The 51,674-nt window shown below is 44.6% G+C and overlaps 4 protein-coding genes across 4 annotated transcripts; all 4 read right to left on the bottom strand.

Moving 5' to 3' along the window:
* Positions 1 to 23,565: 23,565 nt before the first annotated feature.
* On the bottom strand, positions 23,566 to 26,526 carry LOC110204117 (putative protein SPATA31F2P; the record flags this gene model as incomplete). The annotated part of the gene is given in 6 exon segments (XM_020980444.2): positions 23,566 to 23,852; positions 23,855 to 24,009; positions 24,012 to 24,344; positions 24,347 to 25,420; positions 25,423 to 25,557; positions 25,560 to 26,526. Coding segments are annotated over 6 exon segments (2,868 nt in total), but the record flags the coding sequence as incomplete, so codon positions are not given.
* A 1-nt stretch (position 26,527) lies between these two features.
* LOC110204116 (protein SPATA31F1-like) lies at positions 26,528 to 29,932 on the bottom strand (the record flags this gene model as incomplete). The annotated part of the gene is given in 3 exon segments (XM_020980443.2): positions 26,528 to 28,230; positions 28,233 to 29,617; positions 29,817 to 29,932. Coding segments are annotated over 3 exon segments (3,204 nt in total), but the record flags the coding sequence as incomplete, so codon positions are not given.
* A 38-nt stretch (positions 29,933 to 29,970) lies between these two features.
* Positions 29,971 to 40,491, bottom strand: LOC110204115 (uncharacterized). The gene is given in 15 exon segments (XM_020980442.2): positions 29,971 to 30,914; positions 30,917 to 31,039; positions 31,042 to 32,783; positions 32,785 to 33,847; positions 33,850 to 34,143; positions 34,146 to 34,652; positions 34,655 to 34,887; positions 34,890 to 35,591; positions 35,593 to 35,920; positions 35,923 to 36,528; positions 36,531 to 36,653; positions 36,656 to 37,387; positions 37,390 to 38,116; positions 39,787 to 39,980; positions 40,185 to 40,491. Coding segments are annotated over 15 exon segments (8,625 nt in total).
* On the bottom strand, positions 40,277 to 43,782 carry LOC110204118 (protein SPATA31F1-like). The gene is given in 3 exon segments (XM_078151855.1): positions 40,277 to 42,274; positions 42,277 to 42,748; positions 42,999 to 43,782. Coding segments are annotated over 3 exon segments (2,964 nt in total). The 5' UTR covers positions 43,713 to 43,782; the 3' UTR covers positions 40,277 to 40,496.
* Between the last annotated feature and the right edge of the window lie 7,892 nt (positions 43,783 to 51,674).

Genomic DNA, 51,674 nt, shown 5'->3' with positions numbered 1-51,674 from the left:
AATATTCATTCATTTAGTAATAAACCCATTACATGTTAACATAATTTTTTGGATGAAAAGTAACTGTATTTTCCAAAACAAATTTTTAAAAAATTAGTGAAGAGTATCATTGTTTTAAATGATTTTGAAAATCTTTTTGATAGCTGGCTTAATAGAAGACAGCTGTATTCTCTTATCTGCTTCTGCATTCAGTCTGTTGGAATATGTTGTTTTGGTTGAAGTATTATATGTAGAAAATCTGGCTTCACACAGATATGCAGTTGGGAAAGAGAAGAGTATTTTAATAGGCAAATAATGTCTTAGTTTATTATGTAAACAGGTTTGACCTCTTGGACTCCCTAAGAGGGTTTTGGGAGGCCCAGAGGTCCTCAGACCACACTTTGACAATAGACAGTTTAAGTTATAAGCAAATGGAACTACTCAGTCCTTACACCAAACAAACACTAACAAAAATGTATAGGATTTGAATGAAGTCTATATGCTTATGTAGTCTTTAAACTAAAGTGAGGGCAGCTAGGTGGTGTAGTTGGATAGAGCCTTAGCCCTGAACTCAGGAGGATCTGAAGTCAAATTGGGCTTGTCACTTACTAGCTGTGTGACCCTAGACAAGTCACTTAACTCTGTCTGCAAAATGAGCTGGAGAAGGAAATGGCGAAACCGCTCCAGGATCTTGTCAAGAAAACCCCAAATGGAGTCATGGAGAGTCAGACACAACTGAAACAAGTCAACTAGAGGAGACGAGGGGGAAAATGTACCCAAACTGTTGTGATTCATATGTTGTGTATCTGTAGCCATTGGGTATCGAAACTAGAGAAACCAAGAGTCTAAATTATCCTAGTGAGGGAGGAGGGGCAAAGATCATGATTTTTTTCATTTGGATAGGGAATTCTTGGATGAAGAAATTCTTTCTATTGAGGCAGGTCAGCACCTTCTCTGGGGCATTGAAAAGCTTAGTAATTTGCCCAAGGTCCCAGGGGAGGACTTGAACACAAGTCTTCCTGATTCAAAGGCCTGCTCTCTAGTCTCTGTTCATGTTGCCTCATAGCTAAAATAACCGTATGAAATATTATTTAAAGTATTTTTGTTTCCTGAATTAAAACTATATCATAATTTGTTCAGCCATTCCTCCATTGTTGGACACCCCCTTAGAGTCCAGTTCTGTGTCACTGCAAAAGGGCTGCTGTAAATATATTTATATCTCTATCTATCTATCTATCTATCTATCTATCTATCTATCTATCTATCTATCTTTTTACATATGGAGTGTTTTCTTCTTTTATTCTCCTTGGGGGTTAAGATATAATAGTAGTATTGCTAGGTCAAAGGGTATATACAGTTTAATTTAATTTTCAAAGCAGTTGGGGGATGGGTATGGTGAAACTATGCTGGGAGTGAAAAGTGGTTTGTTTGGTTTTTTTGGTCATATTTAAGGGTAACAGCTCAGGCTTTGAGTGTCACCTGGTGGCCACCTTAGATATTGCATTCTTGAATTATCCTCGACTGATTTTTTTAAAAAATGCGTTTCTATTGATGTATTTTTAAAACATCATCCAAGTTTATTTTACTGAATTTTAATCCATGTGACAACTGTCTCCCTGTATGTGTAGAGGAGGCAATCTTATTGAGCCAAAACAAATGCCACAGAGAAATGTCACAGCTTATTTAAAAGGAACTCAGATGAAAGGATCAGCTTTGGTCCTGGAGGACTGATGATGACAAATTGTCTTCCAAAGGAATAGAAAGATGACAGGTGCAGAATGTTGTGTGTAATGTCAGATGTAGCTACTGTGTTGATCAGTTTTGCCTAACCATTTATCTTTGTTGTAAGGGAGAGTTCTCCAGTGGTGACAAGTAAAAAAAACAAACAAACAAAAAACCCTTACTTTCTCTCTTTCCCACCTTCCCCCTCCCAGAAAAAAAAATAGAAAAAAAGACCTAATAACACATATGCATAATCAAGCAAAACAAATTCCCACATTGGCCACACTCAGAATTTTATGTTTCATTCTACATCTTGAGTCCATCATCTCTCTTATCAGGAGGTGGGTAGCATGTTTCATCATTGGTCCTCTATAACTTTAGTTTGTCATTGCAATGATCAGAATTCTCAAAGATGTTTTCCTTTAGAATGTTGTTCGGCTCTGTCCAACACTCCATGACCCCGTTGGGGTTTTCTTGGGAAAGATACTGGATTTTCCTTCTCCAACTTATTCTACAGAGAAGGAAACTGAAGCAAACAGAGTTAAGTGACTTGCTCAGAGTCCCATGACTAGAAAGTGAGGTCAGATTTGAACTCAAGAAGGTGAATCTTCCTGATTCTAGGCCTAGCCTTCTATCCACTGTGCCACCTAGCTACCCCTTCTAATGTTGTTGACATTATATAAATTGTTCTGATTCTGTTCACTTCACTCTGCATCCCATTCACATCTGTCTACCCAGGTTTCTCTGAAACTGCCACTTTTGTCATTTCTTATAGCATGATAATATTCCATTATATTTATTTACCATGATTTTTTAGCCATTCTCTAATTAGTGGGCACCTCTTTAGTTTCTAGTTCTTTGCCACCACAAAAAGAGCTGCTATAAATATTTTTTATACATATGGCTTCTTTTTGTCTTTATGTCTTTGAGATAGAGTCCTAGGGATCAAAGGGTATGCAGTTTAGTAATTTGGGGGGCATCATTCCAAATTGCTTTGCAGAATGGTTGGACCAAATCACAACTCTGCCAATAGCGTGTTACTGTGCCTGTTTTCCTGCAGCCCCTTCATTATTTGTTTTCTTTTTTTGTCAGCTTTGCCACTGTGATGGGTGTGAGGTGTAATCTTGGGTTGCTTTTATTTCTATTTCTTTAATCGTTAGTGATTTGGAGCATTTTAAAAAAATGACTACAGGTAGCTTGGATTTTGGCAGCTAGATGGCACAGTGGATAGAATGCTAGGCCTGGAGTCAGAAAGACTCATCCTTCTGATTTCAAACCTGGCTTCAGATACTTTCTGGCCAAGGGACCCTGGGCAAGTCACTTAACCCTGTTGGCCTCAGTTTCCTCATTTGTAAAATGAGCTGGAGAAGGAAATAGCAAACAACTCCAGTATCTTTGACAAGAAAACCCCAAATGAGGTCACAAGTAGTCAAATATAACTGAAACAACTGAACAACAAAAAGTTTGGATTTCTTCCTTAGAAACTGTCAGTTCATATCCTTTGACCATTCATCAATGAGGGAATGGCTCTTATTCTTACAATTTGAATCAATTCTTTATATGTACTGGAAATGAGAATCTTACCAGAGAAATGTGCTTCAAAGATTTTTTTTGTTTTGTTGTCAAAATTTTTTTAAACTGATATCTACTTCCTTTCTAAGAAAAAATTTTTTTTTCCAGTTATCAAGCATTTATTTTTTTACCTTTCATCTCTTTCCCCCATCCCTGCACTGGGGAAAAAATCCTTGTAATAAATATGAATAGTCAAGCAAAACAAATTCTCATATTGGCCATGTCCAAAAATATGTCTCATTCTGTACATTTAGTCCATCACCTGTCAGGAAGGCATGTAGCTTTCTTCATCATGAGTCTGATTGATCATTGTGTTGATCAGAGTTCTTAAGTCTACCAAAATTGGTTGTTATTTTTGTTGTTATTGTTTTTGTTTTTACAGTATGGATGTTGTAGTATGAGTTGTTTCCCGGTTTTGTTCATGTCACTTTCATCCATTTATATAAGTCTTCTCAGCATTCTCTGAAAAGCTCTTTCATCATTTCTTACAATACAGTAGTGTTCCATTACATTCATATAGCACAATTTGTTCATCCATTCCCCCATTGTTGGACACCCTCTTAGAGTTCAGTTTTTTGGCAGAACTGCTGTAAACATTTTTTTTAAAAAACATATGAGGTGTTTTCTTCTTTTATTCTCTTTAAGGGTTAAGACATAATAATGGTATTGCTGGATCAACAGGTATATACAGTTCAGCAACTTTTAGGACATAGTTCCAAATTGTTTTACAGAATGGCTATACCAATTCACAGCTACACCAATGAATTGTTCATCAATTATGCCTATTTTCCTGGAGTCCTTTCAACGTTAATAATTTTGCTTTTCCAAAAATCACCTTGCAACTTCTGCTTCCAGGAGCCAGATCAGAGTAAGAAGTAAGTCTCTCTCACCCTCCCTCATCCACCTCTGAAAACCCAGAAAATATCAACCCAGGAAAAACTCTGAGCCAGCAAAAAGGCAGGGCACAGAAGTCTTGTACCCCAGGAAGCTTGGGGGATTAACGCTAAAGGCCTTTCTTGCTCTGGGGGAAGGGCACAGTGCAGGATTGCAGGTGTCCCAGCAAGCCAGTGGCAAGCCCCACCTCAGCATCCCAGGGGGAGATTGTGAGACCCAGGTTGGTGGAACAGGCAAGTGCCAATTCCAGAACCCCTGAGAACCTCAATATAGGAATGGAAACTGGGAAAATGACCATGGGCAAAAACACAGGTGATCTCCAGCAATGAAATCACCCAGTGTCTCAACACAACTCTGTGAAGCACAACTCAAGGCAAACAGAAATCCACCAGCAACGAAATATCCCAGTACAAGGCTCAGGCGACCAGGAGCCAAACATTCAAGTGAAAGGCCCCGGTGAGCAGGAAAAGAAACTTGGGCAAGTGCCCCTTCTCTCCAGCAGGAGAACTTAAAAGGTTTTTTGTTTTTGTTTCTGTTTTTTAAAGTCAGAAAATAAGCAAACACCATGAACAAAAAGCAGAAACAAAAAATGACCATAGATTCCTATTTTGGGGAAAGGGAAGATCAAGGCACAAATTCACAAGAGGACAACATTGTTAGTATACCCACATACGAAACCTCAAAGGGGAATATGAACTGGTCTGAAGCCCAAAAAGCCTTCTTGGAAGAGCTCAAGAAGGATTTTAAAAGTCAAATAAGAGAAGCAGAAGAAAAATTGGGAAAAGAAATGAGAGATATGCAAGAGAGAGTCAATAGCTCAAAAAAGGAAGGACAAAAATTAACTGTAGAAAACACATCCCTAAAAAGTAGAACTGGCCAAATGGATAAGAAGGTACAAAAACTCACTGAAGAGAAGACTCCTTAAAAAGTAAAATGGGTCAAATGGAAAAGGAGGCACAAAATCTAATAGAAGAAAACAACTCCTTAAAAATTAGAATGGGGCAAGTGGAAGCTAATGACTCTATGAGAGAGCAAGAATCAGTCAAACAGAAACAAAAGAATGGAAAAAAACCCCAAGAAAACATAAAATACCTCATTGGTAAAACATCTGACCTGAAAACAGATCCAGGAAAGACAATTTAAAAATTATTGGTCTACCTGAAAACCATGATGAAAAAAGAGACTGGACAACATCCTTCAGGAAATCATCAAAGAAAACTGCCCTGAGGTCCTAGAATCAGAGGGTAAATTAGTGATTGAAAGAATCTACCAATTACTTCCTGAAAGAGATCCCAAATTGAAAACGCCAAGGAACATAGTAGCTAAATCCCAAAACTACCAGATTAAAGAGAAAATACTGTAAGCAGCCAGAAAGAAACAATTTAAATATCATGGAATGATAGTCAGGACTATGCAGGGCCCTGCAGCTTCTGCATTAAAAGATTGGAGGGCATGGAATACAAAATTCTGTAAGGCAAAAGAGCTTGGATTACAACCAAGATCAACTCCGCAGAGAAACTGAGCATAACCTTTCGGGGGGGGATGGACATTCAGTGAAATAGGGAATTTTCAAACCTTTCTGATGAAAAGACTAGAGGTCAACAGAAAATCTGACCTTCAAGTACAAGACTCAAGAGAAGCATAAAAAGGTAAATAGGAAAGAAAAAATACCCCCAACATACTATTAATGAGGGCAAACTGTTTACATTCCTACAAGGGAAGATGACACTTGTAACTCTTAAGAACTGTAATGTCATTATGACATTTAAAAGGGGGTATACTTAGACAGAGGGCATGGGTTTAAGTTGACTTTGATGTGATGGTAAAAATCTAATTAAGTGGTGAAAAGAGATTTGTACTGGGAGAAGAAAGGAAGAGGCAGACAAGGATAAATTACATTATATGAAAAGGCACAAAAAACCAAATACAGTAGAGGGAAAGAAGGAGGGAGATGAGCATTGTTTGAACCTTACTCTCATCAGATTCGGTTCAAAGAGAGAATAACATAATCAGTTAGGTATAGAAATCTAACATACTGTATTGGAAATAGAAAGGGAAAAGAAAAGAAAAGGGAGGGGGCTAATAGGAGGGAAGACTGAGGGAGGTGGTGGTCAAAAGCAGAACTCTACTGAGAAGGAAAAGGAAAAAGGAGAGAAAAAAATATAAATGAGGGGGAATAGATCGAGAGGAAGACATTGATAGTAATCATAACTCTGAATGTGAATGGAATGAACTCTCCCATAAAACAGAAATAGATAGCAGAGTGGATTAAGAACCATAAACCTACAATATGTTGTCTACAGGAAACACATTGATGCAGAGGGATACACTCAGAGCAAAGGTAAGAGGCTGGAGCAGAATATATTATGCTTCAGCTGAAGTGAAAAAAAAAAGCAGGGGTAGCAATTCTGATCTCAGACAAAGCAAAAGCAAAAATAGATCTAATTAAAAGAGATAAGGAAGGGAACTACATCCTGCTAAAAGGTACCATAGATAATGAAGTATTAAACATATATGCAGCAAGTGGTATAGCAGCCAGATTCTTAAAGGAGAAGTTAAGGGAGATACAGGAAGAAATAGACAGCAAAACTATATCAGTAGGGGACCTCAACCTCCCCCTCTCGGAACTAGATAAATCTAACCACAAAATAAACAAGAAAGAAGTTAAGGAGATCAATAAAATCTTAGAAAAGCTAAATATAGTTGAACTCTGGAGTAAACTGAATGGAGACAGAAAGGAATATACCTTTTTCTCAGCAGTACATAGCATCTACACAAAAATTGACCATGTACAATCCAATGCAGAAAGGCAGAAATATTAAATGCATCCTTTTCAGATCATGATGCAATAAAAATTAGATGTAATGAAGGACTATGGAAAGATAGATTAAAAATTAATTGGAAACTAAATAATCTAATCCTAAAGAATGAGTGGGTCAAACAACAAATCATAGAAACAATCAACAACTTCATCCAAGAGAATGACAATAATGAACATACCAAAACTTATGGGATGCAGCAAAAGTGGTCCTTAGGGGTTGTTTTATATCTCTAAATGCATATATGCATAAAATAGAGAAAGAAGAGATCAATGAATTGGGCATACAATTTTAAAAGCTAGAAAAAGAACAAATTTAAAATCCTCATTAAATACCAAATTAGAGATTCTGAAAACCAAAGGAAAGATTAATAAAATTGAAATTAAAAAACTGTTGAACTAGTAAATAAAAATAAGAGCTGTTTTATGAAAAAACAACAAAATAGATAAACTGTGGTTAATTTGATTTAAAAAAAAGAAAGAAGAAAACCAAATTGCCAGCATCAAAAATGAAAAGAGTGAATTCACTGACAATGAAGATGAAGTCAAAACAATAATTAGAAGGTATTTTGCTCAACTGTATGCCAATAAATTTGACAATCTTAACAAAATGGATGAATATCTACAAAAATATAAATTGCCCAGATTAATAGAAGAGGAAATAAAATACTTAAACAACCCCATTTCAGAAATAGAAATTGAACATGCCATCAATGAACTTCCTAAGAAAAAATCCCCAGAGCCAATGGATTTACAAATGAATTCTATCAAACATTTAAAGAACAACTAATTCTAATACTACATGAATTGTTTGGGAAAATAGGAGAAGAAGGAGTCCTACCAAATTCTTTTTATGATACAAATATGGTGCTGATACCTAAACCAGGAAGAGCCAAAACAGAGAAAGAAAATTATAGACCAATTTCCATAATGAATATAGATGCAAAAAATTTTAAATAAAATATTAGCAAAGAGATTACAACAACTTATCATGAGGATAATACACTATGACCAGGCAGGATTTATACCAGGAATGCAGGGCTGCTTCAATATTAGGAAAACTATCAGCATAGTTGACCATATCAACAACAAAACTAACAGAAATCATATGATTATCTCAAAATACACCACCTATTCCTATTAAAACACTAGAGAGCATAGGAATAAATGCAGTCATCCTTAAAATGATAGACAGCATTCATCAAAAACCATCAGTAAGCATTCTATGCAATGGGGATAAACTAGAAGCATTTCCAATAAGATCGGGGGTAAAACAAGGATGTCCATTATCACCATGGTTATTCAATATTGTGCTAGAAATGTTAGCTGTAGCAATTATAGAAGAAAAAGAAATTGAAGGAATTAGAATAGGCAAAGAAAAAACAAAGCTGTCACTCTTTGCAGATGATATGATGGTATATCTAGAGAATCCTAGAAAATCAAGTAAAAAATTACTTGAAATAATAAACAAATTTAGCAAAGTTGCAGGATATAAAATAAATCCACACAAATCATTGGCATTTCTATATACTACTAACAAAGCCAAGCAACAAGAGATAGGAAGGGAAATTCTATTTGAAATTACTGTAGGCACTATAAAATATTTGGGAGTCTACTTGCCAAAACAGAACCAGGAATTGTATGAACACAATTACAAAACACTCTTAACACAAATAAAGTCAGATCTAAATAATTGGAAAAATATCATTTGCTCATGGGTAGGCTGAGTTAATATGATAAAAATGACAATTCTACCTAAATTAATTTACTTAGTACCATACCAATGAAACGATCAAAAATTATTTTATAGAGCTAGAAAAATAATAGCAAAATTCATCTGGAAGAACAAAAAGTCCAGAATATCAAAGGAACTAATGAAAGGAAATGCAAGCGAAGGTGGCCTAGCAATTCCAGATCTTAAATTCTATTATAAAGCAGCAATCATTGGAACTACTTGGTACTAGCAAAGACATAGAGTGGTGGATCAGTGGAATAGGTTAGTTATGCAAGACACAACAGTCAATGACTATACCAATCTACTATTTGATAAATCCAAAGACTCTGGCTTCTGGGATAAGAAATCACTATTTAGCAAAAACTGCTGGGAAAACTAGAAAAATGTATGGCAGAAACTAGGCATAGACCAACATCTTACTACCTACACCAAGATAAAGTCAAAATGGATACATAATTTAGATACAAAGACTGATACTATAAGCAAACTGGGAGAGCAAGGAATAGTTTACCTTTCAGATCTATGGAGAAGGGAAGAATTTATGACCAAATAAGAGATAGAGAACATGATGAAATGCAAAATGGACAATTTTGATTACATTAAATTGAAAATTTTTTGCACAAATAAAGCCAATGCATCCAAGATTAGGAGGGAAACAGAAAACTGGGAAAGAATTTTCACAACCAGTGTCTCTGATAAAGGTCTCATTTCTAAAACACATAGAGAACTGAGTCAAATTTATAAGAATGCAAGTCATTCCCCAATTGATAAATGGTCAAAGGATATGAACAGGTAGTTCTCAGAGGAAGAAACTAAAACTATCTATAGTCATATGAAAAAAATATTTTAAATCACTATTGATTAGAGAAATGCAAATCAAAATGACTCTGAGGTACCACATCACACCTATCAGATTGGCCAACATGACAAAACAAGGCAATGATAAATGTTGGAGAAGATGTGGGAAAATTGGAACACTAATGTATTTTTGGTGGAGTTGTGAATTGATCCAACCATTTTGGAGAACAATTTGGAACTATGCCCAAAGGACTACAAAATTGTGCATACCCTTTGACCCAGCAATACCACATCTAGGTCTGTATCCCAAAGAGATCATAAAAATGGGCAAAGGACCCACACGTAAAAAAAAATACTTATAACAGCTCTTTCTGTGGTGGCAAAGAATTGGAAATTGAGGGGATGCCCATCAATTGGGGAATGGCTAAACAAGTTGTACTATATGAATGTAATGGAATACTATTGTGCTATAAGAAATGATGGGCAGGCAGACTTCAGAAAAACCTGGAAAGACTTATATGAAGTGATGCTGAGTGAAATGAGAACCAGGAGAACATTGTACACAATAACAGCCACGTTGTGCGATGACTGATTTTGATAGACTTGGCTCTTCTCAGAAATGCGAGTATCTAAGACACCTCCAAAAGACTCATGATAGAAAAAGCTATCCAGAGAAAGAATTATGGAGTCTGAATGCAGATGGAAGCATATAATTTGCTCTCCTTTTTCTTAGTTGTTTTATTTTATTGCTTCATTCTTGTGGTTCCTCCCATCAGTTATGATTGTTCTTTACACCATGACTAATGGGAAAATATGCTTAATGTGAATGTATAAGTAGAGCTTGTATTGGATTGCACTCTTGGGGAGGGGGAGGAAAGGGAGGAAGAAAATTTAAAAATCAAAATCTTATGGAAGTGAATGTTAAAAACTCAAAATAAATAAATAAATAAATTTTTAAAAGAAAAAGGAAAAAAAACTTGCCAGTTCATATTCTTTGACAATTTATCAATTGGGGAATAGCTTATTCTTATAAATTTTAGTCAGTTCCTTATATATCTTGGAGATGAGACCTTTATCAGGGAGATTTATTGTAAATATGTTTTCTAATTACCTGCTTCCCTTCTAATTTTAGCTACATTAGTTTTGTGCATGCAAAATCTTTTAAATTTTATGTAATTAAAATTATGCATTTTGTCTTCTGCAGTCTTCTCTGTCCCTTCTTTACTCATGAAACATTCCCCATCCAGAGATCTGAAAAGTACTTTCTTCCTTGCTCCTTGGTTTATGGTATCACCCTTTATACCTAAATCATGGCATCTATGTGTAGCTTAACTTGTATATGATAAGAGATATTGGCAGGAATGTGTTGGAGCCAGCTCTTATTGGCTTGAGAGAGCTGGTTGTTAAATTTTTAGTATGGGCATTTACTCCTAGAAAATAAGCAAATGCTAGAAATGAGGCCTTGATTTATTGTTTTGTTTTTTTTCTAGATGTAAGTTTTGGAGAAAATATGAATGCAAATTACATTTAAATGTGTCATGTGTCTTTTTTTTCTCCAGGAGAGCCAGTTGTTAAACATTTGCCAGTCCATCCATGGATGTTGGTCTATATCTAGTTTCTGTCAGACTTCTTTCCAGCTTTATCAGTGGTTTTTATCTCATAGGCTCTCTTATCCCAGTATCTAGGATCTTTGGATCAATAAAAAAATAGGCTAGCTGGGTACATTTGTGGCTGTATTTGTAATTATACTAATACAGGTCTTAACCTTGCCTTGGTAGATTGACTCCTAGATATATATGTTTCATAATGATTTTGTTTGAGATTTCCCTTTGTATTTTTCTCTCCTGGATTTTGTTATTGCTGTATAGAAATGCTTTAAAAAATTTTTTTATGGGTTTGCTTTGTATCTTGCTACTCTACAGAGGCTACTAATCTTCTCAATTAGTTTCTTTGCTGATTCTCCAAGAATTTCTTCAGTATTTTTGGGGTCTCCTTTAGCAAGCTGTTGACTTGTTTTTCATGATTTTTCTTGCATCACTCTCATTTCTCTTCCCAGTTTTTCCTCTACTTCTCTTACTTGCTTCTCAAAATCCTTTTTGAGCTCTTCTATGGCCTGGGACAAATTCATATTTTTCTTGGAGGCTTTGAATGTAGGAGCTTTGACTTTGCTGTCTTCTTGTTTGTATGTTTTGATCTTCTTTGTCACCAAAGTAAGATTCTATGGTCTGACTTTTTTGTGCTGTTTGCTCATGTTCCCAGCTAATTACTTGACGATTAAACTTTTTCTTAAGGTAAGGATCTGCTTCCAGTGTGGAGAATGTATTGTCTGTCCCAAGCTTCAGGGGTTTTGCGTAGCTATTTTCAGAGATACTTCTAGAGACCTATAAATTTTCACTTCTTCTGAGGTCTCAAAGGCAAGGTGTTTACTTCTTTCCTGGCCTGTGCTCCGGTCTATGAGTGACCACAAGCACACTTTTCTGCCTTGGAACTATGAGGATTCCTTCTTCACTGCCACCATAAGCTCCACCACACCAGCGATCCTCCTTGCCCCAGAACCACCACCCAGGACTATAACTCAGATCCAAGCGTGGGCAAAGCAAGAGAATCCTGCCTCAGCACCAGCAAAGAGATCGCTGTAATCCCCCTCTGATCAGCCACTTGATCCTCCCACCATCAATGGGCTGAGAGCTCTAGAAGCACCGCCACCCCAGGGCTGCAATGAGACTGGGGCTGGAAAATGCACAGCTCCCCTTAATTCAGTCCCCTGAGGCCTGCTTCAGGTTCACTGAGGCCCTGTCTTTGCCTGGGTGGCTCACGCTGAACTGAGCTCCTCTCCCAGCCTGCTGCAACAGACCTTTCCAATCAACCATCCAGGTTGTCTTGGGCTGGAAATTTGTTTCACTCTATCTTTTTGTGGGTTCTGCTGCTCTAGAATTTGTTTAGAGCCATTTTTATAGGTATTTGGAGAGTTTGGGGAGAGGCTGAAATGAGTCACTGCTTTTACTCTGCCATCTTGGCTTGCCCCCTCCCACCCAGGATTTTCTACATACATCATTGTGCTTTCAGTAAATAAGGATTGTTCTATCTTCCCTACGTATCTTGTAATAGCAATAGCAACATTACTTCTAAAATGTATTAGTAAAGGGATGGTTGTGAGCATTTAGCAAGAGAAACAGTAGTTACTAAAAGCCAGCATGATTTCATCAAATATTGATCATGCCTTACTAACTTTATTTCTTTTGTTATAGGAATATTAAATTATTAGAGCAGCAGAATAATGTAGACATAATAAACTTAGATTTCAGTAAAGTATTTGAGAAAGTCACACCATCCTTGTGGAATGATGTGTACTAGTCAATAATAAATTAGGATTTGGAACTGATTGAATGTACCTAACCCAAATAGCAATTTGTTACTTGGAGGGGATCTCTAGTAGAGTGCTTCAGGATTCTGTTCTTGGCTGTTGGCAATTCAACATTTTTATCATCAACGTAGTTGAAAGGATACTTGCTTTACATATCAAATTGCATGCGGCATGAGGCAACAGTCAGGGTCCAAAGAGATCTTGCCAAGGCAACTGTAATAAGATGAAATTTAATGTGGACGAATGGAAAGGTCTTTATTTAATGTCCCACAATTCTACTTCAGAAGCACAGCACGAGGGAAGTGTGGCTAGGCTAGAGTTCGTATGAGAGAGCTGTGGGTCTCAGAGATCATAGACTCAATATGAGTCAACATCCAGGAAAACAAACTCAATCTTAGATTGCATTACAATGGGGCATAACCTCCAGATTGTGGAAGTGATTGTCCCATGGGATTCTGGTCTGCATATACTACAACTGGGGCATTATGTTGAATGCTGGGTGTTATTCTTCAGGAAGGATTTAGACAGTCTTGAGTACATTCAGATTAGGGCAATCAGGATGGTGAGAAACCTGGAGACCATACAGACATCGGATTCTGGAATGTTTAGTCTAGAAAAGACTCAGGGATGATGTGTTAACTATCTTCAAGTATTTGAAGTCATTTGGAAGAGAGATTAGATTGACAGACCCTCAGAAATGAAACTAGAAGCAGAACCAAACCTAACTACAGAGACCCACAATTAAGTCTTCATATAAAGGAATATTTAGAACTATTCAAAAGTGGGCTGCCTTTGGGAAGTAGCAGATATTCCTTCACTGGAGAGTTTTAAGTGGAGCTTGGTATACTACTTGTTGGTGATGCTATAGAGGAATTCCCATCCACGGATCTGATAAGTAATTCTTCCATGTTCCTCTACTTGGATCATGATTTTGCCCTTTCTGTTTAAATCTTGTATACATTTGGAGCTTGTCTTAGTATATTATGTGAGATATTGGTCCATATCTATTTTTCATAGACTACTTTCCAGTTTTCCCAACAATTTTTATCAAATAGTGAGTTCTTGCCCCAATAGGTGGGATCTTTAAGTTTGTCAAACATTAGGCTACTGTTCTTATTTGCTAATAGATTAGTCTTCCTGGCTTCTAGTCTGATATTCTTCACAGTCCACCACACTATTTCTCTGCCTGTGGATTCATCAAGGACTAGGGGAGGAAGGTAATGATAGTAGCTCTCTCGAGTTAGCTAGTCTGTCTCTAGGGTGAAAGAACCCTAAAGCCTCCCTGGTTGGAGATGGCCAAGCATCCTTCTCCAGGTTTCTTGGTTTCCACCCCATCTACCCTCCTGGTAGAGATGACAAAATATTGGGTCTGGAGTCAGAGAACCTGAGTCGAATCCTTGCTCTGTCCTTGACTACTTGTGTGACCTGGAACATGTCACCTAACCTCTCTGGATCTTAGTTTGCATATCTGTAAAATGAAGGGGTTGGATTAGTTGATCTCTAGGGTAACTTTTGGCTCTAAACCTGTGATTTATGACCTCAAGGTTCATTCCAATTCTGTGATCTTATGATCTCCACTGGAAGGTCCACTGGTGCTGGATACATGGTAGGCACTAAAAGAAAATGGCTGAGGGGCAGCTAGGTGGTGCAGTGGATAGAGCACAGGCCCTGGATTCAGGAGGACAGTGTTCACATCCGGCCTCTGATATATAACACTTACTAGCTGTGTGACCCTGGGCAAGTCACTTAACCCCATTGCCTAACCAAAAAAAAAAAAGAAAAAAAAAAAGAAAATGGCTGAACTGCTTGTAGCTGTGCATATATAAATAGAATTGTGGTGGGGCAGCTAGGTGGTACAGTGGTTGCTGAGGGTCGTCTTCACTGTCAGCGTTTGTGATCATAATGCTTGTCATATGGGTTCTTTCTGTTACAGTAGTCCAGGGATATGGTGGCAGGGAAAGAGGAGAAAAGGAAGGTAAGCTTCTAAATTTTTTGGCATTTTTCTCAGGTTTAATGGTATTTTATTTTTTTCCACAGTTACATGTCAAGAAAATGTTTAGCATTCATTTTTACAAGATTTTGAGTTCCAAATTTTCTCCCCCCTCCCCTTTTCTAAAAATGGTAGGCAGTTTGACATTTTGGCATTTTTCTCATCTCATCATCACTGTCATTCCAACAGCCCATGCGGGTCTGGTGCTTGATCCTCCCCCGTACCTCCCTTTGGCCCAGAGGTCGTCCTGTTCTACTCTTTACCCTCCTGTGATAAAGGGCCCAAGATGGCCCCAGAATGCCTTTTCTCTGAAGTATTATATAAATCTTTCTTCAGTCCTTTATGGCCCCCCAAACTCTATATTAGCACTTATGAGCAACTTCCCTAAAGGGGTCTAAAGGAAAAAAAGAGAAGGGTGTAAGGAAGGATGTTGGGAAACAGGAGGGAACTATGTAGCCCAAAAGTATGTTCCTAGTATAAGTTCTTAAGGGCCCTGTGCCTGCCTCTGGTGCTTCCTCTAGAGCAGGTTAGAGGAGAACCTGGGAAGATCTTCTTTTCTTTAGAGAGCTGTAGAGAAGATTGCCCTTGGATAGGAGCAATTGATGGTAAGGAGAGGAGAGAAGAGGAAAGGAGGCAAGCCAAGCCATGGGGTCCTCTGAAGAAAATAAAGGAACTAACCACAGGGCTTGGCCAAGACTAGGGGATATCCCCGGGGGCTTACATGGGCAGGGAACCACCCTTACAAGCTGTTTGCCTTAATCCCCTGGAGTCTAGTCCTGTCTTCACCACTCAGCCTCTTAGACCTCACTCCAGAATCCCATCCTAGAATTTTCACCCAATTCCTCCCGGCAGCTAGCTGGAGGCATCACCAATGGCTTCTCGCTGCTTGGCAGGACTTGAGAGGTGGGAGGGAAAGAGGAGGGGCAGCACTTGCACCCACAGAAGGGGTCAGAGGACATCATCTAAGTGTCCCAAATTGGAATTATAACTGCATTCTCATAGAAAATGGTTACACATGGTGACTAGGTACTGAATTACTGAATTTGTATAGTACTGCATTTCAGGTATGTTATGAATTAAATAGGGATTTATGTGCTGGCCTTTAGCCACCATTCATGACATTTTTATCTGAAAATGCTTCACAATTAGAAGTAATAAGCTTACAATGGGATGGGTCTGTATTTCTGGGTTTTTTGTTTTGTTTTGTTTTGTTTTGTTTTCCAGTTTGAACATTCCCAAACAGTTCCTTCAACCTGATTCTCTTTGTGCTGTGATGTCTGATCTCTCAACATTTTGGCTGTCCTCCTCTGCATGCCTTCTAGATTTTCAATGTTGCTTTTCAAAATGTGTCACCTAGAAACATTCACAGCACTCCAGGCATGGTCAGACTGTGGTGGGATAATGGAACAGTGATTTCCCATGATTGGAACATTACACTTCTAAATATAGCTTGAGACTCTGCTAACTTTTTTTTTAACAGCCACATGATATTAAGCTTATGGTTAATAGTAATGGTAGTAGCAATAATACTAATAAAAATAATGATGACATTAGCAAGCATTTATATAGAACTTATGTGCAGGGCACTTTACAAATATTATCTCATTTAATCCCCACAACAACCCTGGGAGGTAGACACTACATTATCCCATGTTACAGTTGAAAACTGAGGCAAGCAAAGGTCAAGGAACTTAGCCAGGGTCACACAGCAAGGTAGTGTCCAAGGCTGGATTTGAATTCAGGTCTTCCTGATTCCAAGCCCAGTACTCTGTGCACTATGGCGCCATCTAGCTGCTTTGAGGTTTGCTTTTTCACTGGAATTCCTGCCACCAAGGGGCTTTGTCCTGTCCTACAGTTTTATAATTGACTGAGGATGAATAAATGACTCCTATATTTGTCCCTGTTAAAACTGAATCTTTCTGATTTTAGCCCAGAATTCTGATCTGTTGAAATCATTAAAATTTTGATTTTGTCCTATTATTCCTCCTAGCTTTATGTCATCAGTAAATATCTTCTTTGTTTTTTATTCAGGTCATCGAAAGAGATGTTTAAACTGGCCAAGGTCAAAGCCCTGTGGCACCACATTAGACCTGCCATGTTGACAGAGAGACCACTAACACTCCGTGGGAGGGAGGGGAGGGTTAGCCAGCTGCAAATCCACAAAATGCATTCTCATCTAACCCACATTTCTTTACTCCCCATTTGCTGGATATCATCAAAGGAGGCTGGTTCAGTCTCCAGTCCTCTCCTTCTTTGTACCTTAATTTCTCCACCATAGCTGTAATAGACGGCACCACCGCTCTCTGGAATGCCGGTCTGAGATTACAGGAAATCCTAATGAGAAAGATCTTGGGGCACATTAGAATGCTAGGTGGTTCTCCCTCCCCTCATCCCCCCCAAGCCCCAAACAACAGAGTAGGGGGGGTGAAGGGACAGAAGACTCTGCTGTCCCATTAGAGAATAGAATGTATTTGGGAAGGACGGTCCCCATATTAATGGAAAAGAATACTGTCCTGATCAGAGGGTATGCATTCATGAGAATCACTCTCTCTGTTGGGACTGGCTTTTTTCTGAGGGAGCAAAAGTTGTCCTCAGAAGGCATGAGGGAGGAAGGATCATTTTCCTGCTGAACGGACATATCTGAACAGTGATTGAAGCGCTGGCACTGTTCTGGGTTCCAGAAGTGTGGATGGCCCTTGTGGCAATTGAGATGGTGGATCTGACTCATTGGGGGGCCTTGGTACTGACCAGAAGGTTCTTACTTGGGAATGGTAGGAGTGCTCCTTGAATTCCACGTTCTTCTTGGCTTTCTGTCCTTACTTGTGGAGCCGCTGGCTGAGATGGGACCTTCTTAGGAATACCCTTCTTGGATGGTGACACCTCAGCCCTGAAGGTGTGGACTAAGTTCTGACTCCCAAGTTTTTTCTGAGGCTGAGCCAGTGAAGGAAGTGTTTTATCTTTTCCATAAAGCTTTTTTGAAGGGGTTTGACTCTGGGGAGTATAACATCCCCTCTGGGACCTGCATACTTTTTGCTCTCTGGCCACTTTGATGGGATTTTAGGGCCACTGGATTGGGAGTCTCAGGGTTCCTTGTCAGAGAAACGTGCCCTTCAACTTTCTTTGGCTGCCTTTATGGTCATCCCTCTCAGCTCTTTCCTCTCTGGCACTCCAAAAAGTGCCCCTGAATTCTCAGCTTTGGAAAAGATTGAGGAAACTTCTGGAGGGGGTGGTGCGATAAGGGACCTTGTCCCTAGATGTGGGATCTCTGGGCCCTGCTCATAGGAGGCTTGGTTGGTCTTATGGCCTTAATTGCATGGCTCCTTTTTGAGGAAGAGGTCCCACACCCTGCATCCCCTCCACCCTGATCTTCTCCTTTGGAGCCTTCTATCTTGTTTGGGCTTGAGCCGATGCCCTTGGCCCGCAATCCCAGGGACTCTGTGGCTCCACTTTCCAGTACTTCCCTTGCTTGGGCTTCTCTGTTCTACTTCCATATGTACATGGAGCACTTGAGCATCAGCCATGCCCCTACTGGGCTTTTCGGGAGTGTGGCGGGGTAACCTTGCAAACCTGGAAGCCTGGGATCTGGGGGATGTCAGGGAAAGAGCTGTGGGGGAGCTTTGAGTTTGGTACTCTGATTTTCGTCAAACTGAGCTCCAGCTTATTGGAGAGCTGCTCCTTAAAATACGTCCAGCTTGGAACCTCAACATCTCTTGCCGCTGGTAATGAGCACATTTCTGGGAACTCTTGGCTCCCTGGTCTGCCGAGAATCCTTTGTAGTTCTTTGGGGCTTTCTGGACTACCAGCTGTGGGAACATGTCCTAAGCCAGGCTCAGGTAAAGAAAATTGCAGAGCTTCAGAGATTCCTAGAATCTATAGCTTTCTGGGAATCCCCATACTTACTTCTAACACCTTCTTCCTTAGGTGGGAATCCATCTTGGCCAAGATGACAGACTTACTTGGCGAATAGGGACGCTGTGGGCAGTCAAACCCTCTTTGTTCACCTATTCCCTGTGGACTCTTCTCATCACCTCCTCTTTCTGGTACTGCCTCTGAGACGTTTATCTGTTGTGAAACCACTAATTCATTTCCAGTGTCCCTAGAATTCGTGTGGAATCATTAATCTCTGCTTTGGGGAGAACTGATTGTTCTTCAGCCCATATCCTGTAGCTTATGGGGTCAATTTGTTCCTTTACTACCCCTTGCCCCATGCCAGGCACATCCGTTTGGGAAATAGCTAAAGGGACATTGCCCTATAGAGAGCCACATAATAAAGAGCTGGTAATCCTGATAAGAAAGTCAAGTATTTGTGTCTCAAAATCATTTGCAGTTTCTCCATTACGCTCTCTGGGAGGGTCACAGCCTGGTCTGGCTGCCTCATGGTTTCATGCAGCGGTGTTAGTTTCTGTTGGTGCACACTCAGCTCCATCCATTCTATTGTATTTGGCTCTTGGAAAGCCAAGCCTTCTGACTCCATATTGGAGTGGGCAGCTTCCAAAGTTCTCTGGGTAGGAGGGTCTCCCGCTGACAATTGGTTCCCAATGTCCCATGACCCAGATATGATGTCTGGAAAGCTCCCTTGTTTGATCTGCAGACATTTTTTCTCTATGTGCATTTGCACGGTCACCCTAGCTGTGCATAGGGTTCAGGCTTGATGAAATGGGCAGGAGTCCTAATGGGAGCAGGTGCTTGAGCCATCTTGAGTTGGGGATTTTCATTCTGGGGAAGTGTCACTTCGATCGAGGTGCTCTCAGGGACTTGTGGCTGGTTAATTGAGGACAGAAGCAAGGGAACAGACTTCTGGCTTGACTGAGGTGGCCTTAGCTGATGCTGAAGGATCCGCTTCTGAAAATGTAGCTCAAGGAGCCTCCTGGCACGGTCCGGCAAGAAAAAAAGCTCCCTTGTGAGGACAGAGACATTCATTTGGGACAAGTTCTGCCTCACAGAGTTCATGATCGAGGGTCTCTGGGACTGTTGACTCATCTGGATGAAGGAGGGTAGACCCCATAGCATTTGGAGCTGTCTCTGTAGTAGATGCCACTCCAAGGTTTCACATTCAGCTACCGGGAGAAATGGGACATTGATTTGGGTCTTTTCAGGGGCTTTGGTGCTGTTGCCAATCAGAATAGGTGGAGAAGGAGGAGGGGTAGAATGTGGCAGCAAGGGGAGGAAGGACAATTCATTGAAGAGGAAAGTACTGTCCAAAGAGAGACGCTACTGCGGGAGAGGCAGTCGTGCCTCAGAAAGGTGGCTACCAGGGATTCACTGTGCAGAGAGGGGAGACCGCAGAACAGTTGACTACTTCTGTTGCAGACAGTTCTTCTTGACGTGAGTAGTCCCCCATTCAGGGGACAGGAGTTGGTCAGGACTGGGATGGAAGGAGGAGGCAGAGCCATGCTAACGCAGTTTGGGGACTCTTCAGAAGTTCTCCTCAGCTCTGCTTTTCCTAAAACAGGAGGGATCATCTCAGAGCCCAGGAAGGGCTGAGCAGGCTGATCTGTCCCCCGCAGTGCCAAGGGATGGGTGGCTGCAATCTTCACCTCTGCTATAGATACGTTGGAGACTTCCTTTGGGAAGAAAGGGACTATTTGATTCCCAGGGCAAGAATGTTGACATGCTTCTGGCATGAGTTGTTGGATTGATTCCTGTACTCTCTGGGGGAGACCCCATCTCTGGAAATGCACTCTCTTTTGAATGTGCACCTCTAGAAGCTTCTGGACTTGAGGGCTAAAAAGTGAACGGTTGTTAGGCAAAATTGTGAGCTGCTGTACGGTTGAAGAGTGTCTGGTCAACTGAAGGAACTCAGTATTCAGCAAGACGACTTTCGATTTAAAATCCTCATTCTTGTTACTCCATGTGACAGACTGGTCCCTGTGGTCACTGGCATCTTGCTTTGTTTGGGGGTCCTTGGGTTTCTCTGGAGTGGAAAACGAGGTCTCCTCCAAAGGGTTTCTTGACATTTTGGTTACAAAGCCCTTCTTCTCCAGCTGGAGCTGTTCAGTCCAGGAGTTTGGGACCCTGGGTGAAGACAGGGAGGCTGTGTGAGTTGAAGGAGTTTGGACTGGGAGTGGGGATGACAGGGATTCCGTAGATGAGCTTCGGTCCAAACTTTTCGGCTCCTCCTTTGAGAGAAGAGGTCCCGCACCTTGCATCCCCTCCACCCTGACCTTCTCCTTTGGAGCCTTCTATCTTGTTTGGGCTTGAGCCGATGCCCTTGGCCCGGCAATCCCAGGGACTCTGTGGCTCCACTTTCCAGTACTTCCCTTGGCTTGGGCTTCTCTGTTCTACTTCCATATGTACATGGAGCACTTGAGCATCAGCCATGCCCCTACTGGGCTTTTTCGGGGAGTGTGGCGGGTAACCTTGCAAACCTGGAAGCCTGGATCTGGGGGATGTCAGGGAAAGAGCTGTGGGGGAGCTTTGAGTTTGGTACTCTGATGTTCTCGTCAAACTGAGCTCCAGCTTATTGGAGAGCTGCTCCTTAAAATACGTCCAGCTTGGAACCTCAACATCTCTTGCCGCTGGTAATGAGCACATTTCTGGGAACTCTTGGCCCCTGGTCTGCCGAGAATCCTTTGTAGTTCTTTGGGGCTTTCTGGACTACCAGCTGTGGAACATGTCCTAAGCCAGGCTCAGGTAAAGAAAATTGCAGAGCTTCAGAGAGTTCCCTAGAATCTATAGCTTTCTGGGGAATCCCCATACTTACTTCTAACACCTTCTTCCTTAGGTGGGAATCCATCTTGGCCAAGATGACAGACTTACTTGGCGAATAGGGACGCTGTGGGCAGTCAAACCCTCTTTGTTCACCTATTCCCTGTGGACTCTTCTCATCACCTCCTCTTTCTGGTACTGCCTCTGAGACGTTTATCTGTTGTGAAACCACTAATTCATTTCCAGTGTCCCTAGAATTCGTGGTGGAATCATTAATCTCTGCTTTGGGGAGAACTGATTGTTCTTCAGCCCATATCCTGTAGCTTATGGGGTCAATTTGTTCCTTTACTACCCCTTGCCCCATGCCAGGCACATCCGTTTGGGAAATAGCTAAAGGGGACATTGCCCTATAGAGAGCCACATAATAAAGAGCTGGTAATCCTGATAAGAAAGTCAAGTATTTGTGTCTCAAAATCATTTGCAGTTTCTCCATTACGCTCTCTGGGAGGGTCACAGCCTGGTCTGGCTGCCTCATGGTTTCATGCAGCGGTGTTAGTTTCTGTTGGTGCACACTCAGCTCCATCCATTCTATTGTATTTGGCTCTTGGAAAGCCAAGCCTTCTGACTCCATATTGGAGTGGGCAGCTTCCAAAGTTCTCTGGGTAGGAGGGTCTCCCGCTGACAATTGGTTCCCAATGTCCCATGACCCAGATATGATGTCTGGAAAGCTCCCTTGTTTGATCTGCAGACATTTTTTCTCTATGTGCATTTGCACGGTCACCCTAGCTGTGGCATAGGGTTCAGGCTTGATGAAATGGGCAGGAGTCCTAATGGGAGCAGGTGCTTGAGCCATCTTGAGTTGGGGATTTTCATTCTGGGAAGTGTCACTTCGATCGAGGTGCTCTCAGGGACTTGTGGCTGGTTAATTGAGGACAGAAGCAAGGGAACAGACTTCTGGCATGACTGAGGTGGCCTTAGCTGATGCTGAAGGATCCGCTTCTGAAAATGTAGCTCAAGGAGCCTCCTGGCACGGTCCGGCAAGAAAAAAAGCTCCCTTGTGAGGACAGAGACATTCATTTGGGGACAAGTTCTGCCTCACAGAGTTCATGATCGAGGGGTCTCTGGGACTGTTGACTCATCTGGATGAAGGAGGGTAGACCCCATAGCATTTGGAGCTGTCTCTGTAGTAGATGCCACTCCAAGGTTTCACATTCAGCTACCGGGAGAAATGGGACATTGATTTGGGTCTTTTCAGGGGCTTTGGTGCTGTTGCCAATCAGAATAGGTGGAGAAGGAGGAGGGGTAGAATGTGGCAGCAAGGGGAGGAAGGACAATTCATTGAAGAGGAAAGTACTGTCCAAAGAGGAGACGCTACTGCGCGGGGAGAGGCAGTCGTGCCTCAGAAAGGTGGCTACCAGGGATTCACTGTGCAGAGAGGGGAGACCGCAGAACAGTTGACTGTACTTCTGTTGCAGACAGTTCTTCTTGACGTGAGTAGTCCCCCCATTCAGGGGACAGGAGTTGGTCAGGACTGGGATGGAAGGAGGAGGCAGAGCCATGCTAACGCAGTTTGGGGACTCTTCAGAAGTTCTCCTCAGCTCTGCTTTTCCTAAAACAGGAGGGATCATCTCAGAGCCCAGGAAGGGCTGAGCAGGCTGATCTGTCCCCCGCAGTGCCAAGGGATGGGTGGCTGCAATCTTCACCTCTGCTATAGATACGTTGGAGACTTCCTTTGGGAAGAAAGGGACTATTTGATTCCCAGGGCAAGAATGTTGACATGCTTCTGGCATGAGTTGTTGGATTGATTCCTGTACTCTCTGGGGGAGACCCCATCTCTGGAAATGCACTCTCTTTTGAATGTGCACCTCTAGAAGCTTCTGGACTTGAGGGCTAAAAAGTGAACGGTTGTTAGGCAAAATTGTGAGCTGCTGTACGGTTGAAGAGTGTCTGGTCAACTGAAGGAACTCAGTATTCAGCAAGACGACTTTCGATTTAAAATCCTCATTCTTGTTACTCCATGTGACAGACTGGTCCCTGTGGTCACTGGCATCTTGCTTTGTTTGGGGGTCCTTGGGTTTCTCTGGAGTGGAAAACGAGGTCTCCTCCAAAGGGTTTCTTGACATTTTGGTTACAAAGCCCTTCTTCTCCAGCTGGAGCTGTTCAGTCCAGGAGTTTGGGACCCTGGGTGAAGACAGGGAGGCTGTGTGAGTTGAAGGAGTTTGGACTGGGAGTGGGGATGACAGGGATTCCGTAGATGAGCTTCGGTCCAAACTTTTCGGCTCCTCCTTTTGAGAGAAGAGGTCCCGCACCTTGCATCCCCTCCACCCTGACTTCTCCTTTGGAGCCTTCTATCTTGTTTGGGCTTGAGCCGATGCCCTTGGCCCGGCAATCCCAGGGACTCTGTGGCTCCACTTTCCAGTACTTCCCTTGGCTTGGGCTTCTCTGTTCTACTTCCATATGTACATGGAGCACTTGAGCATCAGCCATGCCCCTACTGGGCTTTTTCGGGGAGTGTGGCGGGTAACCTTGCAAACCTGGAAGCCTGGGATCTGGGGGGATGTCAGGGAAAGAGCTGTGGGGGAGCTTTGAGTTTGGTACTCTGATGTTCTCGTCAAACTGAGCTCCAGCTTATTGGAGAGCTGCTCCTTAAAATACGTCCAGCTTGGAACCTCAACATCTCTTGCCGCTGGTAATGAGCACATTTCTGGGAACTCTTGGCTCCCTGGTCTGCCGAGAATCCTTTGTAGTTCTTTGGGGCTTTCTGGACTACCAGCTGTGGGAACATGTCCTAAGCCAGGCTCAGGTAAAGAAAATTGCAGAGCTTCAGAGATTCAGAATCTATAGCTTTCTGGGGAATCCCCATACTTACTTCTAACACCTTCTTCCTTAGGTGGGAATCCATCTTGGCCAAGATGACAGACTTACTTGGCGAATAGGGACGCTGTGGGCAGTCAAACCCTCTTTGTTCACCTATTCCCTGTGGACTCTTCTCATCACCTCCTCTTTCTGGTACTGCCTCTGAGACGTTTATCTGTTGTGAAACCACTAATTCATTTCCAGTGTCCCTAGAATTCGTGGTGGAATCATTAATCTCTGCTTTGGGGAGAACTGATTGTTCTTCAGCCCATATCCTGTAGCTTATGGGGTCAATTTGTTCCTTTACTACCCCTTGCCCCATGCCAGGCACATCCGTTTGGGAAATAGCTAAAGGGGACATTGCCCTATAGAGAGCCACATAATAAAGAGCTGGTAATCCTGATAAGAAAGTCAAGTATTTGTGTCTCAAAATCATTTGCAGTTTCTCCATTACGCTCTCTGGGAGGGTCACAGCCTGGTCTGGCTGCCTCATGGTTTCATGCAGCGGTGTTAGTTTCTGTTGGTGCACACTCAGCTCCATCCATTCTATTGTATTTGGCTCTTGGAAAGCCAAGCCTTCTGACTCCATATTGGAGTGGGCAGCTTCCAAAGTTCTCTGGGTAGGAGGGTCTCCCGCTGACAATTGGTTCCCAATGTCCCATGACCCAGATATGATGTCTGGAAAGCTCCCTTGTTTGATCTGCAGACATTTTTTCTCTATGTGCATTTGCACGGTCACCCTAGCTGTGGCATAGGGTTCAGGCTTGATGAAATGGGCAGGAGTCCTAATGGGAGCAGGTGCTTGAGCCATCTTGAGTTGGGGATTTTCATTCTGGGGAAGTGTCACTTCGATCGAGGTGCTCTCAGGGACTTGTGGCTGGTTAATTGAGGACAGAAGCAAGGGAACAGACTTCTGGCTTGACTGAGGTGGCCTTAGCTGATACTGAAGGATCCGCTTCTGAAAATGTAGCTCAAGGAGCCTCCTGGCACGGTCCGGCAAGAAAAAAAGCTCCCTTGTGAGGACAGAGACATTCATTTGGGGACAAGTTCTGCCTCACAGAGTTCATGATCGAGGGGTCTCTGGGACTGTTGACTCATCTGGATGAAGGAGGGTAGACCCCATAGCATTTGGAGCTGTCTCTGTAGTAGATGCCACTCCAAGGTTTCACATTCAGCTACCGGAGAAATGGGACATTGATTTGGGTCTTTTCAGGGGCTTTGGTGCTGTTGCCAATCAGAATAGGTGGAGAAGGAGGAGGGGTAGAATGTGGCAGCAAGGGGAGGAAGGACAATTCATTGAAGAGGAAAGTACTGTCCAAAGAGGAGACGCTACTGCGTGGGGAGAGGCAGTCGTGCCTCAGAAAGGTGGCTACCAGGGATTCACTGTGCAGAGAGGGGAGACCGCAGAACAGTTGACTGTACTTCTGTTGCAGACAGTTCTTCTTGACGTGAGTAGTCCCCCCATTCAGGGGACAGGAGTTGGTCAGGACTGGGATGGAAGGAGGAGGCAGAGCCATGCTAACGCAGTTTGGGGACTCTTCAGAAGTTCTCCTCAGCTCTGCTTTTCCTAAAACAGGAGGGATCATCTCAGAGCCCAGGAAGGGCTGAGCAGGCTGATCTGTCCCCCGCAGTGCCAAGGGATGGGTGGCTGCAATCTTCACCTCTGCTATAGATACGTTGGAGACTTCCTTTGGGAAGAAAGGGACTATTTGATTCCCAGGGCAAGAATGTTGACATGCTTCTGGCATGAGTTGTTGGATTGATTCCTGTACTCTCTGGGGGAGACCCCATCTCTGGAAATGCACTCTCTTTTGAATGTGCACCTCTAGAAGCTTCTGGACTTGAGGGCTAAAAAGTGAACGGTTGTTAGGCAAAATTGTGAGCTGCTGTACGGTTGAAGAGTGTCTGGTCAACTGAAGGAACTCAGTATTCAGCAAGACGACTTTCGATTTAAAATCCTCATTCTTGTTACTCCATGTGACAGACTGGTCCCTGTGGTCACTGGCATCTTGCTTTGTTTGGGGGTCCTTGGGTTTCTCTGGAGTGGAAAACGAGGTCTCCTCCAAAGGGTTTCTTGACATTTTGGTTACAAAGCCCTTCTTCTCCAGCTGGAGCTGTTCAGTCCAGGAGTTTGGGACCTGGGTGAAGACAGGGAGGCTGTGTGAGTTGAAGGAGTTTGGACTGGGAGTGGGGATGACAGGGATTCCGTAGATGAGCTTCGGTCCAAACTTTTCGGCTCCTCCTTTTGAGAGAAGAGGTCCCGCACCTTGCATCCCCTCCACCCTGATCTTCTCCTTTGGAGCCTTCTATCTTGTTTGGGCTTGAGCCGATGCCCTTGGCCCGGCAATCCCAGGGACTCTGTGGCTCCACTTTCCAGTACTTCCCTTGGCTTGGGCTTCTCTGTTCTACTTCCATATGTACATGGAGCACTTGAGCATCAGCCATGCCCCTACTGGGCTTTTTCGGGGAGTGTGGCGGGGTAACCTTGCAAACCTGGAAGCCTGGGATCTGGGGGGATGTCAGGGAAAGAGCTGTGGGGGAGCTTTGAGTTTGGTACTCTGATGTTCTCGTCAAACTGAGCTCCAGCTTATTGGAGAGCTGCTCCTTAAAATACGTCCAGCTTGGAACCTCAACATCTCTTGCCGCTGGTAATGAGCACATTTCTGGGAACTCTTGGCTCCCTGGTCTGCCGAGAATCCTTTGTAGTTCTTTGGGGCTTTCTGGACTACCAGCTGTGGGAACATGTCCTAAGCCAGGCTCAGGTAAAGAAAATTGCAGAGCTTCAGAGATCTATATAGCTTTCTGGGGAATCCCCATACTTACTTCTAACACCTTCTTCCTTAGGTGGGAATCCATCTTGGCCAAGATGACAGACTTACTTGGCGAATAGGGACGCTGTGGGCAGTCAAACCCTCTTTGTTCACCTATTCCCTGTGGACTCTTCTCATCACCTCCTCTTTCTGGTACTGCCTCTGAGACGTTTATCTGTTGTGAAACCACTAATTCATTTCCAGTGTCCCTAGAATTCGTGGTGGAATCATTAATCTCTGCTTTGGGGAGAACTGATTGTTCTTCAGCCCATATCCTGTAGCTTATGGGGTCAATTTGTTCCTTTACTACCCCTTGCCCCATGCCAGGCACATCCGTTTGGGAAATAGCTAAAGGGGACATTGCCCTATAGAGAGCCACATAATAAAGAGCTGGTAATCCTGATAAGAAAGTCAAGTATTTGTGTCTCAAAATCATTTGCAGTTTCTCCATTACGCTCTCTGGGAGGGTCACAGCCTGGTCTGGCTGCCTCATGGTTTCATGCAGCGGTGTTAGTTTCTGTTGGTGCACACTCAGCTCCATCCATTCTATTGTATTTGGCTCTTGGAAAGCCAAGCCTTCTGACTCCATATTGGAGTGGGCAGCTTCCAAAGTTCTCTGGGTAGGAGGGTCTCCCGCTGACAATTGGTTCCCAATGTCCCATGACCCAGATATGATGTCTGGAAAGCTCCCTTGTTTGATCTGCAGACATTTTTTCTCTATGTGCATTTGCACGGTCACCCTAGCTGTGGCATAGGGTTCAGGCTTGATGAAATGGGCAGGAGTCCTAATGGGAGCAGGTGCTTGAGCCATCTTGAGTTGGGGATTTTCATTCTGGGGAAGTGTCACTTCGATCGAGGTGCTCTCAGGGACTTGTGGCTGGTTAATTGAGGACAGAAGCAAGGGAACAGACTTCTGGCTTGACTGAGGTGGCCTTAGCTGATGCTGAAGGATCCGCTTCTGAAAATGTAGCTCAAGGAGCCTCCTGGCACGGTCCGGCAAGAAAAAAAGCTCCCTTGTGAGGACAGAGACATTCATTTGGGGACAAGTTCTGCCTCACAGAGTTCATGATCGAGGGGTCTCTGGGACTGTTGACTCATCTGGATGAAGGAGGGTAGACCCCATAGCATTTGGAGCTGTCTCTGTAGTAGATGCCACTCCAAGGTTTCACATTCAGCTACCGGGAGAAATGGGACATTGATTTGGGTCTTTTCAGGGGCTTTGGTGCTGTTGCCAATCAGAATAGGTGGAGAAGGAGGAGGGGTAGAATGTGGCAGCAAGGGGAGGAAGGACAATTCATTGAAGAGGAAAGTACTGTCCAAAGAGGAGACGCTACTGCGTGGGGAGAGGCAGTCGTGCCTCAGAAAGGTGGCTACCAGGGATTCACTGTGCAGAGAGGGGAGACCGCAGAACAGTTGACTGTACTTCTGTTGCAGACAGTTCTTCTTGACGTGAGTAGTCCCCCCATTCAGGGGACAGGAGTTGGTCAGGACTGGGATGGAAGGAGGAGGCAGAGCCATGCTAACGCAGTTTGGGGACTCTTCAGAAGTTCTCCTCAGCTCTGCTTTTCCTAAAACAGGAGGGATCATCTCAGAGCCCAGGAAGGGCTGAGCAGGCTGATCTGTCCCCCGCAGTGCCAAGGGATGGGTGGCTGCAATCTTCACCTCTGCTATAGATACGTTGGAGACTTCCTTTGGGAAGAAAGGGACTATTTGATTCCCAGGGCAAGAATGTTGACATGCTTCTGGCATGAGTTGTTGGATTGATTCCTGTACTCTCTGGGGGAGACCCCATCTCTGGAAATGCACTCTCTTTTGAATGTGCACCTCTAGAAGCTTCTGGACTTGAGGGCTAAAAAGTGAACGGTTGTTAGGCAAAATTGTGAGCTGCTGTACGGTTGAAGAGTGTCTGGTCAACTGAAGGAACTCAGTATTCAGCAAGACGACTTTCGATTTAAAATCCTCATTCTTGTTACTCCATGTGACAGACTGGTCCCTGTGGTCACTGGCATCTTGCTTTGTTTGGGGGTCCTTGGGTTTCTCTGGAGTGGAAAACGAGGTCTCCTCCAAAGGGTTTCTTGACATTTTGGTTACAAAGCCCTTCTTCTCCAGCTGGAGCTGTTCAGTCCAGGAGTTTGGGACCCTGGGTGAAGACAGGGAGGCTGTGTGAGTTGAAGGAGTTTGGACTGGGAGTGGGGATGACAGGGATTCCGTAGATGAGCTTCGGTCCAAACTTTTCGGCTCCTCCTTTTGAGAGAAGAGGTCCCGCACCTTGCATCCCCTCCACCCTGATCTTCTCCTTTGGAGCCTTCTATCTTGTTTGGGCTTGAGCCGATGCCCTTGGCCCGGCAATCCCAGGGACTCTGTGGCTCCACTTTCCAGTACTTCCCTTGGCTTGGGCTTCTCTGTTCTACTTCCATATGTACATGGAGCACTTGAGCATCAGCCATGCCCCTACTGGGCTTTTTCGGGGAGTGTGGCGGGGTAACCTTGCAAACCTGGAAGCCTGGGATCTGGGGGGATGTCAGGGAAAGAGCTGTGGGGGAGCTTTGAGTTTGGTACTCTGATGTTCTCGTCAAACTGAGCTCCAGCTTATTGGAGAGCTGCTCCTTAAAATACGTCCAGCTTGGAACCTCAACATCTCTTGCCGCTGGTAATGAGCACATTTCTGGGAACTCTTGGCTCCCTGGTCTGCCGAGAATCCTTTGTAGTTCTTTGGGGCTTTCTGGACTACCAGCTGTGGGAACATGTCCTAAGCCAGGCTCAGGTAAAGAAAATTGCAGAGCTTCAGAGATCTATAGCTTTCTGGGGAATCCCCATACTTACTTCTAACACCTTCTTCCTTAGGTGGGAATCCATCTTGGCCAAGATGACAGACTTACTTGGCGAATAGGGACGCTGTGGGCAGTCAAACCCTCTTTGTTCACCTATTCCCTGTGGACTCTTCTCATCACCTCCTCTTTCTGGTACTGCCTCTGAGACGTTTATCTGTTGTGAAACCACTAATTCATTTCCAGTGTCCCTAGAATTCGTGGTGGAATCATTAATCTCTGCTTTGGGGAGAACTGATTGTTCTTCAGCCCATATCCTGTAGCTTATGGGGTCAATTTGTTCCTTTACTACCCCTTGCCCCATGCCAGGCACATCCGTTTGGGAAATAGCTAAAGGGGACATTGCCCTATAGAGAGCCACATAATAAAGAGCTGGTAATCCTGATAAGAAAGTCAAGTATTTGTGTCTCAAAATCATTTGCAGTTTCTCCATTACGCTCTCTGGGAGGGTCACAGCCTGGTCTGGCTGCCTCATGGTTTCATGCAGCGGTGTTAGTTTCTGTTGGTGCACACTCAGCTCCATCCATTCTATTGTATTTGGCTCTTGGAAAGCCAAGCCTTCTGACTCCATATTGGAGTGGGCAGCTTCCAAAGTTCTCTGGGTAGGAGGGTCTCCCGCTGACAATTGGTTCCCAATGTCCCATGACCCAGATATGATGTCTGGAAAGCTCCCTTGTTTGATCTGCAGACATTTTTTCTCTATGTGCATTTGCACGGTCACCCTAGCTGTGGCATAGGGTTCAGGCTTGATGAAATGGGCAGGAGTCCTAATGGGAGCAGGTGCTTGAGCCATCTTGAGTTGGGGATTTTCATTCTGGGGAAGTGTCACTTCGATCGAGGTGCTCTCAGGGACTTGTGGCTGGTTAATTGAGGACAGAAGCAAGGGAACAGACTTCTGGCTGACTGAGGTGGCCTTAGCTGATGCTGAAGGATCCGCTTCTGAAAATGTAGCTCAAGGAGCCTCCTGGCACGGTCCGGCAAGAAAAAAAGCTCCCTTGTGAGGACAGAGACATTCATTTGGGGACAAGTTCTGCCTCACAGAGTTCATGATCGAGGGGTCTCTGGGACTGTTGACTCATCTGGATGAAGGAGGGTAGACCCCATAGCATTTGGAGCTGTCTCTGTAGTAGATGCCACTCCAAGGTTTCACATTCAGCTACCGGGAGAAATGGGACATTGATTTGGGTCTTTTCAGGGGCTTTGGTGCTGTTGCCAATCAGAATAGGTGGAGAAGGAGGAGGGGTAGAATGTGGCAGCAAGGGGAGGAAGGACAATTCATTGAAGAGGAAAGTACTGTCCAAAGAGGAGACGCTACTGCTGGGGGAGAGGCAGTCGTGCCTCAGAAAGGTGGCTACCAGGGATTCACTGTGCAGAGAGGGGAGACCGCAGAACAGTTGACTGTACTTCTGTTGCAGACAGTTCTTCTTGACGTGAGTAGTCCCCCCATTCAGGGGACAGGAGTTGGTCAGGACTGGGATGGAAGGAGGAGGCAGAGCCATGCTAACGCAGTTTGGGGACTCTTCAGAAGTTCTCCTCAGCTCTGCTTTTCCTAAAACAGGAGGGATCATCTCAGAGCCCAGGAAGGGCTGAGCAGGCTGATCTGTCCCCCGCAGTGCCAAGGGATGGGTGGCTGCAATCTTCACCTCTGCTATAGATACGTTGGAGACTTCCTTTGGGAAGAAAGGGACTATTTGATTCCCAGGGCAAGAATGTTGACATGCTTCTGGCATGAGTTGTTGGATTGATTCCTGTACTCTCTGGGGGAGACCCCATCTCTGGAAATGCACTCTCTTTTGAATGTGCACCTCTAGAAGCTTCTGGACTTGAGGGCTAAAAAGTGAACGGTTGTTAGGCAAAATTGTGAGCTGCTGTACGGTTGAAGAGTGTCTGGTCAACTGAAGGAACTCAGTATTCAGCAAGACGACTTTCGATTTAAAATCCTCATTCTTGTTACTCCATGTGACAGACTGGTCCCTGTGGTCACTGGCATCTTGCTTTGTTTGGGGGTCCTTGGGTTTCTCTGGAGTGGAAAACGAGGTCTCCTCCAAAGGGTTTCTTGACATTTTGGTTACAAAGCCCTTCTTCTCCAGCTGGAGCTGTTCAGTCCAGGAGTTTGGGACCCTGGGTGAAGACAGGGAGGCTGTGTGAGTTGAAGGAGTTTGGACTGGGAGTGGGGATGACAGGGATTCCGTAGATGAGCTTCGGTCCAAACTTTTCGGCTCCTCCTTTTGAGAGAAAGGTCCCGCACCTTGCATCCCCTCCACCCTGACTTCTCCTTTGGAGCCTTCTATCTTGTTTGGGCTTGAGCCGATGCCCTTGGCCCGGCAATCCCAGGGACTCTGTGGCTCCACTTTCCAGTACTTCCCTTGGCTTGGGCTTCTCTGTTCTACTTCCATATGTACATGGAGCACTTGAGCATCAGCCATGCCCCTACTGGGCTTTTTCGGGGAGTGTGGCGGGGTAACCTTGCAAACCTGGAAGCCTGGGATCTGGGGGGATGTCAGGGAAAGAGCTGTGGGGGAGCTTTGAGTTTGGTACTCTGATGTTCTCGTCAAACTGAGCTCCAGCTTATTGGAGAGCTGCTCCTTAAAATACGTCCAGCTTGGAACCTCAACATCTCTTGCCGCTGGTAATGAGCACATTTCTGGGAACTCTTGGCTCCCTGGTCTGCCGAGAATCCTTTGTAGTTCTTTGGGGCTTTCTGGACTACCAGCTGTGGGAACATGTCCTAAGCCAGGCTCAGGTAAAGAAAATTGCAGAGCTTCAGAGATCTATAGCTTTCTGGGGAATCCCCATACTTACTTCTAACACCTTCTTCCTTAGGTGGGAATCCATCTTGGCCAAGATGACAGACTTACTTGGCGAATAGGGACGCTGTGGGCAGTCAAACCCTCTTTGTTCACCTATTCCCTGTGGACTCTTCTCATCACCTCCTCTTTCTGGTACTGCCTCTGAGACGTTTATCTGTTGTGAAACCACTAATTCATTTCCAGTGTCCCTAGAATTCGTGGTGGAATCATTAATCTCTGCTTTGGGGAGAACTGATTGTTCTTCAGCCCATATCCTGTAGCTTATGGGGTCAATTTGTTCCTTTACTACCCCTTGCCCCATGCCAGGCACATCCGTTTGGGAAATAGCTAAAGGGGACATTGCCCTATAGAGAGCCACATAATAAAGAGCTGGTAATCCTGATAAGAAAGTCAAGTATTTGTGTCTCAAAATCATTTGCAGTTTCTCCATTACGCTCTCTGGGAGGGTCACAGCCTGGTCTGGCTGCCTCATGGTTTCATGCAGCGGTGTTAGTTTCTGTTGGTGCACACTCAGCTCCATCCATTCTATTGTATTTGGCTCTTGGAAAGCCAAGCCTTCTGACTCCATATTGGAGTGGGCAGCTTCCAAAGTTCTCTGGGTAGGAGGGTCTCCCGCTGACAATTGGTTCCCAATGTCCCATGACCCAGATATGATGTCTGGAAAGCTCCCTTGTTTGATCTGCAGACATTTTTTCTCTATGTGCATTTGCACGGTCACCCTAGCTGTGGCATAGGGTTCAGGCTTGATGAAATGGGCAGGAGTCCTAATGGGAGCAGGTGCTTGAGCCATCTTGAGTTGGGGATTTTCATTCTGGGGAAGTGTCACTTCGATCGAGGTGCTCTCAGGGACTTGTGGCTGGTTAATTGAGGACAGAAGCAAGGGAACAGACTTCTGGCATGACTGAGGTGGCCTTAGCTGATGCTGAAGGATCCGCTTCTGAAAATGTAGCTCAAGGAGCCTCCTGGCACGGTCCGGCAAGAAAAAAAGCTCCCTTGTGAGGACAGAGACATTCATTTGGGGACAAGTTCTGCCTCACAGAGTTCATGATCGAGGGGTCTCTGGGACTGTTGACTCATCTGGATGAAGGAGGGTAGACCCCATAGCATTTGGAGCTGTCTCTGTAGTAGATGCCACTCCAAGGTTTCACATTCAGCTACCGGGAGAAATGGGACATTGATTTGGGTCTTTTCAGGGGCTTTGGTGCTGTTGCCAATCAGAATAGGTGGAGAAGGAGGAGGGGTAGAATGTGGCAGCAAGGGGAGGAAGGACAATTCATTGAAGAGGAAAGTACTGTCCAAAGAGGAGACGCTACTGCGTGGGAGAGGCAGTCGTGCCTCAGAAAGGTGGCTACCAGGGATTCACTGTGCAGAGAGGGGAGACCGCAGAACAGTTGACTGTACTTCTGTTGCAGACAGTTCTTCTTGACGTGAGTAGTCCCCCCATTCAGGGGACAGGAGTTGGTCAGGACTGGGATGGAAGGAGGAGGCAGAGCCATGCTAACGCAGTTTGGGGACTCTTCAGAAGTTCTCCTCAGCTCTGCTTTTCCTAAAACAGGAGGGATCATCTCAGAGCCCAGGAAGGGCTGAGCAGGCTGATCTGTCCCCCGCAGTGCCAAGGGATGGGTGGCTGCAATCTTCACCTCTGCTATAGATACGTTGGAGACTTCCTTTGGGAAGAAAGGGACTATTTGATTCCCAGGGCAAGAATGTTGACATGCTTCTGGCATGAGTTGTTGGATTGATTCCTGTACTCTCTGGGGGAGACCCCATCTCTGGAAATGCACTCTCTTTTGAATGTGCACCTCTAGAAGCTTCTGGACTTGAGGCTAAAAAGTGAACGGTTGTTAGGCAAAATTGTGAGCTGCTGTACGGTTGAAGAGTGTCTGGTCAACTGAAGGAACTCAGTATTCAGCAAGACGACTTTCGATTTAAAATCCTCATTCTTGTTACTCCATGTGACAGACTGGTCCCTGTGGTCACTGGCATCTTGCTTTGTTTGGGGGTCCTTGGGTTTCTCTGGAGTGGAAAACGAGGTCTCCTCCAAAGGGTTTCTTGACATTTTGGTTACAAAGCCCTTCTTCTCCAGCTGGAGCTGTTCAGTCCAGGAGTTTGGGACCCTGGGTGAAGACAGGGAGGCTGTGTGAGTTGAAGGAGTTTGGACTGGGAGTGGGGATGACAGGGATTCCGTAGATGAGCTTCGGTCCAAACTTTTCGGCTCCTCCTTTTGAGAGAAGAGGTCCCGCACCTTGCATCCCCTCCACCCTGACCTTCTCCTTTGGAGCCTTCTATCTTGTTTGGGCTTGAGCCGATGCCCTTGGCCCGGCAATCCCAGGGACTCTGTGGCTCCACTTTCCAGTACTTCCCTTGGCTTGGGCTTCTCTGTTCTACTTCCATATGTACATGGAGCACTTGAGCATCAGCCATGCCCCTACTGGGCTTTTTCGGGGAGTGTGGCGGGGTAACCTTGCAAACCTGGAAGCCTGGGATCTGGGGGGATGTCAGGGAAAGAGCTGTGGGGGAGCTTTGAGTTTGGTACTCTGATGTTCTCGTCAAACTGAGCTCCAGCTTATTGGAGAGCTGCTCCTTAAAATACGTCCAGCTTGGAACCTCAACATCTCTTGCCGCTGGTAATGAGCACATTTCTGGGAACTCTTGGCTCCCTGGTCTGCCGAGAATCCTTTGTAGTTCTTTGGGGCTTTCTGGACTACCAGCTGTGGGAACATGTCCTAAGCCAGGCTCAGGTAAAGAAAATTGCAGAGCTTCAGAGATCTATAGCTTTCTGGGGAATCCCCATACTTACTTCTAACACCTTCTTCCTTAGGTGGGAATCCATCTTGGCCAAGATGACAGACTTACTTGGCGAATAGGGACGCTGTGGGCAGTCAAACCCTCTTTGTTCACCTATTCCCTGTGGACTCTTCTCATCACCTCCTCTTTCTGGTACTGCCTCTGAGACGTTTATCTGTTGTGAAACCACTAATTCATTTCCAGTGTCCCTAGAATTCGTGGTGGAATCATTAATCTCTGCTTTGGGGAGAACTGATTGTTCTTCAGCCCATATCCTGTAGCTTATGGGGTCAATTTGTTCCTTTACTACCCTTGCCCCATGCCAGGCACATCCGTTTGGGAAATAGCTAAAGGGGACATTGCCCTATAGAGAGCCACATAATAAAGAGCTGGTAATCCTGATAAGAAAGTCAAGTATTTGTGTCTCAAAATCATTTGCAGTTTCTCCATTACGCTCTCTGGGAGGGTCACAGCCTGGTCTGGCTGCCTCATGGTTTCATGCAGCGGTGTTAGTTTCTGTTGGTGCACACTCAGCTCCATCCATTCTATTGTATTTGGCTCTTGGAAAGCCAAGCCTTCTGACTCCATATTGGAGTGGGCAGCTTCCAAAGTTCTCTGGGTAGGAGGGTCTCCCGCTGACAATTGGTTCCCAATGTCCCATGACCCAGATATGATGTCTGGAAAGCTCCCTTGTTTGATCTGCAGACATTTTTTCTCTATGTGCATTTGCACGGTCACCCTAGCTGTGGCATAGGGTTCAGGCTTGATGAAATGGGCAGGAGTCCTAATGGGAGCAGGTGCTTGAGCCATCTTGAGTTGGGGATTTTCATTCTGGGGAAGTGTCACTTCGATCGAGGTGCTCTCAGGGACTTGTGGCTGGTTAATTGAGGACAGAAGCAAGGGAACAGACTTCTGGCTGACTGAGGTGGCCTTAGCTGATGCTGAAGGATCCGCTTCTGAAAATGTAGCTCAAGGAGCCTCCTGGCACGGTCCGGCAAGAAAAAAAGCTCCCTTGTGAGGACAGAGACATTCATTTGGGGACAAGTTCTGCCTCACAGAGTTCATGATCGAGGGGTCTCTGGGACTGTTGACTCATCTGGATGAAGGAGGGTAGACCCCATAGCATTTGGAGCTGTCTCTGTAGTAGATGCCACTCCAAGGTTTCACATTCAGCTACCGGGAGAAATGGGACATTGATTTGGGTCTTTTCAGGGGCTTTGGTGCTGTTGCCAATCAGAATAGGTGGAGAAGGAGGAGGGGTAGAATGTGGCAGCAAGGGGAGGAAGGACAATTCATTGAAGAGGAAAGTACTGTCCAAAGAGGAGACGCTACTGCGTGGGGAGAGGCAGTCGTGCCTCAGAAAGGTGGCTACCAGGGATTCACTGTGCAGAGAGGGGAGACCGCAGAACAGTTGACTGTACTTCTGTTGCAGACAGTTCTTCTTGACGTGAGTAGTCCCCCCATTCAGGGGACAGGAGTTGGTCAGGACTGGGATGGAAGGAGGAGGCAGAGCCATGCTAACGCAGTTTGGGGACTCTTCAGAAGTTCTCCTCAGCTCTGCTTTTCCTAAAACAGGAGGGATCATCTCAGAGCCCAGGAAGGGCTGAGCAGGCTGATCTGTCCCCCGCAGTGCCAAGGGATGGGTGGCTGCAATCTTCACCTCTGCTATAGATACGTTGGAGACTTCCTTTGGGAAGAAAGGGACTATTTGGTTGCCAGGGCAAGAATGTTGACATGCTTCTGGCATGAGTTGTTGGATTGATTCCTGTACTCTCTGGGGAGACCCCATCTCTGGAAATGCACTCTCTTTTGAATGTGCACCTCTAGAAGCTTCTGGACTTGAGGGCTAAAAAGTGAACGGTTGTTAGGCAAAATTGTGAGCTGCTGTACGGTTGAAGAGTGTCTGGTCAACTGAAGGAACTCAGTATTCAGCAAGACGACTTTCGATTTAAAATCCTCATTCTTGTTACTCCATGTGACAGACTGGTCCCTGTGGTCACTGGCATCTTGCTTTGTTTGGGGGTCCTTGGGTTTCTCTGGAGTGGAAAACGAGGTCTCCTCCAAAGGGTTTCTTGACATTTTGGTTACAAAGCCCTTCTTCTCCAGCTGGAGCTGTTCAGTCCAGGAGTTTGGGACCCTGGGTGAAGACAGGGAGGCTGTGTGAGTTGAAGGAGTTTGGACTGGGAGTGGGGATGACAGGGATTCCGTAGATGAGCTTCGGTCCAAACTTTTCGGCTCCTCCTTTTGAGAGAAGAGGTCCCGCACCTTGCATCCCCTCCACCCTGATTCTCCTTTGGAGCCTTCTATCTTGTTTGGGCTTGAGCCGATGCCCTTGGCCCGGCAATCCCAGGGACTCTGTGGCTCCACTTTCCAGTACTTCCCTTGGCTTGGGCTTCTCTGTTCTACTTCCATATGTACATGGAGCACTTGAGCATCAGCCATGCCCCTACTGGGCTTTTTCGGGGAGTGTGGCGGGGTAACCTTGCAAACCTGGAAGCCTGGGATCTGGGGGGATGTCAGGGAAAGAGCTGTGGGGGAGCTTTGAGTTTGGTACTCTGATGTTCTCGTCAAACTGAGCTCCAGCTTATTGGAGAGCTGCTCCTTAAAATACGTCCAGCTTGGAACCTCAACATCTCTTGCCGCTGGTAATGAGCACATTTCTGGGAACTCTTGGCTCCCTGGTCTGCCGAGAATCCTTTGTAGTTCTTTGGGGCTTTCTGGACTACCAGCTGTGGGAACATGTCCTAAGCCAGGCTCAGGTAAAGAAAATTGCAGAGCTTCAGAGATCTATAGCTTTCTGGGGAATCCCCATACTTACTTCTAACACCTTCTTCCTTAGGTGGGAATCCATCTTGGCCAAGATGACAGACTTACTTGGCGAATAGGGACGCTGTGGGCAGTCAAACCCTCTTTGTTCACCTATTCCCTGTGGACTCTTCTCATCACCTCCTCTTTCTGGTACTGCCTCTGAGACGTTTATCTGTTGTGAAACCACTAATTCATTTCCAGTGTCCCTAGAATTCGTGGTGGAATCATTAATCTCTGCTTTGGGGAGAACTGATTGTTCTTCAGCCCATATCCTGTAGCTTATGGGGTCAATTTGTTCCTTTACTACCCCTTGCCCCATGCCAGGCACATCCGTTTGGGAAATAGCTAAAGGGGACATTGCCCTATAGAGAGCCACATAAAAAAGAGCTGGTAATCCTGATAAGAAAGTCAAGTATTTGTGTCTCAAAATCATTTGCAGTTTCTCCATTACGCTCTCTGGGAGGGTCACAGCCTGGTCTGGCTGCCTCATGGTTTCATGCAGCGGTGTTAGTTTCTGTTGGTGCACACTCAGCTCCATCCATTCTATTGTATTTGGCTCTTGGAAAGCCAAGCCTTCTGACTCCATATTGGAGTGGGCAGCTTCCAAAGTTCTCTGGGTAGGAGGGTCTCCCGCTGACAATTGGTTCCCAATGTCCCATGACCCAGATATGATGTCTGGAAAGCTCCCTTGTTTGATCTGCAGACATTTTTCTCTATGTGCATTTGCACGGTCACCCTAGCTGTGGCATAGGGTTCAGGCTTGATGAAATGGGCAGGAGTCCTAATGGGAGCAGGTGCTTGAGCCATCTTGAGTTGGGGATTTTCATTCTGGGGAAGTGTCACTTCGATCGAGGTGCTCTCAGGGACTTGTGGCTGGTTAATTGAGGACAGAAGCAAGGGAACAGACTTCTGGCATGACTGAGGTGGCCTTAGCTGATGCTGAAAGATCCGCTTCTGAAAATGTAGCTCAAGGAGCCTCCTGGCACGGTCCGGGAAGAAAAAAAGCTCCCTTGTGAGGACAGAGACATCCATTTGGGGACAAGTTCTGCCTCACAGAGTTCATGATCGAGGGGTCTCTGGGACTGTTGACTCATCTGGATGAAGGAGGGTAGACCCCATAGCATTTGGAGCTGTCTCTGTAGTAGATGCCACTCCAAGGTTTCACATTCAGCTACCGGGAGAAATGGGACATTGATTTGGGTCTTTTCAGGGGCTTTGGTGCTGTTGCCAATCAGAATAGGTGGAGAAGGAGGAGGGGTAGAATGTGGCAGCAAGGGGAGGAAGGACAATTCATTGAAGAGGAAAGTACTGTCCAAAGAGGAGACGCTACTGCGGGGAGAGGCAGTCGTGCCTCAGAAAGGGGCTACCAGGGATTCACTGTGCAGAGAGGGGAGACCGCAGAACAGTTGACTGTACTTCTGTTGCAGACAGTTCTTCTTGACGTGAGTAGTCCCCCCATTCAGGGGACAGGAGTTGGTCAGGACTGGGATGGAAGGAGGAGGCAGAGCCATGCTAACGCAGTTTGGGGACTCTTCAGAAGTTCTCCTCAGCTCTGCTTTTCCTAAAACAGGAGGGATCATCTCAGAGCCCAGGAAGGGCTGAGCAGGCTGATCTGTCCCCCGCAGTGCCAAGGGATGGGTGGCTGCAATCTTCACCTCTGCTATAGATACGTTGGAGACTTCCTTTGGGAAGAAAGGGACTATTTGATTCCCAGGGCAAGAATGTTGACATGCTTCTGGCATGAGTTGTTGGATTGATTCTGTACCTCTGGGGGAGACCCATCTCTGGAAATGCACTCTCTTTTGAATGTGCACCTCTAGAAGCTTCTGGACTTGAGGGCTAAAAAGTGAACGGTTGTTAGGCAAAATTGTGAGCTGCTGTACGGTTGAAGAGTGTCTGGTCAACTGAAGGAACTCAGTATTCAGCAAGACGACTTTCGATTTAAAATCCTCATTCTTGTTACTCCATGTGACAGACTGGTCCCTGTGGTCACTGGCATCTTGCTTTGTTTGGGGGTCCTTGGGTTTCTCTGGAGTGGAAAACGAGGTCTCCTCCAAAGGGTTTCTTGACATTTTGGTTACAAAGCCCTTCTTCTCCAGCTGGAGCTGTTCAGTCCAGGAGTTTGGGACCCTGGGTGAAGACAGGGAGGCTGTGTGAGTTGAAGGAGTTTGGACTGGGAGTGGGGATGACAGGGATTCCGTAGATGAGCTTCGGTCCAAACTTTTCGGCTCCTCCTTTTGAGAGAAGAGGTCCCGCACCTTGCATCCCCTCCACCCTGACCTTCTCCTTTGGAGCCTTCTATCTTGTTTGGGCTTGAGCCGATGCCCTTGGCCCGGCAATCCCAGGGACTCTGTGGCTCCACTTTCCAGTACTTCCCTTGGCTTGGGCTTCTCTGTTCTACTTCCATATGTACATGGAGCACTTGAGCATCAGCCATGCCCCTACTGGGCTTTTTCGGGGAGTGTGGCGGGGTAACCTTGCAAACCTGGAAGCCTGGGATCTGGGGGGATGTCAGGGAAAGAGCTGTGGGGGAGCTTTGAGTTTGGTACTCTGATGTTCTCGTCAAACTGAGCTCCAGCTTATTGGAGAGCTGCTCCTTAAAATACGTCCAGCTTGGAACCTCAACATCTCTTGCCGCTGGTAATGAGCACATTTCTGGGAACTCTTGGCTCCCTGGTCTGCCGAGAATCCTTTGTAGTTCTTTGGGGCTTTCTGGACTACCAGCTGTGGGAACATGTCCTAAGCCAGGCTCAGGTAAAGAAAATTGCAGAGCTTCAGAGAGTTCCCTAGAATCTATAGCTTTCTGGGGAATCCCCATACTTACTTCTAACACCTTCTTCCTTAGGTGGGAATCCATCTTGGCCAAGATGACAGACTTACTTGGCGAATAGGGACGCTGTGGGCAGTCAAACCCTCTTTGTTCACCTATTCCCTGTGGACTCTTCTCATCACCTCCTCTTTCTGGTACTGCCTCTGAGACGTTTATCTGTTGTGAAACCACTAATTCATTTCCAGTGTCCCTAGAATTCGTGGCGGAATCATTAATCTCTGCTTTGGGGAGAACTGATTGTTCTTCAGCCCATATCCTGTAGCTTATGGGGTCAATTTGTTCCTTTACTACCCCTTGCCCCATGCCAGGCACATCCGTTTGGGAAATAGCTAAAGGGGACATTGCCCTATAGAGAGCCACATAATAAAGAGCTGGTAATCCTGATAAGAAAGTCAAGTATTTGTGTCTCAAAATCATTTGCAGTTTCTCCATTACGCTCTCTGGGAGGGTCACAGCCTGGTCTGGCTGCCTCATGGTTTCATGCAGCGGTGTTAGTTTCTGTTGGTGCACACTCAGCTCCATCCATTCTATTGTATTTGGCTCTTGGAAAGCCAAGCCTTCTGACTCCATATTGGAGTGGGCAGCTTCCAAAGTTCTCTGGGTAGGAGGGTCTCCCGCTGACAATTGGTTCCCAATGTCCCATGACCCAGATATGATGTCTGGAAAGCTCCCTTGTTTGATCTGCAGACATTTTTTCTCTATGTGCATTTGCACGGTCACCCTAGCTGTGGCATAGGGTTCAGGCTTGATGAAATGGGCAGGAGTCCTAATGGGAGCAGGTGCTTGAGCCATCTTGAGTTGGGGATTTTCATTCTGGGGAAGTGTCACTTCGATCGAGGTGCTCTCAGGGACTTGTGGCTGGTTAATTGAGGACAGAAGCAAGGGAACAGACTTCTGGCATGACTGAGGTGGCCTTAGCTGATGCTGAAGGATCCGCTTCTGAAAATGTAGCTCAAGGAGCCTCCTGGCACGGTCCGGCAAGAAAAAAAGCTCCCTTGTGAGGACAGAGACATTCATTTGGGGACAAGTTCTGCCTCACAGAGTTCATGATCGAGGGGTCTCTGGGACTGTTGACTCATCTGGATGAAGGAGGGTAGACCCCATAGCATTTGGAGCTGTCTCTGTAGTAGATGCCACTCCAAGGTTTCACATTCAGCTACCGGGAGAAATGGGACATTGATTTGGGTCTTTTCAGGGGCTTTGGTGCTGTTGCCAATCAGAATAGGTGGAGAAGGAGGAGGGGTAGAATGTGGCAGCAAGGGGAGGAAGGACAATTCATTGAAGAGGAAAGTACTGTCCAAAGAGGAGACGCTACTGCGTGGGGAGAGGCAGTCGTGCCTCAGAAAGGTGGCTACCAGGGATTCACTGTGCAGAGAGGGGAGACCGCAGAACAGTTGACTGTACTTCTGTTGCAGACAGTTCTTCTTGAAGTGAGTAGTCCCCCATTCAGGGGACAGGAGTTGGTCAGGACTGGGATGGAAGGAGGAGGCAGAGCCATGCTAACGCAGTTTGGGACTCTTCAGAAGTTCTCCTCAGCTCTGCTTTTCCTAAAACAGGAGGGATCATCTCAGAGCCCAGGAAGGGCTGAGCAGGCTGATCTGTCCCCCGCAGTGCCAAGGGTGGTGGCTGCAATCTTCACCTCTGCTATAGATACGTTGGAGACTTCCTTTGGGAAGAAAGGGACTATTTGATTCCAGGGCAAGAATGTTGACATGCTTCTGGCATGAGTTGTTGGATTGATTCCTGTACTCTCTGGGGGAGACCCCATCTCTGGAAATGCACTCTCTTTTGAATGTGCACCTCTAGAAGCTTCTGGACTTGAGGGCTAAAAAATGAACGGTTGTTAGGCAAAATTGTGAGCTGCTGTACGGTTGAAGAGTGTCTGGTCAACTGAAGGAACTCAGTATTCAGCAAGACGACTTTCGATTTAAAATCCTCATTCTTGTTACTCCATGTGACAGACTGGTCCCTGTGGTCACTGGCATCTTGCTTTGTTTGGGGGTCCTTGGGTTTCTCTGGAGTGGAAAACGAGGTCTCCTCCAAAGGGTTTCTTGACATTTTGGTTACAAAGCCCTTCTTCTCCAGCTGGAGCTGTTCAGTCCAGGAGTTTGGGACCCTGGGTGAAGACAGGGAGGCTGTGTGAGTTGAAGGAGTTTGGACTGGGAGTGGGGATGACAGGGATTCCGTAGATGAGCTTCGGTCCAAACTTTGGTCAAGAAAAAGAGTAGACCTGCTCATAGCCTCTAAGTAGGAAGACCCAAGTGATGTGTTCTGCAGTGGGGGGGAGTGCAAGTCTTTCTCACCAGAGAGCAGCAACTTTGTTTCCAAGTCCACAGTATTACAGATGGAACAGGTAGGGTCCTCTCACAGCAGCTTCCTAATGCTACTTTCTTTGGGAACCCAGGTTTGGCTGTTGGGGAAAGACAGGATACTAGTTATTTCTAGACAAACTCCCTTTTCCATAGAAGCTTGTTTTCTACTCTTTTTCTCCCTCTATAGTAGATGTTCTTAACCTGGGTTTCATGGACATCAGTCCCCCTCCCCACCACCACCACCAAAGGAGTATGCGTGGATGGGCTTCAGGAGATTTGTGACATTTATTTTTTGGAGGGTTTTTTTGTTTTGTTTTTGCTCTTTGGTGAAGAAATCGGGGTTAAGTGACTTGTCCCAGGTCACACAGCCAGTAAGTGTCAAGTGTCTGAGGCTGGATTTGAACTCAGGTCCTCCTGACTCCAAGGCCAGAGCTCTGTCCACTGCACCACCTAGCTGCCCTTGTGACATTCATTTTTAATATATTTTGATAACTATATTTGAATATAATTGGTTTCCTTTTAAATTCAATGTATTTGATTATATGCTTTTATGTGTTCTTCTGAAAAGCAGTTCATAGCTGCTCAAGGGGCCCATGACTGCAAAAGGTTAAGAATCCCTTTAATTCCCTCAGCAATGGCAGACGGCCTGAGGCTTGGAGGACATGGCCCAGAGAGTCACTCAGGCCTTCAGAGAAGCCTGGGAGTTGTATTTAGCGCTAGGAAGCTCTGCCTCACCTTTCTACCGCATGCCAGAGAAGGGAACAGAGGAGCCAGTTGGTAGGTTAAGCTAATGACTCATCAAGTCTAAACTACACTAAAATTAAGTGAGGCCGAGTATCCCAACCTGGAGTTCTTAGCTTGGGGGTGCATGAACTTAAACAATATATATTTTTGGCAACTGTATATAATAGGTTTCTTTGTAATTCTCCACATTTTATTTTATGCATTTAAAAACATGATTCAGTGAAGCGATCCATAGGCTTCACCAGTCTGCCAGAGGAGTATGTGACACACAGGCAAAAAAAGAAAAAGAACAACCCCTGGTATAGACTGAGTTGTGAGCTGTGAGTCTATGGGCTCCCTGAAAACAGTAAAAGAGAACATGGTCTCTGGAAAGCATGGATAGTCTGAAAGAGTTAAGAACCTATGATTAAGATTCATAGTATGACAGTTGGAAAAAGAATAGCTGTGATGATGTCTCAATTATGGAGAAGCCATTTTTCTAGTTGGACAGCTCCAAAATCTGAGTTGTTCTGTTTTGTCTTATGTAGCCTTTTTTAATTGAGATCAATCAACAACCCAACTTCTGAATCCCAGGACCAATATCACTGTAGTTACTAGCACTGAGTTATGAATAGGTGTCTCATACCCCCTTCCCATTTTCTATTTATGGGCATCTTTCTGTTACAATAAAGGAAGCCCTATAAAGAATTCAACAATTTTTTTTGAGCACTGTCACAGTGATGGGCCCCCCATCTTTCAATCATAAAGTGTCCAACATGATCATTTCAAGTTCTTTTGTTCAGGTTCACTAGTCCTCCTCCCCACATGCTAGATTGGGAATTTGGGATTAGTTCAGATGATACCGGAAATGGGGATATGAGAAGAGGGGGTAGATCACCTTTTCAGGATGGACAACACTTCCAAGGGGTCTTGGTGTCTTCCTGGGAAGATCTCCAAACTAGGAAGCCAGCAGAATCAATCAATCAGTCAATAAGCATTTATTTAGCACTTGATATGTGTCAGGCACTGTGCTAAGTGCTGGGGATACAAAGAAAGACAAAAACAGGTCCTGCCTTCAAGAACTCACAACCTAATAGGGGAGACAGCATGCAAATCACTGTAAATACAAGATATAGAATCCAGAGGGAAGGCACTAGCACTGGGGTGGAGGGGAAGGAATAGGAAAGACCTCTTTGAGAAAATGGGATTTGAGCTGAGTGTTGAAGGAAGCCAGGAAGCAAAGGTAAGGGAGAAGACCATTCCAGGAATAAAGGGCAGTCAGTGAGATTGTCATATACAGCCAGATTATTATTAGTGTTACAGGCTTGTAGAATATGTGGGGAGAGAAGCGAAATGTAAAAAGACTGGAAACATAGGAAGGGGCCAGTTTGTGAAGGATTTTAAAAGCCAAACTGAAGGTTTGATATTTGATACTAGAGGTGATAAGGAGCCACTGTACTTTATTGAGAGTGGGAGTGATATGATCAGAGCTTTAAGATCACTTGGGCTACTGAGGGGATGATGGACTGGAAGGAGCAGGTAGGCAAACTGGAAGGCTGTTACAATGAGGTGATAAGAGCCAGTACCAAGGTGGTAGCTATGTGCATAGAAAGAAGGGGACATACATGAGAGATGTGAAGGGGTAGATGACAAGACTTGGCAATAAATTGGGTAGATGGAAAGAGGAATCGAGGATGACACTATGGTTGTGAGCCTAGGTGACTAGGTGCTGCCTTAGACAATAATAGGGAGATAGGGAAGAGGGGAAGATTTTGGGGGGAAAGATAATGAGTTCTGCTTTGCTCATGTTGAGTTTGTGATGTCTTTAGGACATCCAGTCTGAAATATCCAAGATGTAGAGAAGTTAGGGCTGTATATATATATATATATATGATTTTTTTTTTGGTGAGGCAACTGGGGTCAAGTGACTTGCCCAGAGTCACACAGCTAGGAAGTATTATGTGTCTGAGGCCAGATTTGAACTCAGGTCCTCCTGATTCCAGCACCAATGCTGTAACCACTGTACCACCTAGCTGCCCCAGGACTGTATATATAGCCTGGCAAACATCTGCATAGAGATGATTTAATTCAACCCATGGGAGCTGATAAGATCACCAATGGGGAGATAGTATAGAAGAAGAAGAAAACAAGACTCAGGACAAAATCTTGGGGATTGCATACTGTTAGTGGATATGACCTAGATAAAGAAGCAGCAAAGGAGACTGAGGGTTGGTCACACAGGTAGGAGGAGAACCAGAAGAGGATAGTGTTACAAAAACCTTAGAGAGGAGAGAGTATCCAGAAGAAGCTGATCAGTAACGTCAAAGGCTACAGAGAGGTCAAGAAGGATGAGGATTGAGAAAAAACCATCAGATTTGACAATTAAGAGATCATTAGTGATGCAGCAATCAGGTTTTTTTTGATTATTTTTTCCTTTCCCAACCCTTCCTCCTGCCCCCCCCCACAATTTGTCATATGGATTGGCCCTTGGGGAGAGGGAGGAGGAGGGATACATGGGATACTTTGATGATATAAGAAACAGAAAACACCAACAAAATATTTTTTTTAAAGAGGTCATTGGTGACTTTGAGGAGAGCAGTTTCAGTTGAATGACGATTTTTTTTCAGCGAAGTATGAGGTAAGGCCCGCAACTGAGAGAGTAGAGGCAGGGAGTGCTGTGAGAGGCTTGAGGAGAGATGAAAAGGTTTGGAACAGCCATTCTCAAGAGAGAGAGAGCATGAATGGTTTTTTGTTGTTGCTGTTGGCTAGGCAATGGGGTTAAATCATTTGCCCAGGGTCGCACAGCTAGTAAGTGTTATGTGTCTGAGGCTGGATTTGAACTCAGGTCCTTCTGACTCCAGCACCAATGCTCTATCCACTGTGCCACCACGCTGCCCAGAGCATGAATGTATTAAGGAGGTATAAAAGAATAGTCTTTCTGCAGGGAGGGCCCAGTTAAGATTATGTAATATAAATTTGTAGTGGACCTAGTGAACACAGTTTCATGACTTTATCCAGTTCTGTTCAGTGGCATCGCGAATAGCAGCAAGGGCTGATGGGAGTAGTCCAATGCTGGGGCAAGGCATGATCAGTGATAGGACAGGGAGCAAAGGATTCACATATGGAGGATGGTATAGATTTGGACTGGTTCACTAGGGCAACGAGATAGGGAAGGAAGAAGAGTGTAGCCAGGGCAGGGGTCATAGCTTTGAAAAGAACTGAGGGAGGGAAGGCCTGGAGGTCATGGTGAGAATGAAGAACAAGGTTAGGGGTCATAAGGCACAAGGAAAGGTGGAACGTGTTGAGCAGGTGAATCTGGGCAGAGTTCTGGGAGGGCAGGTTCTTGAACAGCCTCAGGAGTTCTACAAGATCACTTTGGGTGAGGGTGGACCACTGCCCTGCCCCCTCATTCTTTCAATCCTGTAATAGGGGCAGAGCAAAGAGTTTAGGAAATTTCCTGGGTTTTAGATGGGACCGCAAGGGAGTTGTAAGGAGAAGGTAAGTTTGCTCCTAGGAGAGGTTGGACAGGGCTAAAGACTTAATGTAAGATCTCACCTCTTTGTTCTATGCCTTCCAAACTCCTTTGGACTTTTCTTTGACACTGAAAGGCAGAGGATAAGTGGGAGAATGGAAGTTTATTCTTTTTTTTTTTAACCATCTCAAAGGAGACGAAGCTCACCAAAGTTCCCCAGTCTTCTCTCTCTAGGCATTCAACCTTGTATATTGTTTTACCAATCCTTACCACTCCCCTCCACTCCACCTCACTCCCTTCCTGGCTTTGTAATGAGGATATCCTACAAACAAGGCTTCCTAAGAAAAGGCTTTTTTTTTGTCTCATGGCTCATTCTGACCCTTAGTCGGAGAAGGAAGAAAAGACTGGGAAAAAAGTAAAGAAGGTAGAAAAGATGAGGAAGATTAGCTCTAAGGCCTTCTCCTACCCTTTTGCAGGCCTTGGGAGTGAGGAGAAAGGGACTTGGGTGTTTACCTACCTGGCAGCAGCTCTCATTAGCAAGTTTCCTAAACGCATAACAGAACTGTCGCACAACCATGATAAGGAACAAGGACCCAAAGGCGCAATAAGCATAGTCACTGTTCCAAAGAGCTAAAATATATTTCAGCGTGATCCAAATGCCACTAAGGCAAAGAGACTAGCCATCCAAGGATGGAAGCTCAAAGTCCTGGACACTTTATGCCTCCAGAAATACAGAATTCATCATCCCTACATCACAGAGGATATAGAACCTGTGTTACTTGATACATCACAAAGGGGTCCTAATTATGACACAAGAGAGAGTTGCTACAATAGGTTCTGTCCCTGTGGGGAAGCTGAAGCTATATTTAAGATTGTGGCTGTGAGTTTCTAGTTAGCTCTGTCAGATGAGGTGATGCTAATGAGGACAGTATCATGGCACCCGCCTTGATAACTGTCAGCTAACAGTTCTATTCTAGGCCACAGATTACATCTTTTCCTCCGGCAAATGTCTCACAAATGCATGCCATGACCTTGGTGATACTCAAACAGATCTGTGATCTCACTGACTTGAATCTTCTTTCCAATGATAACAGATTAAAATGTATCCATACCCTCTTGTCCTGTGCAACTCTTTTCCAGGAACCTTCTGAAGTTCACCCAATGGGCTATAGGCCTGCCTCACTTTCTCCTGAAATCACAAGGGCACCAGCAGAGCACTTGAGTTTTCTACCTGTCATGACTCACCCTGATGACATCTTTTATTCTTGTTCATCTTTTGAGCTCCTCATTGGTTATATATTGCAGTGTGCTCACAACCACAATGTGTCTTTCATTTCCCCTTCTGTGAATACAATTTCTTTTCTTTTTTTTTTTTTGGCTAGGCAGTGGGATTAAGTGACTTGCCCAGAGTCACACAGCCAGTAAGTGTTTTATGTGTCTGAGACTGGATTTGAACTCAGGTCCTCCTGAATCCAGAGCCCATGCTCCTTCCACTGTGCCACCTAGCTGCCCCTACAATTTATTTTTTAAAAATAGATTTTTATTGATATATTTTGTTTTTGCTTTGCCTAAATTTTTCCACATAACCCTCCTCTTCTTCTCTCTCAGAGAGCCACCTTTTCTCAGGGTTGTTGTGAGGTTGACATGAGATAATATTAATGAAGTGTTTTGCAAATTTTAAAGTGCTATAGAAATGCTAGCTATTAGTATTTTTTCTAGTATTTTATTTTCCCCCAATTACATGTAAAAACAATTTTTAACATTAGTTTTCAAAACTTTGAGTTACAAATTCTCTCCTTTCCTCCCTCTTCACTCCCCCCTCATTGAGAACACAAGCAAATCAATATAGGTTATACATGTGTAGTCATGAAAAACATATCCATAATAGTCATGTTGTGAAAGAAAACATGGACAAAAACAAACTCAAGAAAAATAAAGTTAAACAAAAAGTATGCTTCAATTTGTATTCAGACATCATCAGTTCTTTCTCTGCGGATGGATTAGCTATTAGTAGTATTATTATAACAAAGAATTTAAAAAAGAAATGAGGAAGAAGAGGAAGAAATGGTTATAACCTAAAAAATGTGATCCTATTTGCAATGTTCCACCTCTGCAGAACCCCTCCCCCAACAATTCTTCAAAGGAGTAGAAGATGTCTTCTCATAATGCAATATTAATTTTAAATCCTTCAGAGACTGTGCTATTACATGCTTTGTAGCCATGCAACACTACTGGTAGAATATTAGAATTGAAATTTTGGGCCTTTGTTGCAGGAAAAACATGGGATCACTAAAAGAACTTTGCAATTTCCTAAAGGCAATCTAGCCAAGTATACTCTCCCTGTTAATTCTGGCCCCAGCTCATTGTCTATTTGTACGGTTTGTTCCAGGTCTGCATACTAATTGACAACTAAATGTTGTCCATTCAAAGGTGTGCTGTCACCTGGGCAATAAATGTTCTTCGTCCACTTGGTTTTTCTTGTGTAAATAGTCACATCACATTCTTTTGAGTGGATCTGGGTGTCTTCCAGGATGCTCTGTGATGTTCTGGGACTTGATACAACTGGTACAAAAAGAAAAAAAAAACAGGAACTTCTTGAAGGCTTCGCCAGCCTCAGGAAATTCCTTTTTAACTTGAATCCTTCACTGGATTTCCTATCAATGAACATCTTTGGTGAACATACTTCCCTTACTTTGTGTCTCTCTTGATGTTTGTGATCAGGACAGGGTTATTTCTGTAGTTATAACTTTCAAAGAATCTTGAAGGATTTTTTATGGGAGAGGCAGGGTGAGACAGTGGAAAGAACACTTGATTTGGAGTCAGAGGAACTCAGTTTGAATCTCAGCTTTGCCACTTACTGTGTGATCTTGGGCAGATCACCTACCCTCTCTGGGCTTCTGTAGAATGAAGAATTTGAACTAAATGACCCCTGAGGTTCCTTATAGCTATAAATCTGTGATGTTCTGGAGACACTTTGCTGGAAGAGAGTTTTTTGCTTTATCAAATCAAATGGTTTTTTTTAAAATAGTCAATAAACAAGCATAGTGAGATCTTTTATTCTTTACTTTTTCAGTCAAATGCAAAATAGTGGTGGTATGTTCTGCTATAGAACATCCCTTATGAAAGTCTGTCTGATCCCTACTAATGGCTTCATGGAGGTTATCCTTGATGTGTGCTTAGACAAGTTTCATATTTTGCATACATAGAAAAGTTAAGCATATGAGTGAGTAGTAGTTGTTGTTTTCTGTCACCTTTCCTTTCCAGTACTAATAAGGTCTAAGTTTTTCCCCCCATGCTTTTGATTATCTTCCTTGCTTCAAATTCCAGACTCTTCCACTTTGCCCCCATCCAAGTACCACCACTATTCCCCACCCCCCCATTTTCAGTTTGTTTTTGTGTGTTGTCTTCTCCCACTAGATTATAAGCTCCATGAGGGCAAAGGCCATCTTCTTTTTTTGTATTTGTTTCCCCAGAATTTAGCACAATTCCTGGCATATTTAGGTGATTAATAAATGTTTATTGACTGATTAGCTGACCGAAATTACCTCAGCCAGCAAATATTCAATCGCCTTACCAAATAAAGTAATGTAGATGCAAAGTACAACATGAAATTAGAGTATAACTTCATTTACAAAACCTTATGTAGTGGTTTTGGAGTATACTTCATGGAACGTGCTGAGCTCCCCCAACAACTTCTGGGGCCAATATGATTTAACATGAGGGTCTTGGCACTTTGGGATGATGTAGCAAACACTGGGTGGTATCTTCATCCTTCCCCCTCCTTGTCTTTTATCAAATGAGATAATATTTGTAAAAGCACTTAGCACCTAGTAGGTGTTATATTAATGCTTATTCCCTTTCCTTTTACTCCTTCATCATAGCTGTAAGGGGGAGGGGAGAAGGGAAGTTGTATCAGAG

This window comes from Phascolarctos cinereus, unplaced genomic scaffold (assembly GCF_003287225.1).
Source record: "Phascolarctos cinereus isolate Bilbo 61053 unplaced genomic scaffold, phaCin_HiC Scaffold_104;HRSCAF=652, whole genome shotgun sequence".
Lineage (NCBI taxonomy): Eukaryota > Metazoa > Chordata > Mammalia > Diprotodontia > Phascolarctidae > Phascolarctos > Phascolarctos cinereus.
The sequence above is the reverse complement of the archived record's forward strand: the minus strand, read 5'-3'. Positions and strand labels throughout refer to the sequence as shown.